Source organism: Lactuca serriola, chromosome 8 (genome assembly GCF_051521515.1).
Source record: "Lactuca serriola cultivar US96UC23 chromosome 8, Lser_US96UC23_V15, whole genome shotgun sequence".
Lineage (NCBI taxonomy): Eukaryota > Viridiplantae > Streptophyta > Magnoliopsida > Asterales > Asteraceae > Lactuca > Lactuca serriola.
The window spans coordinates 114,617,856-114,689,944 of record NC_136415.1 but is presented as its reverse complement, the minus strand read 5'-3'; the positions used below and the strand labels follow the sequence as shown (position 1 = coordinate 114,689,944).

The window sequence follows — 72,089 nt, the reverse complement described above, 5'->3', positions numbered from 1 at the left end:
GGCACATCTCAAGGGATTGTCCGAAAAAGAAGGAAGCAGCAAGACCCAACATTCCGCCAAAGCCAAAGGCGGGAGCATTCCAGATGACACTGGAAGCTGCTAAAGATGAAGCTGATGTCGCTTCAGGTACCTTTCTCGTTAACAAATTGCCTGCCCAAATTTTATTTGATTCTGGAGCCAACTACTCCTTCATATCGCATGAATTTGGTAGAAAACTAGCTTTGCCTGTTGATAGACTAGATAATGCCTTATTAGTCGAAGTTGCTAGTGGCAAGTTTGTACCTGTTAGCTATCACATGAAAAACATCTTAATTGACTTGAATGGGAATAAGTTCCACGAGGAATTATTTCCTATCGAACTTAATGGTTTCGACATCGTTTTGGGAATGGATTGGCTTAGCGCCAATGATGCCAAAATTTTATGCAAGAAGAAAATAGTGAAAGTGAACCCTCCTGGGAAGGAATCGTTTATGGTGTATGGAGATAAACGCAAAGTAAACTCTAGAATCATTTCTCTAATGAAAGCCAGAAAATGTTTGACCAAGGGGTGTACATCAGAACGCGATATGGACACTATGAGTTCTTGGTTATGTCGTTTGGACTGACCAATGCTCCAGCAGCATTCATGGATTTGATGAATAGAGTTTGTAATCAGTTCCTTGATAAATCGGTGATAGTGTTCATAGATGACATTCTGATTTATTCAAAAAGCCAAGAGGAGCATGGCAGACACTTGCGAGAAGTGTTATAAGTCTTGAAGAAGGAGAAGTTGTGTGCGAAGTTCTCCAAATGTTATTTTTGGATTCGTGAAGTCCAATTCTTGGGTCACGTGGTCAACCAAGAAGGGATAATGGTTGATCCAGCGAAGATCGAAGCTGTGATGAAGTGGGAACAACTGAAAAGTCCCACGGAGATCCGAAGCTTTTTGGGATTAGCCGGATATTACCGAAGATTTATCCAAGGCTTTTCTTCGATCGCTAGTCCATTAACAGCTTTGACCCACAAAGGAGCTATTTATGCTTGGAATGATAAGCATAAAGAAGCATTCGAGAAGCTAAAGAAGAAACTATGCGAGGCACCGATACTTTCTCTACCCGATGGAGTTGAAGACTTCGCTGTTTATAGCGATGCGTCTAGGGTTGGATTGGGTTGTGTTTTGACCCAAAGGGATAAGGTGATCGCGTATGCATCTCGACAGCTGAAAAAGCATGAAAAGAACTACCCGACTCATGATTTGGAGTTGGCAGCGGTAGTTTTCACACTGAAAATATGGAGGCATTACCTCTATGGCACGAAGTGCAAAATTTTCACTGATCATAAGAGTCTCCAATATCTTTTTGGTCAGAAAGAATTAAATATGAGGCAACGAAGCTGGCTGGAATTACTTAAGGACTACGACTGTGAGATACTTTACCACCCCGGTAAAGCCAATGTTGTTGCTGATGCTCTCAGTCGGAAAGTCAATCTTGAAAGGAGAAGACCAAGAGCGTTGAGAATTGAAGTTGTCTCGACTATTTTGGAAAGTATAAAGAAAGCTCAAAGCGAAGCTTCTAAGAAGAATGACTGGAAGGAGGAACGTTTGGGCAAAACGTTGGTGTTCGGTGTAAACAGTCACGGATTGAAGGTGTTCTAAGATCGGATTTGGATACCTAAGACAGGAGGAGTCAGAGATCTTCTGATGGAAGAAGCTCACAAGACCATGTACTCAATTCATCCCGGTAGCACTAAAATGTATAGGGACCTGAAACCCTATTATTGGTGGCCGACGATGAAGCTCGACATTGCGAAGTATGTGGCCGAGTGTGTGACCTGTGCAAGAGTCAAGGCACAACATCAGAAACCATACGAGAGTTTAGAACCATTACCTGTGCCTATGGGTAAGTGGGAAGACATTGCTATGGATTTTGTCACTAAACTACCCAGAACAAAAAGTGGTCACGACATGATTTGGGTGGTCGTTGATCGATTCACTAAGAGTGCGCATTTCATAGCAGCCAACGAGAAATGGTCTATGGAAAAGCTTGCGAATTCTTACGTGAAGGAAATTGTGAGGCTTCACAGTGTTCCGCTAACGATTGTGTCAGATCGTGATAGCCGTTTCACCTCGCGATTTTGGAAAAGTCTACAAGAGGAATTGGGTACCAAGTTGTGTTTAAGTACAACTTACCATCCGCAGACTGATGGTCAGAGCGAAAGAACAATACAAACACTTGAAGATATGCTGAGAGTGTGTACCTTGGAATTCCTAGGTAATTGGGATGCACATTTACCTTTGGTAGAATTTTCCTATAATAATAGTTTTCACTCGAGCATAAAGATGGCACCTTATCAAGCATTGTATGGACAGAAGTGTCGTACGCCGTCTTGTTGGCTTGAGGTTGGGAAAAAGCAGTTTATGGGACCGGAGATAGTCCATCAAATGGCTGAAAAGTTGAAAATAATTAGGGAAAGAATGTTAGCAGCTCAGGACCGTCAAAAGAGCTATGCTGACAAAAATCGAAGACCGATGACTTTTGAAGTTGGGGATTCGGTTTTGCTTAAAGTCTCGCCGTGGAAGGGACTTATAAGATTTGGTAAAAGGGGAAAGTTAAGTCCAAGGTTTATTGGACCGTTTAAAGTTCTTCAGAGAATTGGGAACCAAGCTTACAAGCTCGAACTACCAGAAGAACTGAATGGAATTCATAACACTTTTCATGTGTGTTACTTGAGGAAGTTCACAGGAGAAGTTCCCGACATAATTCCACTTTCGGAGTTGAGGATCGATGAGAACAAAAAGTTGATTGAGGAACTGGAGGCAATCGTTGACCGAAAGACTAAGAAATTGCGACGTAAGATGGTTGAGTTAGTGCTTGTCCGATGGAAACACGCGAATGGGCCGAATCTCACCTGGGAGACGGAGAGTGACATGATGAGTCGCTATCCGCATTTGTTTGCTGGTGTGTGATTCCGGGGACGGAATCATTCTAAGGTGGAGAGAATTGTAACGCCCGTGTTTCTGGGCTTGCCATTTTTTAGCAATGTAATAGTCTAGGTTAACCTTTGTAACCCCAATTTGAAATAATAAAATGTATTATTTGTGAATTATGTGAATTATGTGATTTATGTGTGTGTTCTTAATTATTATAATTTAATGAATTAAGAATAAAATAAGCGTCAAAATTAAAGTGTGAGATAAGCCCGATATCTTTGCATAAAGTTGTAGTGGATGAAACAAGGATTCCGGAGATATAAGGAATGCCAAAATCCGAGTTATAACGAAGAAGTTATGACCTGTCGAAGGTTCGCGACAGAACCTGCACGACGCCGAGTGACGTAAAATATGAATTTAAGATCGAGCGGTTTTTAGCCGAAACAATCTAAATGAGAATCGAAGATCTCGTTGTTAGTAGCGAAGCGATGAAAAGATAGGCGAGAACGGACGTCGGACGAAGAAGTTATGATTTTATAACGAAGTTTTCCTGTCTGCGCCTCCTAAAAATATATAATAAAAATAAAAGTCAAAATGAGCCGACGGAGTCTAAACGAAAGTTGTAGAGCATAGTCTCACCTTCGCGTGGATATAAAGAACGTCGAAAACGGAGTTCGTATGAAGGAGATATGAATTTTTGAAGTTTAATAAATATTTAATATTTATTTTTAATTAACCTCCGATATTATCCGAAGAGGAGTCAGCCGGTCTATCCGAAGTACGCCCCGCGTACAGCGAAGGATGACGAAGTCAGCACTCGAGTACCTCCGATGACGCAAGCGCTTACGAACCGAGGCGTACGCCCCGCGTACGTGCGAGGGTTCAGCACTATAAAAGGGGATCCGAAGGCAGCTCTTTTTTCATTCACAATTTCTTCCTTCTCTCTAGTTCTTTGCCTCGTTTTGCGTGCCATTTGTACCCCGAAGCCGCGATATTATTCCCGATCCCCGAAGCGAGATCCGAAGCCCCGAGAATCCCGAAGAGCGTTATTCCCGAGCCTAAGCCCTGCCCGCGAGGAGCCGGTTTTTGTGAAGATCTTCCAGATCTACGGAGAGACGTTGCTTCTATAAGCCGTAGTGCTGTCGGATCATCTTCTAATCAAGTGAGTGTATAGTCCCTTTTCAATACATGATATTATACAAGTAATCGTTAAACGTATTTAAGAATAGGGGAAGTGAGTGTGTAGTTATTTTCTTTCCAACGCAATATTATGAAGTATTTAATATAAAATACGTGCTACGTGTATATATTTTGTGGTTATATATGTGAATGAATATTCTCTATGAAATACGTGTTATGTGTATGTGCCTCATCTGTTATGTGGAATATGTATTGATTAAAGCATACTATACAGGTTTTTAAACAATGTATAAAAATGTAGATTTTTATCTACTAATATGTTGGGTAGAACATGGGTAGATAATTGGTGTGAAATAAACAGATGAGAGGCCTCGGTGTTATTGGTGTTATTCTAGTCATTCAGCAGAGTATGGATGACGACCACGGACTATTCTAGACTGTCTTGTGGAACACTAGCAGGCTCATTACCTGTAAGTGTTGTGAACGACGTGTTCACCGGTGTACTCTATCCCCCACATGGTTGCCTTTAGGACACTTATTGTTGAGGAAGCCCCTCTGCAGTAATGTCCGTCCCGATGAAAAATCCTGAAATAAGTTCCTTATAATAGACGTTATTTTTAGGAACGTAAGGTGAGGATAACGGGAATGGGTAATCGGGTTTATTGTTGATTGTTGTAATTAAATATAATTATTGTGGGTTTGAAAACCCTATATGCTCACCAGGCTCCCAAGCCTGACCCACTCAGTTGATTTGTATTACAGGAAGTGGCGCAAGAGCTTAAGATGGGCGAATCATCATGTTGTTTTTGTTTACAAGTCTCTATATGTATATATTTGTTGAACGACTTGTAATGTAATCGTTTATGCTTTATGATCTGTATCGGAACATGACATCCCGACTTTTGATTATGAAATGAAATCATATTTCTATATGAAATGTTTTGATAAATATCTATTTTATCATGTTTTGTTTTTGGGAACAAATTCCGCATCTCTTTTAAAATCAAACGGATTTACTCTGAAAATGTTTAAAAAGCATAAATGAAATCGGTCTTTTCTGGCCGAGATTTTAGGGATGTCACAGTTGGTATCAGAGCATTAGTTTAAGCGAACTAGGAATTTGTAGGATTTCTAGACTTAAACTTAAGATGCTAAGTGGAGATTGGGAGATGTGTGTCTGATAAATTTAGACACGAGCACTAGTTTATTTTAGGAAAGTTGCCTAAAATGCTTTTATGTGCTAAATGTTATATGTTGCCATATATGATATTGTTTGTTTGGATCTACAGTTTGTTGCCAACTGGATCTGAAGGTTTATGTGTTTAGGATTCTAAGCGTATGTATATGATATTAGAACTAGCATGTAATCGTTTGGAGTAATAAGGTGAAATTATTCGGTGTGTAGATCAAAAATGGTGAGAATAAGAAGCGGAGTTGGAAATGCAGATGAAAACAGGAATCAACCACCTGTAATTCAACAAGTACCTGTCGTAGCTGATGCACCTAAGCCGATAACAATGGCTGGTGTACACATTATGATTCAAATGATGTTGGATCGTCAGATGGAAGAAACAAGACGCCTGCTTAGGCAGAATCGTGAAGAACCGTCAATTCAAGCGGAAGAGCCCGAGGAGAATGGAGGGCAGTCTAAAGGAGAAAACTTTAGTGGGATTATTGGTCAAGACGAACAACCAGTGGTTAGACGCAATAACCAGTATGGAGGAAATGATGGTCGTGGACGCAAGTATAAGGATTTCATGGCATCCAAACCACCATGTCTATCCGGAAGCTCGACGCCGGTACAAGTTATGGACTGGGTCTCTGAAATGGAGACTATGTTTGAAAGTTGCGAATGCAGCAACAGGCAGAAGACCGCTCTTGTGATCCCTCTGCTAAAATCTGGTGTGTTGAGTTGGTGCAAATTGTTAGCTGACTCTATGCCCAAGGGAGAAGCAAGCAAAATGTCTTGGGAAGACTTTGTGGAACAACTAAAACTGCAATACTGCTCCGAGCAGGACCTTCTGGAAATCAGTAATGAGTTTCAGAATTTGAAGAAATGGAAATTGAGCGTTACTGAATACGCTGCAAGTTTCATAGAAAAGATGAAGTTTATCCCATATTTGGTGCCTATAGAACTCTCTAAGGTCAAAAAATTTGCCCTTGTACTACCAGCGGACTATGGTCCAATGGTTAAGCAAGCAACCACATTGAAAGCCGCCATCTGGGCTGCTAGAAATGTTGAGACCCAGATCAGGGAAAAAGGTCTGGAAAGGTCAGAGGTTGGCGAGAAAAGGAAAATCGATGGATTTTCAGGGTCCAGCAAGAAAAGTAAATTCTCGGAGTCTAGGTCGAGAGGAAGTGGAGGAAAGGTAGAGGCGAAATGGTGCGACAAGTGTAAGAAAAAGCATCAAGGGAAGTGTGGCGGGGAAACCACATGCTTTAAATATGGAAAGCTAGGGCATTATGCCAACGAATGCACCTTCACCAAGAATGTTTGTTATGGTTGTGGTGAGGAGGGGCACATCTCAAGGGATTGTCCGAGAAAGAAGGAAGCAGCAAGACCCAACATTCCGCCAAAGCCAAAGGCGGGAGCATTCCAGATGACACTGGAAGCTGCTAAAGATGAAGCTGATGTCGCTTCAGGTACCTTTCTCGTTAACAAATTGCCTGCCCAAATTTTATTTGATTCTGGAGCCAACTACTCCTTCATATCGCATGAATTTGGTAGAAAACTAGCTTTGCCTGTTGATAGACTAGATAATGCCTTATTAGTCGAAGTTGCTAGTGGCAAGTTTGTACCTGTTAGCTATCACATGAAAAACATCTTAATTGACTTGAATGGGAATATGTTCCACGAGGAATTATTTCCTATCGAACTTAATGGTTTCGACATCGTTTTGGGAATGGATTGGCTTAGCGCCAATGATGCCAAAATTTTATGCAAGAAGAAAATAGTGAAAGTGAACCCGCCTGGGAAGGAATCGTTTATGGTGTATGGAGATAAACGCAAAGTAAACTCTAGAATCATTTCTCTAATGAAAGCCAGAAAATGTTTGACCAAGGGGTGTACATCAGAATGCGATATGGACACTATGAGTTCTTGGTTATGTCGTTTGGACTGACCAATGCTCCAGCAGCATTCATGGATTTGATGAACAGAGTTTGTAATCAGTTCCTTGATAAATCGGTGATAGTGTTCATAGATGACATTCTGATTTATTCAAAAAGCCAAGAGGAGCATGGCAGACACTTGCGAGAAGTGTTACAAGTCTTGAAGAAGGAGAAGTTGTGTGCGAAGTTCTCCAAATGTGATTTTTGGATTCGTGAAGTCCAATTCTTGGGTCACGTGGTCAACCAAGAAGGGATAATGGTTGATCCAGCGAAGATCGAAGCTGTGATGAAGTGGGAACAACTGAAAAGTCCCACGGAGATCCGAAGCTTTTTGGGATTAGCCGGATATTACCGAAGATTTATCCAAGGCTTTTCTTCGATCGCTAGTCCATTAACAGCTTTGACCCACAAAGGAGCTATTTATGCTTGGAATGATAAGCATAAAGAAGCATTCGAGAAGCTAAAGAAGAAACTATGCGAGGCACCGATACTTTCTCTACCCGATGGAGTTGAAGACTTCATTGTTTATAGCGATGCGTCTAGGGTTGGATTGGGTTGTGTTTTGACCCAAAGGGATAAGGTGATCGCGTATGCATCTCGACAGCTGAAAAAGCATGAAAAGAACTACCCGACTCATGATTTGGAGTTGGCAGCGGTAGTTTTCACACTGAAAATATGGAGGCATTACCTCTATGGCACGAAGTGCAAAATTTTCACTGATCATAAGAGTCTCCAATATCTTTTTGGTCAGAAAGAATTAAATATGAGGCAACGAAGCTGGCTGGAATTACTTAAGGACTACGACTGTGAGATACTTTACCACCCCGGTAAAGCCAATGTTGTTGCTGATGCTCTCAGTCGGAAAGTCAATCTTGAAAGGAGAAGACCAAGAGCGTTGAGAATTGAAGTTGTCTCGACTATTTTGGAAAGTATAAAGAAAGCTCAAAGCGAAGCTTCTAAGAAGAATGACTGGAAGGAGGAACGTTTGGGCAAAACGTTGGTGTTCGGTGTAAACAGTCACGGATTGAAGGTGTTCCAAGATCGGATTTGGATATCTAAGACAGGAGGAGTCAGAGATCTTCTGATGGAAGAAGCTCACAAGACCATGTACTCAATTCATCCCGGTAGCACTAAAATGTATAGGGACCTGAAACCCTATTATTGGTGGCCGACGATGAAGCTCGACATTGCGAAGTATGTGGCCGAGTGTGTGACCTGTGCAAGAGTCAAGGCACAAAATCAGAAACCATACGGGAGTTTAGAACCATTACCTGTGCCTATGGGTAAGTGGGAAGACATTGCTATGGATTTTGTCACTAAACTACCCAGAACAAAAAGTGGTCACGACATGATTTGGGTGGTCGTTGATCGATTCACTAAGAGTGCGCATTTCATAGCAGCCAACGAGAAATGGTCTATGGAAAAGCTTGCGAATTCTTACGTGAAGGAAATTGTGAGGCTTCACAGTGTTCCGCTAACGATTGTGTCAGATCGTGATAGCCGTTTCACCTCGCGATTTTGGAAAAGTCTACAAGAGGAATTGGGTACCAAGTTGTGTTTAAGTACAACTTACCATCCGCAGACTGATGGTCAGAGCGAAAGAACAATACAAACACTTGAAGATATGCTGAGAGTCTGTACCTTGGAATTCCTAGGTAATTGGGATGAACATTTACCTTTGGTAGAATTTTCCTATAATAATAGTTTTCACTTGAGCATAAAGATGGCACCTTATAAAGCATTGTATGGACAGAAGTGTCGTACGCCGTCTTGTTGGCTTGAGGTTGGGGAAAAGCAGTTTATGGGACCGGAGATAGTCCATCAAATGGCTGAAAAGTTGAAAATAATTAGGGAAAGAATGTTAGCAGCTCAGGACCGTCAAAAGAGCTATGCTGACAAAAAGCGAAGACCGATGACTTTTGAAGTTGGGGATTCGGTTTTGCTTAAAGTCTCGCCGTGGAAGGGACTTATAAGATTTGGTAAAAGGGGAAAGTTAAGTCCAAGGTTTATTGGACCGTTTAAAGTTCTTCAGAGAATTGGGAACCAAGCTTACAAGCTCGAACTACCAGAAGAACTGAATGGAATTCATAACACTTTTCATGTGTGTTACTTGAGGAAGTTCACGGGAGAAGTTCCCGACATCATTCCACTTTCGGAGTTGAGGATCGATGAGAACAAAAAGTTGATTGAGGAACCGGAGGCAATCGTTGACCGAAAGACTAAGAAATTGCGACGTAAGATGGTTGAGTTAGTACTTGTCCGATGGAAACATGCGAATGGGCCGAATCTCACCTGGGAGACGGAGAGTGACATGATGAGTCGCTATCCGCATTTGTTTGCTGGTGTGTGATTCCGGGGACGAAATCATTCTAAGATGGAGAGAATTGTAACGCCCGTGTTTCTGGGCTTGCCATTTTTTAGCAATGTAATAGTCTAGGTTAACCTTTGTAACCCCAATTTGAAATAATAAAATGTATTATTTGTGAATTATGTGAATTATGTGATTTATGTGTGTGTTCTTAATTATTATAATTTAATGAATTAAGAATAAAATAAGCGTCAAAATTAAAGTGTGAGATAAGCCCGATATCTTTGCATAAAGTTGTAGTGGTTGAAACAAGGATTCCGGAGATATAAGGAATGCCAAAATCCGAGTTATAACGAAGAAGTTACGACCTGTCGAAGTTTCGCGACAGAACCGGCACGATGCCGAGTGACGTAAAATATGAATTTAAGATCGAGCGGTTTTTAGCCGAAACAATCTAAATGAGAATCGAAGATCTCGTTGTTAGTAGCGAAGCGATGAAAAGATAGGCGAGAACGGACGTCGGACGAAGAAGTTATGATTTTATAACGAAGTTTTCCTGTCTGCGCCTCCTAAAAATAAATAATAAAAATAAAAGTCAAAATGAGCCGACGGAGTCTAAACGAAAGTTGTAGAGCATAGTCTCACCTTCGCGTGGATATAAAGAACGTCGAAAACGGAGTTCGTATGAAGGAGATATGAATTTTTAAAGTTTAATAAATATTTAATATTTATTTTTAATTAACCTCCGATATTATCCGAAGAGGAGTCAGCCGGTCTATCCGAAGTACGCCCCGCGTACAGCGAAGGATGACGAAGTCAGCACTCAAGTACCTTCGATGACGCAAGCGCTTACGAACCGAGGCGTACGCCCCGCGTACGTGCGAGGGTTCAGCACTATAAAAGGGGATCCGAAGGCAGCTCTTTTTTCATTCACAATTTCTTCCTTCTCTCTAGTCCTTTGCCTCGTTTTGCGTGCCATTTGTACCCCGAAGCCCCGATATTATTCCCGATCCCCGAAGCGAGATCCGAAGCCCCGAGAATCCCGAAGAGCGTTATTCCCGAGCCGAAGCCCTGCCCGCGAGGAGCCGGTTTTTGTGAAGATCTTCCAGATCTACGGAGAGACGTTGCTTCTATAAGCCGTAGTGCTGTCGGATCATCTTCTGATCAAGTGAGTGTATAGTCCCCTTTCAATACATGATAAACAAGTAATCGTTAAACGTATTTAAGAATACGGGAAGTGAGTGTGTAGTTATTTTCTTTCCAACACAATATTATGAAGTATTTAATATAAAATACGTGCTACGTGTATATATTTTGTGGTTATATATGTGAATGAATATTCTCTATGAAATACGTGTTTTGTGTATGTGTCTCATCTGTTATGTGGAATATGTATTGATTAAAGCATACTATACAGGTTTTTAAACAATGTATAAAAATGTAGATTTTTATCTACTAATATGTTGGGTAGAACATGGGTAGATAATTGGTGTGAAATAAACAGATGGGAGGCCTCGGTGTTATTGGTGTTATTCTAGTCATTCAGCAGAGTATGGATGACGACCACGGACTATTCTAGACTGTCCTGTGGAACACTAGCAGGCTCATTACCTGTAGGTGTTGTGAACGACGTGTTCACCGGTGTACTCTATCCCCCACATGGTTGCCTTTAGGACACTTATTGTTGAGGAAGCCCCTCTGCAGTAATGTCCGTCCCGATGAAAAATCCTGAAATAAGTTCCTTATAATAGACGTTATTTTTAGGAACGTAAGGTGAGGATAACGGGAATGGGTAATCGGGTTTATTGTTGATTGTTGTAATTAAATATAATTATTGTGGGTTTGAAAACCCTATATGCTCACCAGGCTCCCAAGCCTGACCCACTCAGTTGATTTGTATTACAGGAAGTGGCGCAAGAGCTTAAGATGGGCGAATCATCATGTTGTTTTTGTTTACTAGTCTCTATATGTATATATTTGTTGAACGACTTGTAATGTAATCGTTTATGCTTTATGATCTGTATCGGAACATGACATCCTGACTTTTGATTATGAAATGAAATCATATTTCTATATGAAATGTTTTGATAAATATCTATTTTATCATGTTTTGTTTTTGGGAACAAATTCCACATCTCTTTTAAAATCAAACAAATTTACTCTGAAAATGTTTAAAAAGTATAAATGAAATCGGTCTTTTCTGGCCGAGATTTTGGGGATGTCACATGTCGTGACTTGTCATCTGGGAGTGACTGAAGAACCAAGTCAACAACCAACTACCTCGAGACTTCGACACCCGACTCTCCCAGCTTGTCAATATGTGACTTAACCTCTAAGATGTAAGCACATATAGACTTTGCTTGCCAGTAGGGATTGAGTGACTTAGAACTTATCAAGTCTTGAAACTTGTGGGATAAGGAGATTTACTGGAGGAGGTGAAGTATGATTTCTAGTCCCACTAATGCGCAACAAAGGGATTGATCTTTCACCTTGGTTGCCATTTGGGATATCATCTTCATTAGGAAGCTTGTTCCTAAAGATTTGGGAAGACCATAGTTGTCTGAAGGAGACATCTATAAGGGAGAAATTCAAGTTAGTTGATTTAAGGTCCTTAATATAACACCCAATATGAAATATTAAGGCTAGGACCCAATAACCTATTTATAACTGGAAGAGGGATGCTATAATCCAAATTATAAAATAGTTGAAGGTAGGTAAATGACGATTTACCAATTTCCACCATGAAAAACGAAATATAATTAAGTTTTAATTGGATTTGAAACTCCTAGATCTTTTGAGATACATTGAACTTTCAATGGCATGTTTGAATCTCGATTGTGCCCTCTCAGGTTTGTGACTGGGGTGCCGAGGATCACAAACAAGGTATGAATAACCATGCAAATTTACTTGGTACCCTTAGCTTTATCACCTAATCAATGTACCGGTTAACCACACATGCTCCACCGATCTATAATAAAGTCAAGTTACCCTTTGCCACTCTTACCATTCCTTATTAGTGTGCTGGTTAACCACACACACTCCACTAACGACTTGGTAAGGTACAAAGTGTAATTTCATGGGTTAGCACCTTTTTCACATTTTCTTAAGTAAATAAGATTGGGAATTTATAAGTGTTTAGTTACTTAGTATTTATCATTATACTTTTAATGAAGGGAGAATTATAGTCCTTTCCTACCCGTTCAGCTAACGACCCTCCACCAGTCAAGAAAGCGGTGGGTGATAGTGGACACCAATTAAACTGCCATTTTATAGGCAGTAACCTTATAACCCCCCTTATAGACCGGCTTCGTGAATGAGGCCTACTAATGGTAAGATTGACTTATCTTATACATATCTATATAATTAAAATTATAATAATAGTATAAGGTTGTATTTTAAACATTTAAAATACTTGGTGGTTTAATCTATTAATTAAGCTATACTCTTAATTTAATTAAACTTAAACAATGTCTTTATGGAATTATTAACTCTTTTAATTAAACACTTTAATTAATTTAATGAAGTCCATAAAGTTTGAATTTTAACTTTTAAAATTGTAGAGTTTGGAATTAAAGCATTAAAGTGTGTGAGACTTTACAAATTCTAAAACTTGAGGGAAAGTTTTGAAACTATTCAAAACTTTTCATTTCATAACTTATGAGTTTAATGGTTCATTAAAATGAAGACTCTTCATTTTTATGTAACTTATGTAGGCATTAAAACAATTTAATGAAAAGACTCTTCCTTTTTTGTGTAACCTATGGAACTTTTATGAGCTTTAAGATTCATAAATGTGACCTTTTATGTAACTTTGATGACAAGTTATAAAAACACCTTTTATGAACTTCTTTTAGATTAATATGGATTGAAAGCAACGAACAAGAAATATTTTTCATCAATCTAAATTACTCATAAAACAATGCAACACAAAAAAACTTTTGGTAATCCATAACTTGAGGACAAGTTATGGAGTCCATATAATTTCATCAAGATCATGAATTATACTTACAAACAATTTGCACATGATTTCTATGATCTAACAAAACTCATAAGCATGAACATTCATAATCAACAATTTTTCAAGAATTACATAAACACATTAAAAACTTGAAACTTTGATTATAGCATTGAAATTGGTTTAGCATAATCATTACCAAATTAAAAAAAAGGTTTTATAAGTCCAAAACAGTCAAAGGTAATGATTCTAGACCAATTCCAGCACCAAAACTCGAAGATATGTTGTTTGGGGGTCCAACTCGTCGAGTGCATGAACAAACTCGGCGAGTTGGATGAGTTTTGCCTTGGACTCGTCAAGTCCCTTTATGGACTCGTTGAGTCCCCTGTCCAGCCAGCACAAAACTTTGTTTTTTCCATCCAATTTTGCAAGTATAAGTGAAAACAACCCTTGTCTCTGATACCACTATTGGGTTTTGAGCATTTTAACACTCCTATGGTGTACATGCAACCTAAATACCTTGGATATATGGTTTCTCTATTATACATGTGAATATCAATTTCCAAAGTATTTATCCTAACTAGCATATTATGAAGTACAAGTAATATAAAAACTAGTAGAATTACATATCTCTTGGTTCGTGCTTGATTCCATGGAACTCAAGAGCCTAGTGCCCCAAGTGTAACACCTCAAATGGTTCACACAACACCAAATGCACTTGGAATAACTTGAGAGAAAAATGCACACTTCATGAAATCGGCTGGACCTCTACATACACACATAGTGTCCGATTTTGCACTAGAATAAGATGCTTATATAGTTGTTACAATTAGGGTAAACCCTAATTGTCATGGCTTTCCATTTCCTTGGATCCATGGGTTCAAATACACCATGGAGCATCCATGGAGTATCCTATGGGTTTTAGCCCAACTTGATAATCCATGGAGTCTTAGCCCACTATATAAGTATGGATGATTTACACAATCAACCCATATATTTAATTAGTCTTCTTTGATCACTTAATTAATTCTAGATTAATTCTTGATCAATACTAATTAAATAATCTTATTAATATATTAGAACTTATAATATATTAATAAACCTGAAGTGTTATTTCTATCATTTTAGTCTATCCAAATGCATGATGCCATGCAACCCAAATGGACCATGTCGGGTCGGGTCAAGTATATACCAATTATAGTTATGGACTTAGACACTAATCCAACAACATGTACTGTCGACCTTGATCGTTGACCTTGACTTTGACCAAGGATTAACCATTTTGACTTCTGGGGGTATTTTAGTAAATTGGAAATTTATGGAAATGGTCTTATGGTAAATATAGGTGGTGGAGTCTGTGGCTGTGATTCACGAGTTTGAGCTTATCACTTCAGTACAACATTTGAAAGGTGAGTTTTCCTCACTATACTCAAGGGTCGAAAGCACTAAGGTCGGCCCTTTGGATTGTTATCCTGGTATGTTATGCTAGTATGAACTGTTAGATCAGTATCCTTGTATATATGATGGTATTATGCTATTATGATCTGTTAGATCAGTATTGTGACAACCCAAAATTTCTATCTTATACAACCATTCAATTCAATCAAAGTCAGACTCGTTTCTGCTATCTTTTAGCATTGTTTAGGGTCTGTTTGAGTGTTCTAAGCCTAGTATATTCAAGGATTGAGTGCTAGGAAGTATCTGCTAGAGTTCATTGTGCAACATTCAAGCCGAAAAACTCCAACACTTGGAGTTTACGACCGTAATCTCTTGGTTGGCCGTGAACTCCTTCCATAAGTGTGATATTCCTTCATTTTTCTTCATTTCTCACACTTCCAACTCAATAACACTCATTTCTCTCTCAAGTATCATCAAGAGCACTTCTAATTCTTGACAAATTTGTAAGTGTTTCTTCCATTTATTAGTTGATACCTTTCTTAATCTAGTAAAACCCTATGATTTCATCCGTGAAATCATCTCTTTTTGGGTTAGATCTTCAAGAACACCAAGAACACACACTAGTTCTTTAGGCCTTGAACACCCCTTCAACCTTCAAAAACGTAAGTATCCTTTCCATATACTAGTTATCCTCTAGAAGCTTTTGAAATACACCCTTGAAACAACCATTTCATCCAAAATATCAAGAGTTTACGGCCATAAATTCTCCCTTGTCTGTAAACCCTTCTCAAGAACATCATTGGCCGTGAACATCTTAGGCTGTAAACACCCACGGACGTAAACACCATGGCTGTGAATACACCTAGGCCGTAAACACACTCCTGTGTGATCGTAAACACCTTTAGAACAATCATATTTGATTGTAACACTTCATTCCAAGTGTTTCCTAGTACCTAAGGTTGTTCCCTATCATGATTAGTTGTTATATACACTAATTATATACATATATGTGTCATTATATGCTTAATAGGACCTGTTTGTGCTCGAGACATCACTTGGCATACTTAGCATCCTGTATCGATCTTACATTTGAATCACTCACTACAGGTGAGTTCATACCCCTAAACTTATCTTTTAAATGATTTTAAATGCATTTAGGGGGGGGGGGAATACAAGTAGAAAACATTATAGTTATTGTATCAATCACATGTGATTAATAACTATCAAACAAGTAGATTTCTTATACTTCAAAACTGTGTTATCAAACAAGCTATCTAAAAACATTTTATAAACTGACATCAAGTCATCTATAACCATTCAAATGGTTAAAAACATATTTTATATGTTAAAACTCTTTTAAGCTTATATATTGTCAAAATCTTGTCTATATAGATATATTTATATAAATAAGGTTGAAAGGGCTTAGGACTGATAACCCACTTTATTTCTTGTTCCTTGTTTGGTTGTGGACTTAAGGTATCGGTTGTTTGTCCGAGTGTCGTTTAAATCTTAGTTATATATTATGTATATGTTTATGGATATAAAAATTTCTTACATCAGTTCAACACCTTTGGGTAGCAAAGGTGTACAAACATGCTTAGGCATTCAAGCAACATTACTAGTAAACTGTAATAGGTATAGTTTTAGAGGATTACTACTCACTATTTCTAAAACAATGAAACATACAAGAGTCAGTACATACATGAGTCAGTTCAAACATACTATAACGAGAAACATAAAGAACATACTATAATGAGAAACATGGAGGAACATACTATACACTAGAACAGAGAGAACATACAATACACTAGAATAGAGAGAACATACAATACAAATACAAGAATACTATAACATTAATGTGAGCCACTACTTCATGGCATGACAATATACTATTGTTTCACGTTTTATAACTAGAGTCTCCTGGAGGGAGAGCATGAGTTTGTGTATAGATCTATACGTGATTTACCATCCTACACCTTGTTGCTAGCTACAATGGGACCTGCAGGTCTACGGGTGACGAACATTATATCATTTCAACATCTTTTATCGTCGTGTTTTACTAGTCAATCAAGTATGGTTATAATCTCATCAAATTTTACCTTAATTAAACAATTGGTTTAAGGTAGTTAGTACAATGGTAGTTAGTATATACAATACTACAGTACATCTTTATTTTCCCACTAGATTCACATTGTGATCTTCTCACATAAATGGTAATGTAAACTATATTTTGGTAAGGATAGTCACACTTGGGAAAAACAATCACTTTTACAAGAGAATAAACATACAGAATAGTCGGGTCTTGTTAGAAGACTACATTTCATAATAAAGTAGAAAATATAGGATTTTATAGGAGATACAACATTTACATCAAACACTTACAAACATTTACAACAAGCATTCGCAAACACTTTCTTCAAACTTATACAAGCAATGACACTAAAGCACTTATTAACTCACCAGCTTAAATGTTGATCTACTCTTTCAAAATAACTTGTATTCTCAGGTCACCAATAGACAAGTACACTGGACCAGGTTTTGAGAAGATGCAGCATTCGAGACTCGTCTTTTATTTTGATTCATATTTTGGTGTCTTTCAAACTATACACATAACACATTTGTATTAAATTATATTATTAATGCAATGGATGATATTGTTACTTGTTTACTATTATGCATTGTTATGATATTGTACATGGCGTCCTCCGCCCCCGAACGTTTTTGCCGTTCCGGTTTGGGGGTGTGACAAGTGTCCTGGTAGATAGGATGTTATTATTTTGCTATGATCTGTTAGATTGGTTTGTCTGTCTATAGATTTTTATGTGATTGTTTGTTATATGTGCACATGTTTGATTGGTGGTTGAGGCTTATCTGTTTTGTGCGAAAGCCAATAGACCTGGGCATTCCAACCCGATGGTTGTGGGCCGTGAGTATTCCATCCCGAGGATGATTGGACTCGTAGTATGTGGGCATTCCAACCTGTTGGTTGTGGGCATGGGGTATTCTATCCCGAGGATGACTGGACCCATAGTATGTTGGCATTCCAACTAGATGGTTGAGGGCCTAGGGTATTCCAACCTGATGGTTGACTGGACCCATAGTATGATGTTTGTAATTATAAGTATATTGTTGTATGTATGGGTATTTTGGGGAACCTCACTAAGCTTCGAGCTTTCAGTTTTAGTTTTGGTTTCAGGTACTTTGGATGATCGTGGGAATGAAAAGGTGTGATCATACAACTCCTCATATTTTCTAACTATGTTTTTGGGATACTCTGATGTAGAACCATTTTGAAAATAAATTTGTAATAATCGACGATTTCTAAATGTTTTAAAAAGTTTAAATTTGGCATGATTTTTATGGATGTTAGAAGAATATTTCGGGTGAAAAGCAAGTGTAATCCTTGGATCTCAAGTTAAGATTTATGTACCGATTTGGATTTTAGTTGAGACTCAAATTGGGAATCGTTAGTGTATATGTGTAAGATCTTTATTTCAGCAAGATATGAATTAAGGAATCTATATGTCAAGGGCATCAGCTAAAGGGTTCAAGGTCAAAAGGGATGTTTTCAGTTCTGATGGTAGAAAAGGCCCTTGTGATTGTGATTTGGAATGGTTTTACCTATGTGTAGGTCTGGAAACTTATGGGGTTTTAGAATTATTGGTTGAGGCAGTTAAGAAATCAGTGACTTGTTCAACGCTAGAAGGTTTAACTCCCAGATTGCCTCTTGTTGCTCATTATGTTCATGGATTCGTTAACTTTAGGATGAGTCTTGCACCAGAAGGATTATCTAATCCCTTTTATGAAGTGAAAAGTTTCAGGCAGCAACGAATGGTCGGTGATTCTGTTTTCCAGTGGAAACATCAAGGTGATTAGAAGTTGGATGATTGGTTTGGAATAAAAAGTGGGGTTGAATTAGCAGTGGTTCAGTACAGGCTGTCTGTCGGGGAGTCATCCAAGTTTTAAGATTTCAGATTTCGGGCATAGTAGAAATGGTTATTCTTCGGGGGTTAATTTAAGTTGAGTAAGGATCTGTTCATCGTCAGGAATTGGGAGCCCTGATAAGGTTAGGTTCGGTTGCATATTATTTTGGAAAACTATTGAAAGTCTGGGGTTGCTTACTTGGTCCACATTGGAGTTGTGATTGGTTTGTTCAAGCTGTTTGGTGGACCTTCGATGGTAAGGAATCATTTCGAGGATGAAATCTAATTTAAGTGGGGGAGAGTTGTAACACCCGATTCAAATTACTTTTCAGTTTAGACCAGTGTTGTGTTAATTTTTGGCTCTTTGGTCCAAACGCCAGGCGTTTGTCATAGAACGCTAGGCGCTCAAATGCCAAGCGTTCTATGATGGTCGCCAGGCGTTTTCACGGAGAGACAAAACCTTGATTTTTAGGGTTTGCACCCTATTTAAAGACCATTATGGCCTCAAAACCCTTCACCACTCCAACCTCCATCCTCATTTTGTAAACCCTAAATGTATATGAGAGTTTGAAGCCTTGGTTCATCTTTTTGGTATCATTTAGTTTTCTTAATAAGAGAAGGAATATCTTTGGAGTATTGTGGTTGCTCTCTAGCTTGTGGATCTGGACTATTGGCATCCTGGAGCATCATTTTCTGGTATAAAGTTATGAACTTGATCATCATATCTTTATATATTTTCTATGTTAGAAGTTTATGATTATTAGCCCCATTTTCTTGGTCTTTTGGGTAGGAGCTACCTTAGATCAAAGGAGTTGTCCTTTTGGACATTTCAGGGTAGATTGAGTGATAAAATTGCGATCTTGGACCTTCTTTTCACTCCATGAAAGTTTTGAGGTGTCTTAATGGGTTAATGAGTTGGAGTTTTAGCTTTTAGGCTCACTGTAACCATGCATGGACATAAAGTTTGCAACTTTATGGCCTAAGACGTTCTATTAACTATGGATCTGAAGTTTGGACTTGATATCTTAAGACATTAAGTCATTGGTTTGGAAGTTGATGAATAGAGAGAAAACACCAGGCGTTTACATGTGAATGCTCGGCGTTCGGATGCCAGGCGTTCGAGAGAGGAACGCCAAGCGTTCTCAGCAGAAGCCCGATGGATCAATTTTGGGCCTTGTGTCATTAGGGGTTTTGAGGATAGTTTAATTGGGCTTTAGGTGATCACTTTGGTTTGGGGCCTTTCGAGTAGTTGGATTGGGACTTGGCCTTGGGCCAAGTTTGATAAAGGCCAAAAATAGTCTTACCCTAGCTTAGACTCTTACATATGGGTCGAAATCCAGTTATTAATTGGATGTGTTTTATGGTGACAACGTGGGGATTTGCCGGACCACCAGATAGAGATTTATCTAAGTGATTCAGCAGTTAGAGGTGAGTCTCCTCACTGTACTCGTGGGTCGAAGGCACCAATGTCGGCTCACAAGGTTCTGTTATGTTAGTTGTCTTTGTAACTCTTGCATGGTATGTTGGGCTAGGCCCATTTGTATGATGGGTCAGGCCCATTGTATAACGGAATAGACCCGTTTGTATGTTGGGCTAGGCCCATGGAATAAAAAGGGCTAAACCCATTGTATGTTATGTAGGTGCTAACTATCTTTGTGACTTTTACATTTGTATGATCGAGCTAGGCCCAATGGTTTGGTAGGGTTAGGCCCATTATGGTGGGTTAGGCCTAATATGTAGGTTGGGCCCAATGTGGGGGATAGGCCCAACGGTATGTATGGTATGTGGTATTTTGGGAAACTCACTAAGATTTGTGTTTACGGTTTTTATGGTTATGGTTTTAGGTACTTCCAGTTCAAAAGGAAAGGGCCCGACTTGATCGCAGCGCGTTCACCCATGTTCTGCATTAGGATGACTTTGGGATTGTACTCTGATAATTGGTTTCTTATAAAGTACTTTTGAATATTTAGAAAAAGGATAATGAATGTTTGACTTAAAGATAATTAGTGTTTTGGTCGAATTAAAAATGAAATTTTTACGTTGTGATTTTCGGGTCGTTACATCACATGTGATTGAAGTATACCTTTTTTAGTTCTCATGTGATAAAGTACTAATTTTTAAAAACATATGTTAATCACATATGACTATATAAGCGTGGCATGTTTATGTGACTAATCACATGTGATTGAATTATACATTTTTCTATTTTCTTTTTCAATGTCTTCTCTGTTGTTTCCTCTTATGTAATTTATTTTTTCATATGATTTAAACCAAGTCATTATAAATAAACATATAGTTTTTATAACATATGCAATTAACATGTGATTGAACCATAGTCTTGGATGTTTTGTGTGTGTCAAAGATGGTAAAATATCCTAATCACATGTAATAAACAAAGTTATGATAAATAAACACACATTAGTCATAAAAGATGTTAATCATATGTGATTGAATCTTTTTGTGTATATTTTCTATGGTAATTCTGATTATAATCCATTGTGGGTTGTTTATGTGTATAATCACATCTGATTTGATGTATAAAAGATGTTTATGTCTCTAAGCAGTTATAATTGAATTATACCTTTTTCATTCTTTTCTTTTTATCTTGTCTCCGTTGCTTTTTCCCCAGTCGCCTTTTTTTACCTTTGCTTTAGGATTTTCAAAGATATATATATATATATATATATATATATATATATATATATATATATATAAACTATATTATAAAGCATACTTAACTTTTCTTGAAATTTAAGAGGTGCATGCTTGATAACTTAATATACAAATCTATTATGCAAAAACTACTCATCTTATATGAACAAAAACTAATTATGGTAAAAAAATAATCAACAAACATATTTAAGGAAAGAAACATCGGTTGATTTTTTTTTTAGCATGGGCATGATGTTTGCTGAAATGTTGGACATGCAATTTTTCTAACATATTAGACACCAAATTTATAGCCATTGAAACAATCAAATGACAATTTCTGGAAAAAAAACATTAATCGAAACAGTAGTAATTGTCGCCACCGCTTTGCTCGGGTGTACACCTAGTATATATATATATATATATATATATATATATATATATATATATATATATATATATATATATATATAAATATAAATATGTATATATATATAATTAGAAAATCACATATGATTAAAACAAGTCATGATAAATAAGCTACAATGTTCATAGCATATGCTAATCACATGTGATAAAACATAGTATATGATTTTTATTTATATAATCATATGTGATTGAAATTATAAAATATGTTTAAGTATCTAATCACACATGATTGAATTATACCTTTGTTCTGTTTCTTTTCTGATCGGATCTTAGTTGTTTCTTCTTCGGTAACTTTTTTTTTTGTTGAGGATCCTCTAATACATATAGGTACAAATATAATCAGAGAGTCAAATATGAATATATGATTAAACCAATTCATTATAAATAAAGATTTCATAATAGATGATAATCACATGTGATTGATTATATTTGTGTATATAAAAATGTTAAATACATGTGATTAAACTAGAGTGAGGGTTGTTTATGTTTATAATTATTTATAATTGACTTGTTCCTTTTTCAACTATCCTCTTCGCCGTTTGTTTTTGTTATTTATATTGTTCTGTAATATATAAATATAGATATTATCAGAAAATCACATGTAATTAAATATAGTCATGATAAATAAGCATTCAATGTTCATAATAATTTTTTATCACATGTAATTGAACTTTTTTTGTATATAATCACACGTGAATGAATCACTTTATGTATATAAGATATTGTAGTCACATGTGATTAAACCAAAGTTTGAGAGGTTTATGTATATAATCATGTGTGATTGATGAATAAAAGTGGTTTTTCTCATCACATATGATTTTAATCATATATATATATATATATATATATATATATATATATATATATATATATATATATATATATATATATGATGGAACTTTTATGATTAATATAGATCTTAATCATATATGATTAAAAACCAAATATTGTCAAAATTAAGTCTTCAAAATAGATGCTAATTACATGTGATTGAATGTAAATCATATATATGATTTTTATCATATATATAGCATATATTATTACAAAATCATATATGATTAAATACAGTAAAATGTATGATTATAACACAATGTTAATCATATGTGATTTAAAACATGGTATTATCAAATGAAGTATTAAACATATATATTACCTTTAAGGTCTGATTTTTTTTCTCGTTTTTTTCTTTTGTATATTTTTTTTGAATGTTTTGGTTTTTCTACATGTATAAAGCGATATTATTAACATCATACTCGATAGATAATAAAATTAAAAATTCATTAATGAAAAATAGAGCAAAACATAAAAAAAAACCATAGATAATAGTTAAATTATACATATATTCAACTCAAATACTTCAACAAATTTTCCGATTTCTAAAGTAGATGAAAAAATATTAAATACGAGTGGAAATGTCAAATACGGTTAAAATCTAGTATTATTCAACTCAAATCATTTAATAAATGTTTTGATTTCTAAAGTAGCTGAAAATTAAATTCAAATACAAGTGAAAATGTCAAATACGAATGTTTTAAGTTAAAAAAATCACGTAATGACGATTTCGTTTATCATTAGATGAAGTAGTTGTCACAAACTCCATTGTGGAAGACATTACTGAATTTATCAAGTTTTGGTGTGCGATTCAGTAACGATCGTAAAATTTTAGGGTATGCACACGAGTCCAGTTAGTTATAAAATATTTTACTATAATACTCTCATGTATTATTGAATCTTTCACATTTGCATCCATATTTCCAGTTATTTACAAAATTGGCACCTTGTTAAATTAAAGGTTAAAAATTAAGAATTGTTGCAGGGCTATATATATATATATATATATATATATATATATATATATATATATATATATATATATATATATATATATATATATATATACACACACACACACACACAGAAAGAAAGAGAGAGAAACGTTCAATTGAAAAAAAAAAAGTTGAGAATAGAAGAATCAATCTTAGCCGCTCATTTATATCTTGTCGTAAAACCCTCCATTATACCGATGCGACGGAGGATAGGTAAATTCATATGTTAATACAAGTTTACATATATTCATATATGAATCAACCACCTCCTGTCTCCTCTAACACCTCCCCACTACCACTTTCACCACCTCTACCAGTACCAACACCTTCTCCACTGCCTCCTCCACCTCCCCAACCACTAGCAACCACCACCACTACCACCATCGACTATTTCTGCCACCACAATGATCTTCTCCACTATCCATGCCACCACCATCGCCGCTGTTGCCACAACTACCCTCGACACCACAACCATCGCCACCACCATAACTATTGTCACCGCTACCTCTGTCACCGTCACCACCACCCATCACATTGATATATGAATAATCACTTGTGAGCATATATATATATATATATATATATATATATATATATATATATATATATATATATCGGGTGAGGACTCATTAGAATTGAACTCTCTCTAGAACCGGACTCACTGAAAAAAGAGTCCTCATTAGAACCTGACTGTCTCTCTCTCTCTCTCTCTCTCTCTCTCTCTCTATATATATATATATATATATATATATATATATATATATATATATATGCGTATTTATATATAAATAAAATCTGTTCCGTCTTTCCAGTATGCGGAAACGTTTAAACGATAGATTTGAAACCAGTGTCTTAGATTCATTACTGCTTTCTCAACCATCCCCTTTTCTAATATTCAACTCAAATACTTCAACAAATTTTCCGATTTCTAAAGTAGATGAAAAAATATTAAATACGAGTGGAAATGTCAAATACGGTTAAAATCTAGTGTTATTCAACTCAAATCATTTAATAAATGTTTTGATTTCTAAAGTAGCTGAAAATTAAATTCAAATACAAGTGAAAATGTCAAATACGAATGTTTTAAGTTAAAAAAATCACGTAATGACAATTTCGTTTATCATTAGATGAAATAGTTGTCACAAACTCCATTGTGGAAGACATTACTGAATTTATCAAGTTTTGGTATGCGATTCAGTAACGATCGTAAAATTTTAGGGTATGCACACGAGTCCAGTTAGTTATAAAATATTTTACTATAATACTCTCATGTATTATTGAATCTTTCACATTTGCATCCATATTTCCAGTTATTTACAAAATTGGCACCTTGTTAAATTAAAGGTTAAAAATTAAGAATTGTTGCAGGGCTATATATATATATATATATATATATATATATATATATATATATATATATATATATATATATATATATATATATATATATATATATACACACACACACACACACACAGAAAGAAAGAGAGAGAAACGTTCAATTGAAAAAAAAAAAAGTTGAGAATAGAAGAATCAATCTTAGCCGCTCATTTATATCTTGTCGTAAAACCCTCCATTATACCGATGCGACGGAGGATAGGTAAATTCATATGTTAATACAAGTTTACATATATTCATATATGAATCAACCACCTCCTGTCTCCTCTAACACCTCCCCACTACCACTTTCACCACCTCTACCAGTACCAACACCTTCTCCACTGCCTCCTCCACCTCCCCAGCTCCCCAACCACTAGCAACCACCACCACTACCACCAACGACTATTTCTGCCACCACAAAGATCTTCTCCACTATCCATGCCACCACCATCGTCGCTGTTGCCACAACTACCCTTGTCACCGCTACCTCTGTAACCGCCACCACCACCCATCACATTGATATATGAATAATCACTTGTGAGCATATATATATATATATATATATATATATATATATATATATATATATATATATATATATATATATATATATCGGGTGAGGACTCGTTAGAATCGAACTCTCTCTAGAACCGGACTCACTGAAAAAAGAGTCCTCATTAGAACCTGACTCTCTCTCTCTCTCTCTCTCTCTCTCTCTATATATATATATATATATATATATATATATATATATATATATATATATATAAAATCTGTTCCGTCTTTCCAGTATGCGGAAACGTTTAAACGATAGATTTGAAACCAGTGTCTTAGATTCATTACTGCTTTCTCAACCATCCCCTTTTCTCTCTCTCTCTCTCTCTCTCTCTCTCTCTATATATATATATATATATATATATATATATATATATATATATATATATATATATATATATATATATATATATATGTATATATATATTAATTTCAAATTTGTCGACTTAAAATGATCTACTACTTTTAGGATGGCTAGTGCGTAACATGTTTAGGTTTTAAATTTATGTTTATATATATATATATATATATATATATATATATATATATATATATATATATATATATATATATATATATTAAGTTCAAATTTGTCGACTTCAAATGATTTACTACTTTTAGGATGGCTAGTGCGTAACATGTTTAGGTTTTAAATTTATGTTTATATATGGGGAAAAAAATGATATATCAAAAAAAAATATTTAAGTTTAAAAGATGGGTTGCTCTTTATGGTGTGAATCCACTAAAACACACAGTTCGCAAGTTTTTTGATTGTTATTTAGCAAGTGTAGTGGAATGATTACTATGGATGTGGGTCCAATTTTATTAATTCAAGTGTCCAAGGAGTGATATATTTTTTTTTTAATTTTCACGACAATGATATGTGATACACATGATGATATATACGGAATAAAGAAAACATTCATGGTAGATACATTGAGGGGCTAAAATAGGCAGCCGGCATAAGGGTTAAATTTTAATTTTTATCATATATTTTTATTTTTAATAAAAATTAGGTCTCATTATTTTTGCTAGTTCAAGGTCTTTGATTATATTTGATTTCTAGGATCAACTTCAACACACATATTTATTTCAATAAAGTTATATATATATATATATATATATATATATATATATATATATATATATATATATATATATATATATATATATATATATGGCAAAGTGAATATACTCTTAAGGGTATGTAAGCTTAGGTATCAAAACTCACAATAATACGTCGTTTTGTTTGATATATTCATTATAATGTTCTTAAGCTTCAATCCTTAACTTGATTTATTTTCAAAATTTTCAAATTTTCAATATTATCTTCCTCTTACATCACATTTTTTAACGAACACCTAGTAAGTTATATATATTATAGTTGAAAATGAAAATTATATAAAAGGAAGATAAATGCGAAATTTATAAAAATCTTTGAAATAAATCAAGTTAGAAGTTGAATTATAAGAACATTAGACAATTACAATGTATATAAATGATACAAAACGACATAATATTGTGAGTTTAGGACCATAAAAATCTTATATAACCTTAAGGTATATTCACTTTACCCATATATATATATATATATATATATATATATATATATATATATATATATATATATATATATATAGAATTTAGGACCATGCTGAGCACAACCCATAAAAAGTAATTTCCGATTTTAAAAAAAAAATGTGTGGTTTTATAATGTTCCAAATGAGTTAAATTTCATTGGTTAAGACAAGCATGAATGATTCTATTAAGAACAGTAAAGCATGTATTCAAATTAAGCCAAAAGTTATTTTCATATATCTTGTAATGTATTTTGAAAGTATGACTTTGTATCCAAAAGCATTAGGCTAGAGGGTGTGGCTGCAGTTTGGGGCCGCGGTTTGAGCCACCTCAGCCGTGCACACCGCCCCCAGATTGCGGTTTTGGCCGCACTACGGCTCGAAAGAACCGCGACTCGTGATTGGTTGTTGAATCTTTGATCGTTGAACGGTCCTCTTGGCGCATTAATTTTTTTTTCTTCCTTTTTACCTTTCTTTCCTGTATATACACATACATTTCATTTTTTTTCAATCAATACAAACCCCTCTCACTCAATTTTTTTTTAAAAAAGAATCACCAATCTCTCTCAAAAATGTCATCTTCTTCATCTTCTGAAGAATTTCAGACTATTTTTAATGTTGCTGTTGCGTGTGCTCAAATGGCGGAACAAACACATGATGCTTTATGCAATAACGCAGCTGCAAGTTCTCAACGGAAAACACGAAGATATATTTTCAGAAATCGTGAAGAAGCCAACCAACGTTTGATACAAGACTATTTTCAAGAGAATGCCACTTATCAAGGGTATTATTTCCGTAGACGCTTCAGAATGTTCAAAGGTTTATACGAACGTATAATTGAAGATGTAACGAGGGAGTGCAATTTTTTCAACAATGCTACGATGCTAGAGATACACCCAGTTTCACTCCCTTACAAAAATGCACAACCACACTTCGTCAGTTAGCATATGACATTCCGTCTGATGTGTTAGACGAAACTTCTGGGATGTCTGCTAGGACCGCACGAGACAGTCTCCATTATTTCTGCAAAACTGTGATTCAGTTTTATGGTCCTAAATATTTACGTAAGCCTACACGTAATAACATCTTGCAATTGCAAGTTCATCATGCTAGTGTGCATGAGTTTCCTGGAATGCTATGAAGCTTAGATTGTCTCCATTGAGCATCGGAAAATTGCCCTATGTTATATCAAGGGCAATTTACCCGAGGTGATCATGGTCACCCAACGGTCATACTTGAAGCAGTTGCATCACAAGATATGTGGATTTGGCATGCTTTTTTTGGTTCTCCTGGTTCGATTAACGACTCTAACGTTCTTAATCATTCACCTATATTTAACAACATATACGATGGATCTACACCAGATTCTTCTTATGAAGTGCGTAGAACACCATATAAGTATGGTTATTATCTGGTCAATGCAATCTATCCTGAGTATGTTGTGTTTGTTAAATCGTTTACGTGTCTATATGGTTCTAGACGAAAAAAATTCAAGAGAGCTCAAGAAAGAGCTAGGAAGGATGTTGAGCGTGCTTTTGGAGCTCTGAAGAAACGGTGGTTTATATTGAAAAAACCAACAGTTAATTTAGGCAAGGAAAAACTTCAAGAAATCATGTATACATGTCTCATATTGCATAACATGATTATTGAAGACGAAGGAAGAGCAATATGTGCGTTTGACGAGGAAGAAACCATACCAGAGACACAACCAATAAAAATTGGTGGCGAAGAGTATATGAATATGAGAGCAGAGATACGTTGCACTGAAACATTTCACAATCTTCGCAATGACTTAATGAAACACATTTACGGGGTTCAAAACATTAACCATAATTTGGATCCACCGGATGATTCTGAAGACGAGTTCTCGAAGAACGACTTTATGTAGTTTGCTTTACTTGTTTTATTTGTGTTTTTTTAAGTTTCTAAGATTATTTTAATGTCATGTGTGTATTTTTCGTTTTTTTTTTGTTTAATGCAATGTAATGTTTTTTGAATTTTCAATGTAATGTTTTTTTTTTTCAAGTAATGAAAAATTATGTTTTTTATTAAAAAAGAAGTTGTAAGTAAAATAGCTAAAAAAACCAAAAAAATAAAAAGAAAATAAGTGTGGCACCACTCCCTTGGTGTGGCAAGAAACCACACTTGTGTGGTAAAAAATGATGTGACGCTTATGTGGCGGTGAAGGGAGTGCGGTTTCGGTGACACCACTCCCTCCAGCCTTAAAAAAAAAAAAGTGGGTACAAAAGAGAAGAGGAGCATGAACTCCTATCCAATCTTAAAAGCTTAGAAGAACATTTTCTCAAATGACATCACCGAGTTCATCTTGTCCTTCAAAGTTGTATATGTATCTTGTTGTGTCAGAATATTTTGCATTTTCTCCCCATAAGCTTCTAATATTAAATATAATTAATATAGTCTTATGCTCTAGCGGATGTTAATCTACCAGTAGTTTATAGAATATTGTGTTAGTTATTTTCATAACCAAAACATAAAACGCGGAAGCATAACTTTGGATCTTTAATCTCGAATCTGATTAAAAGAAAACTTAAACAATAAGAATAAAGGATTCATACCTTATTTCATTATGATATTTGAATCCGAAGAACTAGGTTGAGTTTTCCAATTGATCTCAAGAACTCTCTAAAGTCCCTCAACAATTTGACCCACGAATCTTATGTGAGTATTCTATATGTCTTGATTTGCTCGTCATTACATGTATATATAGATGGAGATATACCCTAATGTGAGAGATGGAAAGGATCTTGAGGATCTTGAGTCAAACCAGGAACTCAACCCACAAGGTAAGTAAATATTCTATAAATCGGTCCATCAACAATTTATATTCTTACCATAATAACCAGAATTAATGATAACATTAAATATATATGAAGTGGTTCCATAATTATCGAACAATCTCCCACTGGACCACGAATATATAAATGTATATATAACTGTATAAGCGCTTTAATGAATGTTATTATAATATTGGTATCCTTAAACATTCTCGTCCACTAATCATAATAGTATAGGATCAAAGCGGTCTTCATTACAATTTACGTAACTAAACCTATGAATGGTCACATATACATATATAACTAACTACATAGATTAAACATGATGTGTGTTATTAAAATCTAAATAGATTTCCAACGAGATCCTCTTTAGATTGAAGTGAGATCAAACTTCAAATAAGTGCAACTAATAATGGAGTTAACCAAATTTTTAATTTTGTACGGAAAAACATAATTGTTCTTAAACAAGACATAAAGCACCATAAAACTCCCACTAAAACCAAATATCACACCAACGTGTGTATTATGCTCATGAAAGACCTAGGGTATATGAGCGGATCCGCTTTTATGGAGTTTATTCATATGTGCTATATATATTTCCATTTTGCACTACTGTGTTTATAGAAGAAAACTTGATGTCAATATGGGTGACTTAATAGAACCTCTGTTGTTGGAATATAACATTGCTGACTTATTATCACAACTTTAGTGGTCTTTCAATATCAATAATGTGTAGCCTCGTGACAAATTTCCACAACCATATTCCATGCTACAAATTATTCTTCCATTATGGAAGAAGCTACTGAAGTCTATTGCATGAAATGGCTCATCATACTAAAATGTAAAAGTATCCCGATATGGATCAGTAACCATTTTGGCATCTAATAAAAATGATCTCCAAAATATCTTATTTCCTATAGTTGAGCATATAGCATTTTGTTATATATAGATATCTCAAAATTCATTTGCTTGTTTTCTTATGATTGAAACTTGGGTTGTGTAGATATCTGCCCAAAAACCAAAACGATAAATTTACTCCCTTTTAATATGTGACACACAAAATCATCTACTTTATTTACCTCAAAACCAAATGAGATAATAAATTAATGAAAAATGTGGTACCACGCATAGGATATCTAAATTTGAGCTTGTTGAGTTTGCGTATTCAGAATAAGAGATTGAATAACATTGTCGATCACTAATTCATAACGTGCATAGTATCAAAAGCAATAATTGGAATCAAGATTGATTTCTCCTTAAGTACAATGTTTTAACTTTGTTTCTCCCCCAAACTCAACATCCCCAAAGAATGTTGCTCTATCCAAAATGAAAGGTCAATATTCATGCGATTGAGAACTAACATAATGCCCTCATTACATTCCCTAAAGTTAATCTCATTGAGTAAATAAATGTGATCAATGTTAACAGATATAATACCATAATTCAAATTTATTGTTTTGAGAACATAAGAAAATGTATTTTTATGCTCATTAATCCATAAACCGTAATCAATAAATTCAATTTATGACATCTTTACAAGGTATCAACACAACATTAATATGAAGTCTTTGGACAGTAATACTAACTTGCAAGAGATATCCTTGTTTTGGTGATAAAATTGACAATAAATCTCGTCAATTAACAAGCCTCTCTTTGGATTGACTTATTTATCACATGGAGGCAAAAAATTGTCACGTGTTTATCATCACTTATGTGTTTATTCGACCAAATATCAGTCTACCTTTGGGTCGGCTAATACCCGCATTAATAAATACATAAACTATAAAGTTTGATAATAAGAATTGACAATAAATCATGTCAATTAATAAGCCCTCTTTGGATTAACTTATTAATAACATGTAACCTAAAAAATGTCATATGTTTATTATCATATATGTATTTATTCGGCCAAATATCAACTTACCTTTGGGTAGATTGATATCCGCATTAATAAACACATAAACCAAAATAATAAAGTTCCTTATAAATTAATTTTCACAAAATATATCACTTTGGTGACATGATGTGTCAATTAATATACTTTGAAAATAAATTAACATGTCATAATTGTAGTTTATTAACAAACTAAAATATTTGCAAAACTGTATCTACCTTTGGGTCGAACACAATTTACATAAAACAATATCGTATAAAACTTAATTACAACCAAATTGATTAAAATAATAGATATTACTTTGTAACAATATTATATTAATCACAAACCCCCAAAACATAATATCTATGAGCCAAAAGATTATATGTTTGGTTTTGTATAAAAAGTTATCAATGTTGTTTCAACTACTAAACTGACAGCATGTGGAGATTTTCTATAGCAAAGATATTCGACATAACATACAAAACTTGTGAGTTTTCTTATAAATCTTTCACAACTTCTGCAAATATTTGAATCTTTTGGTATCCAAATATTGATTTCATAACTTCTTGCAAATATCATAACCATATATAATATAATCATACTTTTACATAAGCATAAATCTGAGCGTAAATCTGGTTGCGTTATTTCTTAAAAAAATGAAACCTTAGTTGTTCACCTAGAAATTAAAACAAAAATAAAGCCATAGAACTTTTATCCTTTACATAAGCTTCATATATTCATAATTGTACAAGACAAGATTACCTTTAATTGTTTAGAGAATAAATCAATTAAACCTTTAGCAAACCAAGAAAAACCTTAAGAATTCAACATCAAAGCATATGTATATAGCATATGTATATGTAATATTTACCAAAAGAATTAAACTTTAAAATGATAAATAACCAAAATAACAAATCATCATAAAGGATGATTAGAACCAAATCCATATATGAACCGATTAGCATATATATATATATATATATATATATATATATATATATATATATATATATATATATATATATATATATATATATATATATATATATATATCTTAGATTTACGTAAATGTAATCAGAGTATCTAAATATCTAATATTTCTTAACTTTATGAAAAAAAATAACGTTTCTTTATCTTTAGTATTTAGGTTTATTCCTTTGTGGCCACAATATTTGGTTATTAATTCACAAACCCCATTATATTTAACATCATAAGAATAGATACATGCATTAAAAAAATCAAAGAAAATAAAAAATTTTGATTATTAATTCTCGTGATTTTTTTTAATCACAACCATAAAAAAATGTCATTAACAAACTGGACATAAATTTATCATAGCAAATAAATGCTAACATAAAATTAATATGAACTAGAGGGAATACCCGTAGCGAAACATAAAATTAATATGAACTAGAGGGAATACCCTCGCTTCGCTACGGGTCGGGGAAAATAGAGGAATGGAGATGTGAGATTATGTAGGAAGCCAACAATCTAAATAGAAAATGAAGAGAAATTGGTTTCGTCAAATGAGAGTAAATCATTCTTGTCTTAAACCCAATAGTATGAATCTTTTACAAAATAAACCTGGATATGTTTTCACTTAGACTCGCAAAGATATGGACAGTTCATACATCAATCAAAGTGGTTTATAACTTCAATGATCTTTAGCAATATATTGGTTGCTTCTGTCTTGCTGTAACTTATACACGACCGTGAAAAGCTGTTTTTTTGAAAATAAAACAAACCCGTGACACACTACTAGAAACTTAAGTTTCAGCGATGGATTTAGAGACGGATAAATCATGTAGCAAAATTTTAGCCTTATAGCTAGGGATTTACAACAGATGTGCGATGTTTTAGACATTTCCTTTATTTATTCCACATTTTTTCATAGAAGCGAGGGTTTATCGAGGTATCAACTACAGATATCGTAAGTGTTTATCGACGCACCTCAATCCCTCGCCAATCGGTCGAAGATGAAGGCATTTCAACGAGGGTTCAGCGACAGAGAGAGAAATTGCCAACTTTTTCCATCTGGTACGTGTTTAGCGAGATAACGCCGACGAAAATTTTATTTGGGGTACGTGCATTTTTGTTTTACAATCGCCGATCTCTCGCTGAAATTGGCGCAACACAATTCTAGTTTCACGAAATTGTTGTAAGTTTCATTTCCTCCCAAATCTGATTTATCACACCGGAGTAAGTTCCCTACGCTATGTTAACCTAATATCACAATCTCCTTTCAAACAGATGACAAAACACCTCACCATTGCTGCCTTCCGATTCCGACAACCTCCATAAAATCTAAAATTTGTTTTCATTAACTTCCGATTCAGGTAAATCCAAGTTGGTCGTTTGTGATTATGCAACAATTAGGGCTACTTACTTATATCTCCCCTCTTTTCCCCCTTTCATTGACGATCTTCATTTTGATAGGATACATATGAGAGGCATAAAGTTGTGTTTACATTACTAACTTCCATAACATCTATTGGTACTGCTTGACTGGTATGTTTAGCTTACTTTACTTCAATGTCAAATTGATCGACCTATATTCATAATTTTTTTGGAAGAAATCTCCTGACTACATCTGTATCATACTAAATGTTATAAATAGAATAATTTTGTTCTTGAAATTGAAGAAGAATCCATAAGAATACGAGAATTAGGTTTAAGTATATGGATTTGTGTAAGTTTTTCAACATCAAACACCATAAAATTAACTCGAATTACAGCATGAGATGCTTCTATAATCACTAGATTATGTTTCCCTTAGTTGTGGTGTTTTTTTTTCTCTTTATGTCAAATTTAACTTAAATAGGTGAAAATGTTGCAGGCTATACGCTACGCCACCTTCATGAAACAAAAGATTAACAAAGGCTTGACTCAGTCGAAAATGCTGTTAGTAGTTTCCCTTTCTCATGCCTGAAACATAAATACTAGCAATAAAGTTGAAACAATGTTTAGAATATATAAAATATAATAATTAGATTGTGTTTATATGTTTTTTTGTAGATGAATCTCATATTCTAACCTGACATGTTCCTTCATCTCTTGAATGTTTGTCTTTAATTCAACAGGTTCTGTAGCTCTTTAGCTTTGACTAGCTTTGACCGGTGTTTCTAAGCTTCACTCCACTTGTTTCTCAAGTGTTTCTTCTGATTTTTTCTTTTCGGCATCAAGCTTTAAAGGTACATCTTCATTAGATAAAGACATATAACAATAACAAAATACGTCTCTAAATCACCAAATATAGAAACATCATACTTTTGTAATTAAAAGTTTCCAACTTATAGGAATGTATTAGCTCAACTATCTCTTGAGGTATGATATCCAATTGGCTATCACTTTCACCAGCTAAACCTAAGATCAATGATAAATGGACATCCTGATGAGAGCCACAAAAGTGAACTATGAGAATGAGATATTGTTTATTTAACAATAACAATTGCTTTAAGTTGCATTTCTTTCAAACTTTTGGGATCATGGGCTAGATATGCTTTATGTGGTAGCTATATGAGCGGTCTGCAGAACTGAGTGCCAAGGTTAATCAGGTAATTTTGTCTTACTGAAATATCATAAATTTAAGATTTTGTAAGAAGCAGTTAGTTTTTCAGCATCTTACTTGTTTTTGGGACTTGTGTTCTCAGTTTATTTGAGGAGAACTAATGCTTTGCTATCAAATCACTTACCACCAAAGGTATGAAATTGTACAATCACTTTATTCATACCTCATTCACTTTATTCATTCAAAAAATAATGTGTACAATTTGCAGATAGTTGAGGTTTCCAACGTTTTCTTGTAATCATTTCCAAGAATTCCCATGCTAAGTATGAATTTCCATTTCGTTTTTGTGATGCTCTATAGGTGTATGACAAAATGCCTAACAGAAACTGCTCAATCTGTCAATGATGCAGCTCTGGTGGCAGAGTTCTTTCTGTAGACTGTAGACTACACAGACTAGGTTGGGGAGCTTGCTAAAACACATAACCTAAAGCTTCATATAGACGGACCTCGTATCTTTAATGCATCTATTGTGAATTAAAGAAACCCTTTTCAAATTTCAACCTTCTTCCTCATCTTCCATCCATTCATTTTCAAGATTTTTTTTTTCAGGCTCTTGGTGTCCCTGTTCGTAGGCTTGTACAAGCTGCTGATTCTGTTTCAGTATGGCCTCACTTCTAATTTCCAAAACCTTTTTCTTATGAATTATGATCGTTATAAAATGGAAACAAGAATCATGTTATTGTTTTTAAAAATTGAATTCATAATATATTGTGTTTCAGGTATGCTTGTCGAAAGGGCTTGGTGCACGAGTTGGAAGTGTTATTGTTGGGACAAAGAGCTTCATTGACAAGGTATATAATATATATAGTATATCTTGTTATAGTTCTTGAAAGTTGACCATTTTTGGTTAACAGTTTCTTCTATTGAGTTAAAAGCTTCAATCTTTTTAACATATAGGCAAGGATTTTGTGAAAAGCTTTAGGTGGGGGACTGAGACAGGTGGGAATGAGGGAATCCAATGTGCTGGTGCTCTTGTAGCTTTAAAAGAAAATGTTTGAAAGCTTGGAAATGATCACAAGAATGCCAAGACTTTAGCTTGGAAATGATCACTTTATTTGTTCAAAAAATGTAAGTTTCTGTTTGGAAATTATTACTATATGCTCTTATATAACTGATATGTGTATTGATAGTGGTCTTAAATTGAAATTTGAACACACATGATTATAGGTGAAACAAGCAATTGTTGAAGATGTGAAACAAATAAAATTCTAGCTTATATAACTGTCTTGAAGAAGCTCTGCAATCATCCAAAGGTAAAACATTTTTGGAAGAATCACAACATTATTAGGACACAATTTTTTTCTGATGCATTTCTTTGATATTGTAGCTGATTTATGATACAATGAAAATGTTCTCCGGAAGGTAAAACTAAATCATGTCTTATTATGTTGTGTTATTTTGTACATTGTTCTTGATATTTATTAATTTGTTAGATCTGGATCTTGTACTGGTGGTGATGGTGGTGATGGATCTTGGACTGGTGGATGATGACCCGGTTGAAGTGTCATGAAAGATGCAAGTCTTGGCCTGTTTGTTGGCCCATGTTTGTAAGAGAACAAATGATCTAATTGTATTGGTTTCAAATTATACTCAGGTATAAATTACAAGTTCTTTTATGTAATTAGGAGTTTAATAAAAGTGATTAAATCTTTAAGTAGTTGTAATTCTTCAGATACCAGACAAAAGTTGCAGGATGGGTCCACATCAATTAGCATAATACAAAAGTTGGTCAATTGCTTCAATGATCCATCAAAGGTATTTAATTTTTAATCATATAATAAGTACATACTCATTTAATAAAAAAAAAATACACATCATTATGTTGCAGGATGAGTTTGCATTTCTTTTCAGCAGCGAAGCTGGTGGTTGTGACCTTAACTTGGTAGGTTGAAATAGACTTGTTCTGTTTGACCTGATTGGAATCCTGCAAATGACAAACATGTACTTAGACACTCAACTTTGTTTTTCTAGGGACAAAATCGTCTTTTTTTATACCTTTCTTTTCCATGTAGGCTGCTGCAAGAGTCTAGAGGGATGGGCAGAAGAAGAGAGTATACATTTATAGGTTTTTGATATTAAACATTGATATTTGATGTTTTTGGATGTTTTGTTAAAATTTGGTACTTGATTTTGGTATTTTAATATTAGTGTTTGTTTTGGATTGTATAATTATTTGATGTTTTTGGTATTTTATTATTGTTTAGTTTGGGATTCTATAATTATTTGATGTTTTTAGCATTTTTTTTTATTTTAGATTTGTAATAAAAAAAACTAATATTATATATTTGCGAGGGATCAGCTACGGAAACAAAAAAAAAATCACTTCTAAATTTTGTTAGGGATCAGCGACGGAATATAAAAAGACAGATATAGAGGTTTGCAAGGGATTAGCGACAGAAAATAAAAAGACGAATATAGAGCTTTGCAAGGGATTAGCGACAGAATATTTATTTAGTTTTGTCGCTGATGTCCTAAAATAACGGTATTAGGAGAGCAACTTGCGATGGAAATTCCGTTGCTAAAGTCGTCGCAAAGAAAATCAAGTCCGTCGCTAAATCTCTCGCTAAGCCATTAGCCACCTTTTATTTGGCTATGGAGTAAGTCTGTCACAGATCTGTCGCAAAAGACCTCTAGTGACGGAATAGCGACGGATTCATCCGTCGTTAAAACCCATGTTTCTAGTAGTGACATTAAAGCTAACTATGGTAGCTGAAATGACATAAAAATTTACCTAAAATGACTCATGTGTTGTTTTCTGTTTGGTTTGCAAATCTATCAAAAGAACTGAAGTGAAAATTACGATTAATGAACGAAATACCCTTTAGGTAGATTTTGTTTATAAAATAATATAATTGATATTTACCGGGAAAAAAATTATTTATAAAACAATTATTAAAGAGTTTATATTTACTGATAGTTATACTACTATAAAGCCATAAGTAAAATTGTCTTTATTGCAGAAAGATCCTCATCCACATCATCTTTGCTGAGCAAACGGCCTAGATGCTGGCCGGGTAAAGCATTATACGTCTGTCAAAAAACTCCATGTCATTCAAGTTTCACTTTATGGAAAGATGGAAATAAAATGTATAATGTAGAATGCAATGACCTTAAAATTCTCATGGATTAGGTTCGTGATCAAGTTCCCCATTATGTAAATGTGGTTTTCATTTCTGCCAATATTTTACTTGCCCTGTATCACATGAAATTATGAAATTCAAATATATATTCAATACTATTTTCATCATAGAAAAAGTTGATATTTAAGGAGTGGAAAAACCTCTCTGATGATCCATCTTCGTTATCATAAATATCTTCCTTTAATTTCCGACAACTCTTCTTCCATGTATTTATTTAATTTCTTTAATAATGCAAGCCCTTGAAGAAGGAGCAGCTTTGCTTCTAGTACCCTTTCTCGTGACAGTAGAAACACTCTGCTTCCTTAGGAATGGAAGAAGGAGCAACAGAACTAGCCTTGGTCTCACTTGAAGAGGATCCATCAAGAGACTTTCCCTTGCGTCTCTTTGAGGGAGCCTTCCTCTTCTTGCCCTTCCCTTTTCCAATTGCCAGAACAGGGGTGGTGTAACACCCTGAGATTCAGGTGTATTCCTTTCATCCTTGTTCTTTATTGTTTGGGCAAGTTTAGTCCTTGAGTGGAGGGTTTGTAGCAAGTGAGTAAGCTGGGCGTACCAGAGGGGTACGCTGCGCGTACTCACGCGCTTAATTTGGACGCGGAGTCGCCAAGGTACGCTGGGCGTAGCTAGAGTTACGCCGGGCGTACCCGGCCTAGGTGCAAAAACCCTAATCCTCCTTGTGCACTATTTAAAGGGTGTTATGGCTCATTCCTTAGCCTCCATATCAGTGAGTGAAACCCTAAAAGAGAGCCCCATCGTTATTAGTGTGTGAGAGTGTTGATTTGAGCTTGTTGGTGCTTTAGTGACTTAGTGAAGAAGAAGGAAGGGAGTTCTTGGAGGCTAAAGCTTGAGGTGCCATTTTGGATCTGAGATTTGCAGAGGAAAGGGCTATACTTGGAGGTATAAAGTTCAAAACTTTCCTCTTCTTTTGGTCGTTGTTGTATGTGTCCTTTTTAGAGCTAAAAACCCCAAAGGTGGAGACTTTATGAGTGTAAAGTGCTCCATGGTCCGAGATCTGTCCCTTTTCAGTGTTACTAGTGATTTAGAGCCATAAAGTTCCCATCTTGGATGTTACTTTGGAGTCATGCATGTGTTTTAAGCCTTCTAGAGTTGAAGGATGGATCATTTTGGGAGATAGTTACTTGTTCAGCCATGCAAAGGCTTAAAGTCATCAACTTTATGGATTAAGGGGATTAGATGGGGTTAGATCTAAAATATGGACGTAGGTCTTAACTGTTTAAGACCTTAAGAGCAAAAGGGCTGAAGCAGGGGAGTACGCCGGGCGTAATCCCTAGTACGCGCCGCATACTGGGTGGCGTTCCTCGTTTCTGAGATGCAACCGGGTACGCTCAGCGTACACATCTGGTACGCGCAGTGTAACCCGGGAATTTGACTTTTAGGGTATGGTCTATTGTGGGGCCTTTTGAGTTATGAGAGGGGCAAAACGGTCTTTTACCCTTCTAAGAGTGTCATAAGAGGACATAGTCTAGCCTTTGAGAATCTTATTAAGGATATTTATTTCATATGATTAGGCGGAGGCTAGGCCAGCGTTTACCGAGTCAGAGATTTACCGAGATACCCGAGGTGACTCTTCTCACTATACTTTACCTAGAGTGGTAATAGATTTATGTGACAGAGTTATTGTATGTGATGTGTGGCACCGTATTATTTCTATGTGATTTATGATGTGTGTATATCAGAGATAGGACCAGAAGGTCCACAGAGCTAGGACCAGAGGGTCCGCAGAGTTAGGGCCCAAAGGCCCATAGAGTTATAGCCTCGAGTGGCTAATATGTGTTATATGTGGTGTTTTTCATATTATGTGCCAGTATATTTGTATGCTATTTATATGTTGAGATTTATTGTGATATGTGATATGCATGATTCAGAGTTAGGACCCTTGGGTCCATAGATTTAGGGCCAGGGGGCCCACAGAGAGCTGGGACTGGAGGGTCCCACTGAGGCACACTGACCGGAGGGTCAACAGAGTTATAGCCTCAAGTGGCTAATATGTGTTAGAGTGGTATTTTGGGGGAACTAACTAAGCTTTGTGCTTACAGTGTTTTATGTTATGTGTTTCAGGTTACCACAGTATCACGGGACGATACCGGCTCGATTGTACACACCAGAGGAAGCGTTTATTTTGAGGATCCTGGTTTATTATTTGATTGGACAAAAGAGTCATGTATTTTAAATTAAACAAAATGGAGATTTTTGTGAAAAGTGTTAAAGAGATAAACGATTTTAAATGAAATATTTGTTTTGAAAATTTCAGTGTTACAAGTTGGTATCAGAGCCTTGGTTTGAGGGATTCGGATGCGCCTTCGGGTAAATTTTGACTCAAACTGAGGAAGTAAGAAAAGTTTTCAGAGAAATAATTTTCTAAAGCGAATAAGAGTTCCAAGAGAAAGCAAGAAACAACAGTGTGTACAATCAGCCAGAGCCTGAACGGTGATTTCCCAAAATACCCTTACCTTCGTGTCATGAAATATTTATGATGCAATTTATGAGATATTATTGCATGCTAGAGACAGGCTAGGTATTCCATATCTTAGGACTAGAGTGGCCTGATTTGTGATGTCTTAGCCTAGGAGTTGTTGTTATATGTGATGTGCTTTTGAGTATGTGATGAGTGAGAATATTCAGTTGGAATCCTTTTAGGGGATTTGAGTAAAGGAGTAATCTAAGGGAGATGCCTAGATGAGTACCGTGGTGCTTATCGAAAGAATAGTCCGAACCCGCGAGGGGTAGAGTTGCAGAGTTCGGTGGTTGATATTGCCATATTTATACTTATTTTTAGGCAATATTTAAGTACATTTTTATTAAAAAGTTGGTAATTTGTTTAGAATAATGGTACTTATGAGCTTAAATGTTATTTTACAGCAAAAAAGAAGACATTTTGAAGAAAAGGGGACTGAAAGCGTTAAAGAAAGAAACTTTGGGAATTAAAAGAGTAAAAGTGAAGAAAATCTGGAAAAAGGTTATTCACGACGTGAGACTTAAAGGATTCACGACGTGAATCGTTGGTTCCAGAAGATATGTACGCGGGTGAAGGAATCCTTGACGGGCACAGTTATCTGCAACTCACGACGTGAATTTCTTACTATTCACGACGTGAATTTATGGATATCATGTAACATCCCGAAATATCAAGAGTAGAGTTGAAGGGCTAAAAGAGTAAATTGGGAAAGAGCGACTCGGCGAGTCCATGGGTGGACTCGGCGAGTAGAGTCGCGACTTGGTCGCGTGTCAAGTGGCCGACTCGGCGAGTCAGTGGATTGGACTCGACGAGTAGGCGCTGAGTGGAGAAAACCCTAAATCCGGAAGTTGAGCCCTATATAAAGAACATTATGTTTCCTCCCCAACCTCCTTATCATCCCTTGAGTTCCAGAAACCCTAATTTCGTGAGGAAACCCCATTGTTGAGTGAATTGGAGTTTGGAGAGGTGGTTGTTGAAGAGATCTTGAAGGAAAAGAGACTTGGATCAAAGGGCTTTGCAAGGATTCGGGTTAATCTTCTCTTGGAGCTTCCTTTTGAGGTATCATTTCATTGTTGAGCTGTTATTGTCTAGATTCTTCATTTTGGGGGTGTTAGGGATCATATCTTTTGGTGTTTTGGAGTTTAAAGGTTAGATCTGAGGTTGCTACCTCAGATCTGGAATGGAGAAGGGTTGGAATGCCTGAAAGTCCCTGTGTTTGAGTGTGTAGTGAAGCTATCATGTCCCAAACCCTAGCCCTAAAGTGTAAAAGGCCTAGATCTCGTTGGATTCACGTAAAGTTTGCCAATTTATGTGATGGATGGGTTGTAGGATGCTAGATCTATGTTTTGGATCAATTGCATAGCCTGGAATGCTTCTGTATGGATTCAAACCGGTGGTACTCGGCGAGTCACATGGGTAGACTCGACGAGTTGCTTGAAGATGAGCTGGAACTCGACGAGTTGGAAGAACAACTTGGCGAGTAGGTTGAAGATAGCCTTAGACTCGACAAGTCTGTTCTTGGACTCGGCGAGTCTTGTCGAAGAGTCCCAATCTTTTCTGGTTGAGTCGTGAATCGGTGAGTCAAGGGGATGACTCGGTGAGTTGTATGTGATTGGACTCAGAGTTGTTGAACTCGGCGAGTCTTAGGGTGACTCGGCGAGTTGAGTCGCGGATTGGGGAAGTTCGGAGCTTGGGGACTCGGCGAGTCATCGGGTTGACTCGGCGAGTAGAGTCAGTAAGGGGTTGACTTTGACTTTGTCCAAGGGTTGACCAGTGGTTTCCAGGGGTATTTTGGTAATTGTTGGTTATTGTTTTGAGTTCAGTGCCTTGGTGGTTGTCCACTGGTGGAGATCGTATCAGTGATCGGAGCAGCTTGGGTTATCTGTTCAGTTGGCAGTTTCGAGGTGAGTTATCCTCACTATATCAACAAGGTCTAAGGTACCAAGGCCGGCCCGTATCGGATTGAGATCCGGGTAGTTGTTATGTTATTGCTTTGATATGTTTGCATCCTGGTAGCTAGGATGGTATATGTTAGAGGCCTGATTGAGATCGGTATCCTGAGAGATAGGGTGATGCTATGCTAGTGACCGGTTAGGTCGGTATCCTGGTTAGGATGATGATATGTTATGTGATCTGTTTGATCTGCTTGTTGACTGTGAATTGCTATATGATTGTATGTATATGTGCACATGGTTGTTTGGACTGGAGTTGGGTTGAGGCGGGTCCTGCTTTGTGCTGTAGGCCAAGATACCCAGGGCGGACCGGTTGTCCCGAAAGCCCAGCGAGCAGTCCGAATAGGCTGTAGGCCCCAAGAGGGAGGACCAAACGTGCCGAGGCTCGGAGAGTGGACTAGGCCGACTGAAGGCCCGGTACGGGCGGACCAGTCATACTGTAGACTCAGAGAGTGGACCAGGTGGATTGAAGGCATGGTGCGGGCAGACCAATCACACTGCAGACTCGATGTATGTGGTTAGATTCGGAGAGTGGACCAGGTGGATTGAAGGCCCGGTGCGGGCGGACCAATCACACTGTAGACTCGAGGTATATGACTAGACTCGGAGGGTGGACCAGGTGGACTGTTGGCCGGTGCGGCGGACCAGTCCCACAGTAGACCCGAAGTGCATGGTTGTTCTGTGATCGGATATGTTATGGCATGTTATGCGTGTATGGTATATGTGGTTGGTATTTTGGGGATATCTCACTAAGATTTCGGGCTGACAGTTGTGATTTTATGTTTTTCAGGTTCTTCAGGAGACCGTGGCAAGGCGAAGGCGTGATCGTACCGCTCCTCGTGTTTATATTGTGATGAGATTCTGGGAATACTTAAAATAAATTGTATTGAAAACCTTTTTTTAATAACTTTAATGGAATCGGGTTGTTTTCAAAAATTTTAAATTAGTTGAAATTTTTGGTCGTTACAAGTTGGTATCAGAGCCTTGGTTTGAGTGAACTGGAGAAACACTCGTGTGACTCCAGTCTCAAATCGAGGAGAGTTTTCAAAAGAGAATTTAAAATGGTTTTCAAAATGAGTAAAGGAGGACACGGAAGTACGATCATCCGGAGCCAGTAAGTAACCCCCAAAATACCATACATGTTATTTGTTTTTGAGGTTTAATAGAACAGCATGCTAGTGTTAGGCTAGGGATCTTCAGGATTTCATGATAATGTTTCCTGATTTGTGATGCCTGTAGCCTAGGGTTTCCTTGTGGGAGATTTCCAGTGTTCCTCTAGTGGTGAGGGTTGAGCGCTTGTTTGTATGTTTTCACTAGGGTGTTGTGATAGTACTTCATACAAATATGGGTAGGTGTGGAAGGTAGTATGGGCCCGTACTACTGAAAGCACAGGACCCATACGCGTATCAGGGAAACCATGACCTCTAGGGTTGGGTTGAGAGAGTTGGTTCCCGGGATAGTGGGAAGTATCTGAGTCTTTGTGGTGATTTTCAGTATGGAGATTCCGAGGCATGCTGGGAGTGGATCCGGGTCAGGATCGGGAGCAGGAGAGGGAGTTCCGGACGGGTCTGTGCCGCCTGAGGTTATTGGTCAGATGAGCACGAGCGAGTTGGATACGAGGATTCGTGAGATCCTGCGTGATGAGATTGCTGCGTTGTTCCGGGCTGAGTTGCCGGAGCTGTTCGGGTCGATCAAGACCGCTATGGTTGAGTATTTTGATGAGCGCTATGCAGCTCTCACAGAGACGGATGCCGCGGCGGCTACATCGGCTGTAGCAGCGGCAGGGAGAGGAGCTAGTCGGAGTTTTCAGTATCGGGACTTCGATAATACGAAGCCTCCCACCTTTGATGGAGTTCAGGACCCGATTGTTGCTATGAGATGGTTATCGGACGTGGAGGGGTGTTTCTTCACGTGTTCATGCCCTGCTGAGTAGAGGGTGAGGTGTGCTCTGAACCTGTTGAGGCTCGGGGCGAAGGATTGGTGGAGATTGACCACGGAGTTATATTCAGATGCGCAGAGGGCTGCGGTTTCATGGGATCAGTTCAGAGAGATGTTCAACACTCACTATGTTCTGCAAGTGGAGAGGGAGAGATTGGCTCAGGAGTTCCTTGAGCTGAAGCAGGATTCGGAGTCGGTGACTGAGATCACTAGGATGTTCACTGATAGGGCGATGTTCTGCCTAGAGTTCGCTTCGGAGCAGGCTCAGATGTCTTGATATCTGAGCATGCTCAAGAGGGACATCAGACAGTTTGTGTCTACGTAGAGGTGCGAGACCTTGTTGGAGTTGCAGGAGGCCGCCAGGCGGCGTGAGTTAGAGATTGAGTTGCAGTTGCGTGAGTTGAGGCAGGCTCTGGTGCTGTCGCAGCTGGCGCCGAAATGGTCCAAGACCGTTGATGCTAGAGTGGGAGATCTGAGCAGCCAAACTTGTGGGAAGTGTGGGAGGGGTCACCCTGGAGTTTGTAGGTCTGGTGGTGCATGCCGCAAGTGTGGAAAGGAGGGGCACTATGCGAGGGATTATCGGCAGTCAGTGCTGGTTCGGGATTTGAGGATTTGTTATCATTGTCATCAGGTTGGACATTTGAGGGTCAACTGTCCACAATTTGCTGCAGGACCGGTGCAGGCTCCAGCACCGGCCACTTTGAGGATCACGGGTGGAGGTCAGGGTGGAGCGGAGCCCCCAAGGACTCAGGGTCGTGCTTTTCAGCTTTCAGCAGAGGAGGTCAGAGCAGTGCCGGATGCAGCTGCGGGTATGTTTCTTTCTTGATGTCTTGTTATCTTGTGATTTTGTGGTGTATTGTTCATGTGCTGGTATCTTTGTGTGGTTTTCGATACGGTATTCGTCGTTTTTGAGGGTTGTGGTTTGGTTATGGGTTATTGTATTGGGAATTTCGTTGGTTATCATTCATGAGGGTTATTAGTGGAAACCTGGGATTGGTTTGAAGGTCGGGTAGCATCTACTTCTGAGGAGTGGTTAGATGCAGATTGAGTTTCTTTCGAGCGGGTTAATCAGTGTTGATTTGGGACCTTGTTAAGGTTGTTTATGCTTGCGAGAATCAGTCCGCGTGTAAGTGTTGGTTTTGTGCAGAGTTGTTTTGGGTGGTCGGTAATGGCAACTGGTGGTTGGTAGTCAGTACTACAAGTGGGGGAGAATTGGAAAATTCTCCGGAAGATCGATGAGCATTTGAGGGTGCTTAGCTGTTGGGATTCAGCAGTGTTCTTTCAGTCCAGAGTGTAGGCTGGCATGAGTAAGTGTCGGGCATGCAGGGCGGGATACAGACCTAGGGCATTTGATTATGGAGGGCCTGGGGATTAGGCCGGGATCGATTATGTGTGATGGAGATAGAGTTCGGAACCCCTAGAGGGCTAGAACAGTATGCATGGGAGGTTTTCCTAGAGAGATAGCTCGGAATGATGGATATTAGTTGAGCGGTCCGAATAGACTGAAGGCCGGTAGGCATACCAGTCAGGCCGAAGGCTCGGAGAACGGTCCAGCCAGACTGAAGGCACTGGAGGGCGGTCCAGATTGGCTGAAGGTTTTGAGAGTGGTCCAGATTGGCTGAAGGCCTGTGAAAGAGGTCCAGTCATGCTGAAGACTCTGCAGGTATTGATAGAGCGGTTCAAAGAAATGGATGGAGTATGTTGCGATGTGTTAGCTTTAGAAGGTCTGGCCCCGGGTAGTGATCTTGATTATTTGAGATAGTGCATGGGCTTGGGAGTCCCTGCGATTAGAGTCAGAGTATGTGTGTTGGATGGATAGCGGATATGCTTTGAAGGAGCGGTGTAGCATTGGGCGAGCGTCGTGGCACTTGTGGTAGTGTCAAGGCAGTCAAGTGGTTTTCCTTGGTAAGGAAAGAGAGAGGAGTGTAACTCCGAGAGGGAATGCGAATTCACGGAAGTGAAACGGCAGAGCAGAGTTATGATTAGAGTAATCCGAGTATGGTTATTGAGCAGTGTGTTTGCGGCAGTGGAATGGAAGCACATCCGGTTTGGGATGTCTGCTGTGGTCGCGAAAGGAATTCCGTGGGTGTAGAGCCAAGAGGCTCGGAAGGGATGCAGGGAAGGAGTCTTGGGCTCTCAGTGTGATTCTGATCAGGGAATTGTGTATGTAGTAGCGGTTCATCCTAGGGGATGTTTGAAGATGTCATCAGTGTATCGGGTTTTCCCAACCTGAGGGTGCTAGAGCTAGTCCAGCATGTGTATGTGATTGCAAGAGGAGAACTCATGGGAGTTGCTCTGAAGAATGTATCTTTCTATCAGCAGAATGATTAGAGTTGGACCCGGATCGGAAATCCGGTGGTGCATAGTTATTTTCTAGCTCATATGGGTCGAATGATGGTTGTGAATTGGAGCAGTGCTGCATCATGAGTAGTACTCAGTTGATAAGTGGACTTATCAGAGGGCTAAGCCGGTGGCCGGCTCGAGACGGTGCTCAGGACACCGTAAGGAAGGAGAAAATGAGTTTCTGGTTCTATGATTGTGTTTTGAGAAACCTGGTTGGGTTAATGTCAGGTGGTGCATGGCAGGAGTATTTCTAAGAGTTGAGTTGTTGCAGGCTTCGGGGACGAAGCCTAATGTAAGTGGGGGAGAATTGTAACATCCCGAAATATCAAGAGTAGAGTTGAAGGGCTAAAAGAGTAAATTGGGAAAGAGCGACTCGGCGAGTCCATGGGTGGACTCGGCGAGTAGAGTCGCGACTTGGTCGCGTGTCAAGTGGCCGACTCGGCGAGTCATTGGATTGGACTCGACGAGTAGGCGCTGAGTGGAGAAAACCCTAAATCCGGAGGTTGAGCCCTATATAAAGAACATTATGTTTCCTCCCCAGCCTCCTTATCATCCCTTGAGTTCCAGAAACCCTAATTTCGTGAGGAAACCCCATTGTTGAGTGAATTGGAGTTTGGAGAGGTGGTTGTTGAAGAGATCTTGAAGGAAAAGAGACTTGGATCAAAGGGCTTTGCAAGGATTCGGGTTAATCTTCTCTTGGAGCTTCCTTTTGAGGTATCATTTCATTGTTGAGCTGTTATTGTCTAGATTCTTCATTTTGGGGGTGTTAGGGATCATATCTTTTGGTGTTTTGGAGTTTAAAGGTTAGATCTGAGGTTGCTACCTCAGATCTGGAATGGAGAAGGGTTGGAATGCCTGAAAGTCCTTGTGTTTGAGTGTGTAGTGAAGCTATCATGTCCCAAACCCTAGCCCTAAAGTGTAAAATGCCTAGATCTCTTTGGATTCATGTAAAGTTTGCCACTTTACGTGATGCATGGGTTGTAGGACGCTAGATCTATGTTTTGGATCAATTGCATGGCCTGGAATGCTTATGTATGGATTCAGACCGGTGGTACTCGGCGAGTCACATGGGTAGACTCGACGAGTTGCTTGAAGATGAGCTGGAACTCGACGAGTTGGAAGAACAACTCGGCGAGTTGGATGAAGATGGCCAGGAACTCGACGAGTTGAAAGAACAACTCGGCGAGTAGGTTGAAGATAGCCTTAGACTCGACGAGTCTGTTCTTGGACTCGGAGAGTCTTGTCGAAGAGTCCCAATCTTTTCTGGTTGAGCCATGAATCGGTGAGTCAAGGGGATGACTCGGTGAGTTGTATGTGAGTGGACTCAGAGTTGTTGAACTCGGCGAGTCTCGGGGTGACTCGGCGAGTTGAGTCGCGGATTGGGGAAGTTCGGAGCTTGGGGACTCGGCGAGTCATCGGGTTGACTCGGCGAGTAGAGTCAGTCAGGGGTTGACTTTGACTTTGTCCAAGGGTTGACCAGTGGTTTCCAGGGGTATTTTGGTAATTGTTGGTTATTGTTTTGAGTTCAGTGCCTTGGTGGTTGTCAGTGGTGGAGATCGTATCAGTGATCAGAGTAGCTTGGGTTATCTGTCCAGTCGGCAGTTTCGAGGTGAGTTATCCTCACTATTGAAAACCTTTTTGTAATAACTTTAATGGAATCGGGTTGTTTTCGAAAATTTTAAATTGGTTGAAATTTTTGGTCGTTACATATCAGCAACTATGTAAATCCTTGACCATTACGAATAGAGGCACCTTTTGGCAAAAGAAAGGAATTCCAGAAGACGATTTGGAGCGAAAGAAAGGTTCTGGAAGAGGGTTTTCAACACCAGAAGGAGTAAAGGTTTATATTTTAGTTCAATAAGAACATGTCTTTCATTATTAGCTGTGTTGGTTTAGTTGCTATGATGAGCAGTTGAATCTAGCTACTCTTGTTTAGCTAGATGAAGCTTTAAACTTATGAATAGTTATATGTTTATGGATTAAGTTTAGTTGGTAAAAATTGCTTGTGTTTGATTCGTATAACCTAGCATGCTACTGTTTGTTTATCTAATTGCTTTATTGCATGTTCTGTGTAGCTTAGTGACCATTAAACTGCATGAACCTGTTTACCTAATGATTTAGTGAACATTGAATTGTTAGAGCTAGGATTGACCAATCTTAGTTAGTAATTAGAATAAATAAGCTTAGCTGTGCTAGAGAACGTGTATTGTGATCATAATTGTGTTTATATAACAAATCTTACATAGCATATTTACATTAATAATTAGTTCTATGTTAATTATATGTGAACATACATGGTTTAACATGAATTAGTTTATTATTGGTAAGTTAGAACTAAATTACTAATACAACTAAAAACCAGCTTAATAATCCGTAAACATTAGCTAGCCATAAGGGAGAAGTGGATTCAAACTAAAAAAGAGTGTGTGTTTTTAATTATTGAATTTGGATTTAAGTTCATCTGATCTTGTAAAACCAGATAAACCCCCCTCTAAACTTGTTAATAATTAGGTTAATTTAATAGTAAGTAAATTAATTAGTAACACCGTTCCCTGTGATCGACACCCGACTTACCCAAGCTATACTGTAATCTGACTAGGTACACTGCCGATAAGTGCATAGTTAGTTAAGTTTGTTAGGTTGTAAATATTAAAATTAGTGAGTACTTTTGTGCACATCAAGTTTTTGGCGCCGTTGCCGGGGAGCGGCTTAGATTATTAGTTTAATTAGTTGCATTAGATTAATCGCCCCTTTTTATGGAATAAAATATGCAAAAAGGTTAATTGGTTATTTATTTTTGCTAGCTTAGCTTAGTTTATTTTTTTCTGTTTCTGTCACAGAGTTCACGACGTGAGTTTTAATAAACTCACGACGTGAAAGCTGAGATTTCAGTTTTTAATTTTTCTTATTTTAGTCCAGTTTTACGTTTTTAGTTTAGCAAGTTGCAGGAGTTCATGACCAGAGACTCAAACACGCCCTTGGTGCCACCACTTGAAGATCCCAAGTCTGCAATTCACAAGAAAAAGACGCCCTTGCAAGAATTGAAGTCGGCTTTTTCAAGGAAGTCAGGAAAGAAGACAGGAGAGTCAGGTTCATCCGCAAGGCACAAGAGCAATATTGAGCACTTTGATCAGACACCCGTCCAAACCGAGTCTGAATACGATACCGAGCCGGAATTTGAAGAAAAAACGAGCGAACCCGAGAACGAGCCAAGGAACGAGATGGCAACGATTGAAGAAATGTCCATGGGAGCTTACAAGAAGCGGATCTGAGAAGATGTGGGTCTAGGTTTAGTCCAACCCGCAATACCTGCCACTGCCACATTCGAGCTGAAGGGACACATATTGACCGCCCTGAAGGACATCCCATTTTTCGGGAAAGATCATGAGGATGCTTTTAAGCATCTAGATGAAGTCAATGACATTGCGGATTACTTCAATGTCCCTAATGTCAACAGAAACACAGTCTTGCTTAGGATGCTTCCCATCACTTTCAAGGGAGCTGCTAAAGAGTGGTTGAAAGCACTTCCACCGGGTACAATCACCACTTGGGTGCAAATGCGTGAGCAATTCCTGGACCAATTTTGCCCGCCATCCAAGATAGCCAAACTCAAGAAGGCAATAGCCAACTTTGAGCAACAGCCGGGGGAGTCACTATAAGAAGCATGGGACTGGTACAAGGGCTTGCTTAGAAATTTCCCTCAACATGACCCAAATGTGAAGCAAGAGATGTCAATATTTTATGATGGGGTCAATGTGATGACAAGACAACTCCTTGATTCTCAAGGACCTTTGACAAAGAAAAATCCAAGGGAGGTCAAGGAGCTAATTGAAGAATTCGCGAAGCATTCTCGCGAATACCACAACCCGAGGCAAGAAGGAATCAAAGGCGGTGTAGGGGCCCAAACTGAAGAAATAGCACCGGTCATGGCCATGCTGAATAATATGGACCGTAGGATAACACAGATGGACCAGTCGATACATGCCATAAGAGTGGGTTGCGAGATATGCGGTGGTCTACACTTGACAAAGGACTGCAATGCAGATGAATATGGGAACAGAAAGGTTCAAGTGTGCTACTCTAGTGGGGATAAGTTTGATGAGGACTGGAGGAAACCGAAGAAGGGTGGCTGCCATATGAGGAGTATAAGAAGCAAAAAGAAGAGAAGTATAGGCAGACAGGTCGAGGCCTTTATCAAAAGGAGCAACCACCAGCCAAGAAGAAACCCGACCTAGAGACCATTTTAATGAAGTTTATGGAAGCTTCGGAAAAGAGACACGATGCCACTGATTCTGCCATTCTGGAACAACAAACTATGATAAAGAATCAGCAAGCCTCCATCCATAACCTTGAAGTACAATTTGGTCAACTAGCCACTCTAGTTCATGAGAAGTTATCCCCGAAAAATACTGAAACGAAGACCCAATCTCATGTAATGGCCATAGACACCAAAGAAGAAGCCATCTCGGAGTTCCTGGAAGCATTGGAAGAAGAACCACAGAAGCCCGATCAAAAGATGAAGAAGATCAAACTCGAAAATCATGAAGCTGCTGAGTTCCAGCATTCACGACGTGAACCTTATATGTTCACGACGTGGGCCCGTCATGAACAGCAAAATTCTGCAGTTAGTTCGGTTTATCATCCGCCCTTGACTTTTCCTTCCCAAGCTACCCTTAGTCCACTGGAGAGAGAGCATAGAGAGTTTGTCAAGCATGTGAAGGGGATCCTGATTAATACTCCCTTTGTCGAGTCCTTATCCAAAACTTCTGAGCATAAAAAATTACTGCAAGACTTGATAGACACTCGAAGGCAATTAAAGAAGCAGTCTACAGTGATTCTAAGTGAACAAACTTCAAAAGTTGTGTTAGGAGAAACACCAGAAAAGATGGGGGATCCTGGACGCCTCACTCTACCGTGTGAGTTTGGTAATAAATTGAAGGTTAATGCTTTAGCCGATTCTGGGGCTAGCATTAATTTGATGTCTTTTCCATTTTATCAAAAATTAGAGATTCAGAAGATGAAGGCTACAAGAATGAAGATTCACATGGCGAATCGTTCGGTGACACAACCCCGCGGCATCGTGGAGGATATTTTGGTGAAAATTGGAAAATTTGTTTTTCCAATAGACTTTGTAGTCTTAGACATGAAAGAAGATCCGGATGTTCCAATAATCCTTGGTCAGCCATTGCTTAACACTGCCGGAGCTCTTGTTGATTTCTGCGAGTCTAAACTCACCTTGAGAGTTGGAGATGAAAAAGAAGTTTTTGGGATAGAAGATGGCTTCCCAAAGGAATATGTTCAAGAAGAGTTGTTTACTATTAACAAAGACAATGAACTAGAAGAACTGGAGAAGCTTATGGAAGAAGAGATCAAGGCAGTTCATCAAGTCAAAAGAACAAAACCTAGAGCATCTGTTCCATTTTTGGTTAAAGTCATAGCTTACAAAAGTCCACCTTCTTGGGTGAGTAAAGAGGATGAGGAGATGACAAGTGATGAAGAGGAGGTCACTTCAAGAGTGACAAAGCCGGTGGTGAAAGAAGAGGAGGATGTGATGAGGTGCAAGGAAGAAACTAAGGGCACAAAACGCAAGCTTGAAGAAGAGGAGAAAGTTAAAAAAGAAAATTCAAAGAAGGCATATAAAAGGCGAGTTCAAGCTTACAAGAGACGATTCAAGGAACAAAAGATCCTAGTGGTGGATTCTTCCGAGGACTCGACGTAGGAGGTACGGAGTCCAGCTCAAGACTCCAAGAAAATGAAGCGCTTCTCGGGAGGCAACCCAAGTTTGGTTTGAAATTTTTTTTCTTTTTCTTTTTGCATTTTAGTTTTAAAAACTTAGATCAAGTCATCCAACTCTATTAGAACAAAATGTAGGGACCTTAAAATGGAAGTAGTAATAATTGAGAACTTAGTCAAAATTGATTTTTTTCAGACTTTATTCACGACGTGAATTATTAGCAAATCACGATGTGAATCATGGATGAACCGGACACATAATCCATGATATGGCTTAACCCATTAGACTATCAAGCCCAAGATCAGTCCGTGAGTACATGGCCCAAATTTAAGCCCAGACACTATTCACGACGTGAATCTTACATGATTCACGATGTGAATTTTTAAAAGTACGGGATCACATAATAAGTCCCTGGAAACCAGTAAACCCTTTCAATTGTTTATTGTTCATGAAGTGGAAGCACAAATTGGTCCCCATAGCTGCGATTTTAGCCAACAAATCCACAATTCTTCCTTGTGCTTACGTAATACTTCCAACAAAGGTACCAATTATTGATTATTAAGTTTAATTTTTGGTTCTAGTAGAGGAACTTAGGGTTAGGGTTTGTTAAATGACGAAATTAATTCTTTACAGTTCGTAATAACCTTGGAATGTTCATGCTAAGTGTTTGGAAGTAGTATAGGAGTAAAACCCAAGGATATTTTGACTGGATTTTTCCCGATTGTTAAGATTCTGCCTTTTGGGATTACGAACTCACGATGTGAATCTTACATGATTCACGACGTGAATTCTGGGGTTGAACAAAATTCATTTTTCTTCTATGTTTAATTTGTGGATATTTGTTTTGGCTGTTTCTTTTCCGTGTTGTTGCAGGAATGGCTCCAAGAAGAGAGGTTCCAGCTGGGGTTGCGGGTTTGCACCCGTTTTACAATTTTCCCACAACAACGGCCCGTGATGTTTTGACCCGTTGGAACAACAGATTGGCGTGGCTTTACAACAGGGAAATTACAGTTGCTCCAACAGTCAATTGGACAAGATTGAGGGAAGTAGGGCTCGTAGACCGGGTGGGCCCGTTCTTGACAAAGATATTCATTGGAGATGGGTATTCGTTTACCTATTCTGGTTGGCAGAATCTGTTCCGGGTGATAGAGCGGGTCTACAAGGAGTTTTGTGTCGAGTTTTTCGCAACGGTGACATTTCAGGAAACGGTCCAAGATCCACATTGGCCACAGGCGTTGGTATTTCGATTGGGGGGTGAGTACCGGGAGTGCATCCTGGTGGAGTTTTCTTGGAGAGTAGGACTGTATGATCGACAGGAGGCTATGACTCCCGAGTTTGGCATGTTTTTGAGTGGGGCCGCTAGAGGATATGCGGAGGGTGTCACGGGGTATTCTTTTTGGCATAACATTGCCTCCGGGATGTTTAATTCCGGAGTATCTCCCGAGAGCAGTATTCGGTCCCCGATCCATCGTTTACTCCACCGGTTCATTACCTTTTCCATCAACCATAAGAGGCATGGAGACAAAGTGACTAAGCATAACTTATTTTTCTTATGGTGCATCTTACAGCCTGGTGTCTGTTGCAACATCCCGTATTTTCTAGCCCGTTTTCTCTGCCGGGTCTTCCGCGAGTTCGCACCCTAGGAGCCCCATTTGTGGGGGGCATTTTGTTACTCGTTTGGCCCGTTGTTATCATTTGGTTGTTCCCGATATTACTAGATCCATGAAATGTGTGGACGAGCATGACTTTGGTATGGGATATTTGGAAACTATGCGGGTGGTCAGAAATTTTGGATCGCATTGGCGCATAGTTCCATCAAATGTTAAGGGTGATGATGAGGATGATCAGCCAGCCGATCAACCTGCGCCAGAGCCGAGACCGAGGCGCAGGAACGTGAGAGGAAGGGGAGACCGCGGGCAGCCGATACACCCACCTGCTTCCATGGTTGGTGCGCCTTTTAGGGGTGATATGGCTGGTTACTTTGACCAGTTATCGTTGAGTGTGAATTAGATAGACGACACGATGGAGAATGTTGTTCAGCATCTTGGGGTGGAGCAGCCGCCTCATTTAGGGTATCATTACCCGATTTGCCCACGATGGTCGGAGTATGGTGGTCGTGGAGGTGATGGAGCTGGTACCAGTGGAGCGCATGAAAACGAGGAGGATGATTGATCGTTATTTATTTTGTTTGAGTTGTTTTTAGTTTGTTTTGAGTTTGTTTTTATGGGATTGTAAGAACTACTTTGAATATTATGTTACTTTTATTCTTCGTTGTTGATTGTTTCTCAGAAATTGCTAAGGAGCGCCTAGGAGGGATAGCGAGTTATGAATGCGTACAGTTTTAGCCGAGAGTGTTTAATGCCGAGATTCGAGACCTATATTTTCAAAATAAGTGTGGGGTGAGTTAAGAGAGTGGAGTGTCAGTGAAAGAGTCATAAACTAATGACTTTGAAAGAGTCTTAATACATTAAGACATTAGAAGAATAATTGGGCAATGTTTTCTGCTAGTCCAGTTTTCACGACGTGAACTTTTATTATTCACGTCGTGAGTCAGTTATCAGGAGGATTTCAGAATACGCTCAGTTTTGATCTCACGTCGTGAATTGTTTCACACTCACGTCGTGAATATTAGATTTTTACAAGATTCCAGGCCCTTGACATTTTAGTCTTCTATGGGTTGATGCTATTCTTCTTGTCAATATATTCAAGATTATTTTGACTCATTTTTTTACCACCATGCAATGTGGCATATGCTTTCCCACATTGGTCATTCTACTTTTGGAGACTTACACCATATTTGAAGACGATTGAAGGCTCGATTTCGTGTTTTGCCGGTACATTCCTTATTTTTTTTTTGAGTTCAAGAACCAAGTTTCTATTTTTGGAGTCCATATTCAAGATGCACGTTTTCCACACTTTTGGAGATGTTCACGTCACTATCTCAGGGGAGTCTGTTCCTTTTTCTCCCTTTTCTTTAAGTTTCTTTAAATTTGATGCATACAATGAGGGCATTGTATGAAATAAGTGTGGGGTAGGGGTAGAAAAAGTAAATTGCTAGATAACCATAGAATTTGATAGTCAAAATTGAAAATTTGAAAATTTTGAAATTGAAATTTAAAAAAAAAAAATTAAATCTAGTAATAATAATTTGAGCTATAATTGCTAGTATTATGTGGGATGATCCGATGAAAGTTCAAATGTTTAGTTGAGCCAATATACGTTATAGTGCATTTGTGGCCTCCCTTATTTTAGTGAAATCATGGAACAAAAACATGACCCCGCTTGGTTTGAGGGATGCAATATGTTTAGCAGCCTAAACCTGAAATGTATCCAGGAAAATTATTATCATTAACCAATAAAGGTTGAGGTTGAGCGCCTCTGCTTAAGCATGTAGGTTTTGAGTGAAAAAGTGAGGTACATGTAATAATAAAAAAAAGAAGAGAATTACAAGAAAAGTTTGAAAAATTTTGGAGCGAATAAAGTGAAGATCAAAAGATCAAAATTCCAAGAAATTCAAAAGGCTGAAGATACCAAGAAATCAAATCAAATAAGGTGGTGAATTCAAAAGAAATCAAAGATCAAATTATCAAGGAATTGAAGAATTCCAAAAGAGCTCCATAGTGGTATCAATGATTATAATTCTAGATTATGTATGCTTAGGTTGCTCAACTAAAAATACCTTGAGGATAAGGAGGTTTTCTGCGGATGGATTCGGAGGGTTGCATAAAATGAGCATTGTTCGAAAAAAGTGGGCGAGTGTTTATGAAGATTGTGAGTATTTAAAGTATGGGGGGGTACTTTAGGAAAATTTTAGACACAAATGCATGCGTTGAGGTCTTGGCATAATGGCTGAGCTAGAGTCGGATTGTTCCATGTGATGTTAGTAATCAAGGATTAAATTTAAATTTGCTTGAGGGCAAGCAAAGCCTAAGTGTGGGGTATTTTGATATTGCCATATTTATACTTATTTTTAGGCAATATTTAAGTACATTTTTATTAAAAACTTGGTAATTTGTTTAGAATAATGGTACTTGTGAGCTTAAATGTTATTTTACAGCCAAAAAGAAGACATTTTGAAGAAAAGGGGACTGAAAGAGTTAAAGAAAGAAACTTTGGGAATTAAAAGGGTAAAAGTGAAGAAAATCTGGAAAAAGGTTATTCACGACGTGAGACTTAAAGGATTCACGACATGAATCATTGGTTCTAGAAGATATGTACGCGGGTGAAGGAATCCTTGACGGGCACGGTTATCTGCAACTCACGACGTGAATTTCTTACTATTCACGATGTGAATTTATGGATATCAGCAACTATATAAATCCTTGACCATTACGAATAGAGGCACCTTTTGGCAGAAGAAAGGAATTCCAGAAGACGATTTGGAGCGAAAGAAAGGTTCTGGAAGAGGGTTTTCAACACCAGAAGGAGTAAAGGTTTATATTTTAGTTCAATAAGAACATGTCTTTCATTATTAGTTATGTTGGTTTAGTTGCTATGATGAGCCGCTGAATCTAGCTACTCTTGTTTAGCTAGATGAAGCTTTAAACTTATGAATAGTTATATGTTTATGGATTAAGTTTATTTGGTAAAAATTGCTTGTGTTTGATTCGTATAACCTAGCATGCTACTGTTTGTTTATCTAATTGCTTTATTGCATGTTCTGTGTAGCTTAGTGACCATTAAACTGCATGAACCTGTTTACCTAATGATTTAGTGAACATTGAATTGTTAGAGCTAGGATTGACCAATCTTAGTTAGTAATTAGAATAAATAAGCTTAGCTATGCTAGAGAACGTGTATTGTGATCATAATTGCGTTTATATAACAAATCTTACATAGCATATTTACATTAATAATTAATTCTGTGTTAATTATGTGTGAACATACATGGTTTAGCATGAATTAGTTAATTATTGGTAAGTTAGAACTAAATTACTAATACAACTAATAACCAGCTTAATAATCCGTAAACATTAGCTAGCCATAAGGGAGAAGTGGATTCAAACTAAACAAGAGTGTGTGTTTTTAATTATTTAATTTGGATTTAAGTTCATCTGATCTTGTAAAACCAGATAAAACCCCCTCTAAACTTGTTAATAATTAGGTTAATTTAATAGTAAGTAAATTAATTAGTAACACCGTTCCCTGTGATCGACACCCGACTTACCCAAGCTATACTGTAATCTAACTAGGTACACTGCCTATAAGTGCATAGTTAGTTATGTTTGTTAGGTTATAAATATTAAAATTAGTGAGTACTTTTGTGCACATCAGTGATACCTTCGAGGATGAGCAGAGCAAGCGGAGTTATCACCCAGAGTGAGTCATATATATTCTTCGATGCTCGAATGCTGCTTGCTTAGTGCTTTGTGGAACTCTCGATGATGGGAGTCATCTACCAAGCAAATATGACGATATTCAGGAGGTAGATGGCTGGCATCATTAGGAGATCTTAAGCAGCTGATGGCAGAGAAGTGTGGGAATCTCGGAAGAGCCTAGGGAGTAACCTTAGCCAGATGAGTGCGCTGGCAGAGTAGAGAATTTCGCTGGGGAGCGAGCGTGCGACAGAATTAGTGAACTAGAAGGTCGAGAAGCTACTTAGGAGCTTCGGGATAGTCTGTGTGGAAAGTATGGGTAGATGTGGCAGGTAGTATGGGCCCGTACTACTAAAAGTAGAGGACCCATACTTGATACAGGGAGTATTCTGAAGGTTCTAATGAGCAGATTGAGGAGTGATGTTATGGTTTGAGTACCATACATCGGAGCAGATTAAGGAGTGATGTTATGGTTCGAGTACCATACATCGAAGCATATTGAGAAGAGATGTAATGGGATGAGTACCATGGTTCGTAGTGAATGATACTTGTGGTTCTTCGGTTATCCGGTCACGATTGATGAGGTAGAGATTGGCCGTTATGGGTTTTAGGCATGTGGGCCATGATTGAGTTCGAAGAGGCGTCCCTTGAGAGGGAGGGGAGAATTTCGGTCTGAGTTGAGCAATCAGTCGATAGAGGAGATGTCACCTTCTATGACCTGGGTGGCGCAATTTATGTTCGTGTGCGGAACATGAGAGGTATGATGTTTAAGTTACGGGTTTGGGGGTAAACCATGCAGGTTGTCATTGATGATGGTTGTCCATCAGAGTATCAGGTAGCATGTGTGCCGCAAGATAGTGATTTACCATGAGCAGATGGTCCGTTGGGACTGAGGTAGTTGAGGACCACGTTGCACCTATTTGAGTATAGTAGGGCGTATTGTAGAGGTATCAGTGGGGAGTCCAGTTGAGTTAATCAGTGCAGTGGTTTTTTTTATCTATGTTGGGTATTGAAGATAGGAGTGGGTCCTTGTTCTTGGGATGATCCATGTGTTGGAACGTCGGTTGATGAGTCGAGGTGGGGGAGTACGATGATTTCGTGGTCCAGTATATGAGTCAGTGATGTTATTGGACAATTGAGTTGTTTGGAATTGGATTGGTACAAGACTTGGAACGACTAGAGGCAGTCGTGACAGGAAGTTCTTGAGGAATTCGTCTGAGGTTCAGAGTTATGAGATCGATTGACTTCGTTAAAGGGGATTATCGGGCGTTGTGTAGCACTTTCCAGGGGCAGGTGCGTTATTGCTGGTGAAAATAGTTTGTGAGGTTGTTGATGTGTCAGATAGTGATGGTTCGAACCCTAAGTGGGGGAGAACCGGGTGGTTTATTGAGAGAACCAGAGATTTGTGCAAGAGCGGTTAGGGGTTGGATGCAGAAACCTGCGGCTTGAATTCATGAGATCAGGGTCATTGGTGATCAAAGAAAGGTGCAGGGCGAGATAATGCGTGTGGTATATGTCTGAGAGAAGAATGGGTGTTTCCACGGCAGGTGGTCAATAGTCAGGAATTTGGTGGTGATCAGAGTCGTTTCAAGTGGAAGACTCGTAATGATGCTATGGGCAGTTGAGAACTTCTGGGTTGAAATATGGTTAGAAGATTGTCAAGAAGCCAACTCCCGGGCTGGGATGTGTATTTGCTTGGATTTTAAGCAGTAGTGGAAAGCGTTTCGGAGGATCGTCAGTGTGTTCTGAAGAGTTAGCGCCTTCCTTGTATTCCAATTGAGTGTTTGGATGCACTGAAGTTGCGCATTGAGTGAAAGAGGAAATGTATTGTTGTATGTGTATGGTATTGGGAGTAAGGGAATCAGTGGTAGAGGCAGGACATTGTGATGCTCTGTTAGGGTGTTCCGTGGTTTCCACGTATAGCGTCCCGATTTCGGAGTTATTTAGAGTCTTGGGTTTAAGATGACTAGTGATGTATCATGTATCCACAATTCCAGTGGGAGCCCTTCGTATATTGTCATTAAGAGGGATTATTTAAGGAAGTGGATCTCCGCAGAGGAAGGTTCTGTGTTATGGCGGTTGCCGCCAGAGTCTGTAATGCATATAGGGGAAAGTGTGTGTGTAATTATCTATGATAGTCTTCGGTGCATGAGTTAGTGAACATAGTGTGGTGTTGTAATGAGAATGAGAGTATAGGGTGATGCTACGGGGAGCCGTAGTATTCGCCAGTCAGAGGGTGTTGTGATGCTACGGGGAGCCGTAGTACTCCCAAGTCAGAGAGAGAGAGAGAGAGAGTCGTGATGCTACGGGGAGCTGTAGTATTCGCCAGTCAGAGGGTGTTGTGATGCTACGGGGAGCCGTAGTACTCACAAGTCAGAGAGAGAGAGAGAGAGAGAGAGAGAGTCGTGATGCTACGGGGAGCCGTAGTATTCGCCAGTCAGAGGGTGTTGTGATGCTACGGGGAGCCGTAGTACTCACAAGTCAGAGAGAGAGAGAGAGAGTCGTGATGCTACGGGGAAGCTGTAGTATTCGCCAGTCAGAGGGTGTTTTGATGCTACGGGGAGCCGTAGTATTCACAAGTCAGAGGGAGGGAGTCGTGGTACTACGGGGAGCCGTAGTACTCACTAGTTAGTTGGCGTTGTGATACTACAGGGAGCCATAGTACTCACTAGTCAGAGGCTGTCGTAATGATGCGGGAAGCCATAGTACCCACTAGACGGCAATAGAGTGTGATGATGGAGTATTCTCTGATAGGTGCATGATGCAGAAGAGTTTTAGGTTTGAGTAGCCCTAGTGTCGAGTTTTTGGAGCCTAGTGGTTTAACCGGGGCGAGACTGGGGTCTCCGTCTCTGTCAGGGGGGTCAGCGAGGCGCGTGGGAGAATAGGCACAGCAGACGCCAGAGGTTAGAGCTGATTCGATCTTCGATTGGATTGTATTTTATGAGGAAAAGAGAATTTTGTGACTTGCGTATCATTGGGTCGTGATAGTGGTCATGGGGAGGAAGTTAGTGAGATATTTTGGATCATGTTATGTGTGACCATTGGGGGTTTAGCTGTGGGGCCAAAAGCTGACCTGGTGCTCGGTATTGAAGATGAATATGAGTAATGAGCTAGAGTTTACCATGGTTATGTCTGTGGACACTTCAGAGCGAGCGAACGATTCAGACGCTCGAGGGTATGTTTCGGGCATGTGTATTAGATTTCGGGGGGAAATTGTGGCCCGTATTTGCCCTTGGCAGAGTTTCCCACAACAACAGCCATCATTAGTGCATCAGTATGCCACCCTTTGAGTTGTTGTAGGGAAGGGGGTATCGGACCCCATTTGATGGGGAGAGGCAGAGCAACGTGTGATGGGAAGTACAGAGATCGTGCTTCAAACGTCAGAGCAGATACAGTAGGTCAGGCAGAGGTTGTTGACCGCTCAGAGTCGTCAGGAGAGTTATGCAGACAGGCACCGGTCCGAGCTCGAATTTCAGGTCGGTGATTTCGTGCTCCTGAAGGTATCTCCTTGAAAAGGAGTGATCCGATTCAGGAAGAGGGGCAAGCTGGGACCCTGGTTTATTGGACCGTTTAGAGTGACCGCAAGGGTGGGCAGGGTAGCGTATCGCTTGGAGCTACCTGCAAAGATTGGGTCAGATTCATGACACCTTTCACGTATCGCAGTTGCGGAAGTGTATAGCCGATGAGTCGGCGGTGGTGCCATTGGGGGAAATTTAGGTGGATGCGAGCCTAAATTATGCTGAGAGACCAGTGACGATCAGAGATCGGAAGATCAAGGTTTTGAGGAACAAGGAGGTACCTTTGGTTTTGGTTCAATGGCAACATCGAAAGGGGTCTGAGATGACTTATGAGTCAGAGTCGGAGATGCGAGGGCAGCATCCAGAGTTGTTCGAGGAATGAGACTTCGGGGGCGAAGTTTAGTTCTAGTGGGGGAGAATTGTAACACCCCGAGATTCAGGTGTATTCCTTTCATCCTTGTTCTTTATTGTTTGGGCAAGTTTAGTCCTTGAGTGGAGGGTTTGTAGCAAGTGAGTACGCTGGGCGTACCAGAGGGGTACGCTGCGCGTACTCACACGCTTAATTTGGACGCGGAGTCGCCAAGGTACGCTGGGCGTACCTAGAGTTACGCCAGGCGTACCCGACCCAGGTGCAAAAACCCTAATCCTCCTTGTGTACTATTTAAAGGGTGTTATGGCTGATTCCTTAGCCTCCATATCAGTGAGTGAAACCCTAAAAGAGAGCCCCATCTTTATTAGTGTGTGAGAGTGTTGATTTGAGCTTATTGGTGCTTTAGTGGCTTAGTAAAGAAGAAGGAAGGGAGTTCTTGGAGGCTAAAGCTTGAGGTGCCATTTTGGATCCGAGATCTGCAGAGGAAAGGGCTATACTTTGAGGTATAAAGTTCAAAACTTTCCTCTTCTTTTGGTTGTTGTTCTATGTGTCCTTTTTAGGGCTAAAAACCCCAAAGGTGGAGACTTTATGAGTGTAAAGTGCTCCATGGTCCGAGATCTGTCCCTTTTCAGTGTTACTAGATTTAGAGCCATAAAGTTCCCATCTTGGATGTTACTTTGGAGTCATGCATGTGTTTTAAGCCTTCTAGAGTTGAAGGATGGATCATTTCGGGAGATAGTGACTTGTTCAGCCATGCAAAGGCTTAAAGTCATCAACTTTATGGATTAAGGGGCTTACATGGGGTTAGATCTAAAATATAGACGTAGGTCTTAACTGTTTAAGACCTCAAGAGAAAAAGGGCTGAAGCAGGGGAGTACACCGGGCGTAGTCCCTAGTACGCGCCGCGTACTGGGTGGCGTTCCCCGTTTCTGAGATGCAGCCGGGTACGCTCAGCGTACACATCTGGTACGCGCAGCGTAACCCAGGAAGTTGACTTTTGGTTGACTTTTAGGGTATGGTCTATTGTGGGGCCTTTTGAGTTATGAGAGGGGCAAAATGGTCTTTTACCCTTCTGAGAGTGTCATAAGAGGACATAGTCTAGCCTTTGAGATTCTTATTAAGGGTATTTATTTCATATGATTAGGCAGAGGCTAGGCCAGCATTTACCGAGTCAGAGATTTACCGAGATACCCGAGGTGAGTCTTCTCACTATACTTTACCTAGAGTGGTAATAAAGTTATGTGACAGAGTTATTGTATGTGATGTGTGGCACCACATTATTTCTATGTGATTTATGATGTGTGTATATCAGAGATAGGACCAGAAGGTCCACAGAGCTAGGATCAGAGGGTCCGCAGAGTTAGGGCCCAAGGGCCCATAGAGTTATAGCCTCGAGTGGCTAATATGTGCTATATGTGGTGTTTTTCGTATTATGTGCCAGTATATTTGTATGTTATTTATATGTTGAGATTTATTGTGATATGTGATATGCATGATTCAGAGTTAGGACCCTTGGGTCCATAGAGTTAGGGCCAGAGGGCCTACAGAGAGCTGGGTTTGGAGGGTCCCACTGAGACACACTGACCGGAGGGTCAACAGAGTTATAGCCTCGAGTGGCTAAATGTGTTAGAGTGGTATTTTGGGAAACTCACTAAGCTTTGTGCTTACAGTGTTTTGTGTTATGTGTTTCAGGTTACCACAGTATCACGGGACGACACCGGCTCGATTGTACACACCAGAGGAAGCATTTATTTTGAGGATCCTGGTTTATTATTTGATTGGACAAAAGAGTCATGTATTGTAAATTAAAAAATGGTGATTTTTGTGAAAAGTGTTAAAGAGATAAACGATTTTAAATGAAATATTTGTTTTGAAAATTTCGGTGTTACAGGTGGTGGTAGGAGTAGTAACGACCGATTTACCTTTGAGACCACTTTCGACAGTCCTCAAAAGCCCTTGAAGTTTGCTAAGTGTGACCTCCTCCTTGTTCATATGATAGGTCATGCGGAACTGATGATAACATGGAGGTAAGGAGTATAGAATGATATCTATAGCCAGCTCCTCAGGGGAGTTCACATTTAACTTTTGCAATCGGTCCACAAACCTTTTCATTTTCTGGAAGTGTCCCGTGATGGGTTCACCATCCTTCATCCTGGTTGTTATCATGGAAGAGATGATTTCATACCTCTCTTGATGAGCACTCTGATGGTATCTTTCCATCGGGTCCTGGTGCATCACAAAAGGGTAGAAGTCCTCATAGGACTTTTGGAGTTCAGCTGTCATGGTGGCCAACATGATACAAGATACCTTGGTGGTATCCTTCTCAAGAGCCCTAAACTTAGCGATCTCCTTAGGAGTAGCAGAAGACTCACCGATTTCTTTAAGCTCCTTGTCTAGGACATATTCCTTGTCCTCATAGCGAGTGACCGTCCTGATGTTCCTAATCCAATCATTGAAGTTGGAACCATCAAAGATGACTCTCCCAGACAGATTCATGAGAGAGAATGAGCCAGTAGAGTTTAAGCCAGAAGCAGTGTTGGAAGACATCTAAAAAGAAAGAAAGACAAAGTTTAGATTAGATAAAGAGTCCTTAATATAACACCCAAAATGAAATATTAAGGCTAGGACCCAAAACAATATTTTACAAATTGGAAGAGGGATGCCGTAATCCAACTTGCAAAATATTTAAAGGTAGGTAAATGACGATTTACCAATTTCCACCATGAAAAATGAAATTGTTATTAAGTTTTAGTTGGATTGAAATTCCTAGATCATTTGAGATTCATTGAACAATTCAATGGCATGTTTAAATCTCAATTATGCCCTTTAGGTTTGTGACTGGGATACTGAAGATCACAAACAAGGTGTGAATAACCATGCAAAATGTGCATGGTACTCTCGATGTCATTTATCACACAATCAATGTGTTGGTTAACTACACACGCTTCATTGATCTTATGATAAACATTGAGCCACCCTTTTTCATCCTTACTAGTCCAAGTTAATGTTCTGGTTAACCACATACACTCCATTAACAGCTTGGCAAGGTGCAAAGTGTAATTTTCATGGATTAGCATCAATTTCACATTTTTCCTAAAGTAACTAAGATTGTGAATTTCAATAAAACATTTAGTTACTTTATTATTATCATTATACTTTTAATGAGAGTTATAGTCACATCCTACCCGTTCGGCTAACCACCCTCCACCAGCCAAGGAATTGGTGGGTGAGAGTGGACACCCATTAAACTGCCATTTTATATACAATAACCTTATACCCCCCTTATAGACCTGCTTCGTAAATGAGGTATACTAACGGTAAGACTGACTTAATCTTATACACACACAGACACACACACACACACACACACACATATATATATATATATATATATATATATATATTATTAAACCTATAATACTATAAAGTATAAGGGTTGAATTTTAAACTTTTAAAATTCTAGCGTTTGTAATTAAAGTATATTCTTATGTGTGACTTTAAAAATTCCAAAACTTGAGGATAAATTTTGACACTATTTAAAAATTTTCATTTTCTTAACTTATGAGTTTTAAAGACTTTTAAGGAAAAGGCTTTTGGAATTCCATAACTTGAGGACAAGTTATGGAGTCCATTAAAAGGCATTTAGATCAACAATTCAACTAACAAGAAATGTCAAATAATATCAATGATCTAGCAAAACTCATAAGCAAAGATAATTCACATCAACAATTTTCAAGAAATCATATAAACTAATATAAGTCTTGAAACTTTAAAAATTATCTTCTAATTTGACAAGCATGATCACTACATTATAAAAAAAACAGGTTTCATGGTTCAAAAAACAGTTTGGGGTAATGATCCTAATCTAATTTCTGGCCAAAAGTCGAAAATATGCCCCCTGGAGCACCAACTCGATGAGAACATGAACTGGACTCGTTAAGTTGGTCATTTAACAAAGGGACTCGACGAGTCACCCAATGGAATCGGCGAGTTCACTAGGCAGAAGGCTGAAATTCGATTTTTTACACTTTGAAAATCAATATAGCATCAAGTATAATAGAAAACAAGCCTAGGCTCTGATACCACTGAAGGGTTTTGAGCATCCTAACAACCTTAAGGTGTACATACAACCCTAAATGCTTTGGATCTATGTTTTCTGTAATTATACATGCAAAATGATTTTCCAAAGCATTACCCTAACTAGCATACAATCATGGGTACTTGTATAACAAAAATCTAGTTAGAAGACATACCTTTTCTTGTAGCTTGATTCCTTGGACCTTTAAGAGACTAGCACCCCAAATATGATGCCTCAAATGCTTCATACAACACCACCAACAATGGAGGACTTGAAAGAGAATACTTGCACTCAAAAATCAGCTATGGCTCTTTCAAGAACACTAAGGTACCGATTTTAGGAGCCATGTGGTCTCTTATATCATGTGGCAAAACTAGGGTTACACCATGTAAAACCTAATGTGCATGACCTTCCATATTCCTTAGGCTCCATGGGTTTAAACCTCCATGGACCATCCATGGGTTTTCACATGGGCTTAACTTAACCTAAGGAATCATGGAACATTGGCCCACACCATAAGCGTTAATGATTTTACCAAATCAACCCCTTATATTTAATTAGTCTCTTTTGATCACAAATTTAATTCCAAATTAATTATTGATCAACACTAATTAAATAATACGATTTCATATTAATATATTAGAACTTATAATATATTAATAAATCATGAATATCCTCTTCTCAAGAGTTCATCCTTACAAATTGTTCTAGTGCCATGTAACCCAAATGAACCATGCTACTCTCGGGTCAAGTACATACCAATTATAGTTAGTTATAGGCTTAGACACTAAATCCAACACTAACAACTACAAGGATGCCATGGTAGGCCAAGAGTCTCCAAAGTGAAAAGAGGCGATGGACAACGAGATTCAGTCCATGTATGACAATCAAGTTTGGAAATTGGTTGACAATGTACTAGGTGGTAAGACGGTCGGGTGCAAATGGATCTTCAAGAAGAAGACCAACATTGATGAGAAAGTACACACTTATAAAGTGCGATTGGTTGCGAAGGGCTTTACTCAAACTCCTGGAGTTTACTATGACGAGAGATTCTCACCAGCAGTGAAGATCAAGTCTATAAGGGTTATGATAGCCATAGCTACATTTGATGATTATGAAATATGGCAGATGGATGTCAAAACCGCTTTCTTTAATGGGAAGTTGGCTGAAGATGTTTACATGAGTCAGCTAGAGGGTTTTGTAGATGTGTAGTACCCTAATAGAGTGTGTAAGCTTGAGAAATCCATTTATGGATTGAAACAATCATCTCATAGATGGAATCTTTGTTTCGATGAGAAAGTCAAAGAGTTTGTTTTTTCGAGAAGCAAGGATGAGTCCTGCGTATATTTTAAAGTTAGTGGGAGTATAGTTACTTTTTCTCGTATTATATGTGCATGGCATACTGTTCATAGGAAACGACATCCCAACCTTGCAAGAGGTTAAGTCCTGGCTTGAGAAGTGTTTCACTATGAAGGACCTCAGAGAAGCTGATTATATTTTAGGGATAAGGATATTGAGAAATAGGAGTAAAAGACTAATAAGACTTAGTCCAAGTACCTACTTGGACAAGGTGTTGAAATGTTTCAACATGGAGAATTCCAAGAAAGGAGAATTGCTTATCCAAAGCAATACCAAACTGAGTAAGACTCAAAGTCCGAGTATTGATTCCAAAATGGCAAAAATGAGTCGAGTACCATATGCTTCCGTCGTTGGCTCGATCATGTATGCTATGACATGTACTCTCCCTGATGTGGCTTTTGCTTTGAGCATGGTTAGTTGATATCAAGGGAATCCTAGTAGTGCTCATTGGATTTTAGTAAAGAACATTATTAAGTACCTACGAATGACTAAGGACTGGGCCCTTATCCTCGGTGGGAATGATGACTTGAGAGTGCGAGGGTATAGTGACGCCAGTTTTCTGACCGACCGAGATAACTTCCGCTCTCAGTCGGGCTAGGTATTTACCCTGAATGGAGGAGCAGTAACTTGGAAAAGTTACAAGCAGGAGACTGTAGCTGATTCAACGTGAGAATTAGAGTACATAGCAGCGAGTGAAGTGTCGAAGGGGGCAATATGGCTAAAGAAATTAATTAGAGACCTTAGAGTTGTACCTTCCATAAAGGAACCTATGGAAATTTTCTGTGATAACGATGGTGCGGTCGCCTTAACTAAGTAACCGAGGGATCATGGTAGATCCAGACATATCGACAGAAAATACCACTTCATTAGACATCGAGTAGAAGAAGGACTCCTCGTAGTAAAGAGGGTATCATCAGAGGAGAACCCAACAGTTCCCCTTATGAACGGAGTATGTAGGGTTAAGCACTTGCAGCATGCTAGGAGTATTGGGCTGAAGGACGATATTAGTTTTAGTGATTAGATAGCTATTTAGAAACTTGTAATAGATAAAGTGTAATTGACATTTGATGATTAAATAAAGGAGTTTTATTTATTAGTAATGTTACTATCTTGTGTCATTTGTTAACTATTGTTTCATTTTGCATGTTTTGATTTCTAGAATAATAAGATTATTTAAACTATCCACAGTCGATCATACTTTGGAAGTAGTTATTAAGGCAAGAATGTCATGAATTTGCTTGTAAGATAGTCTAAGCGTTTAGACATAGAAAACGTTTGATGCAACATTATGAGTGCTCCTGAGATAAGATTTGAGTAGTGGATTAAACCCACACTCACATGAATCACTTCATGGAATTCATCAGGAATGATTGTGAGATGATAATATCATGTAGTGTTTAAATTGAGATATATGAGTTGTTGTTTACGAGTTGGTTGTGCATTGATAATGCGTAAACGCATCAGTAACTTGATGTTATAAAATGTGTTGTTGTGTACGATTTAATAAGTAAATAGTACAAGCATATAAGTCAAAGTTTATATGTTCCTTTTATCCTAAGTGGATTAAAAGCGATATCTTGGATTTCTCGATGATTTTGTGTTGACTTATGTGTCGGGCCCAGTCAGGACTGAACTGAAGGGTTCAATTAAGTTCAATGTCAAACTAATCAGAAATCGGGAAACAAACAGTTGGACAATGAGTATGACTCCATTCCATGTCTTTGTCCACATGATATCTTGAAGAATAGAGGACTGTATGATCCCTTATCTAAAGGACGCGTCATTGACCATGTCAAAGTTCGACAACGGCTATTAAGAGCTACGATTGCTAATCGGATCCTGATGTTACATTGGCAGTTATAGTTATTAGACTTATCCAAGCGGGAGACTTTTGGATTAGGTGTCTGAGCCCTAACTATAATTGGGATGTACTTGACCCGATAGTAGCATGGTCCTTTTGGGTTGCCTTCACACTTGTGACTGGACAATATGACTATTAAGGAGAGAAGCTGATTTATTGTTAAGAATAATAAATTGGGACATGAGTATGATTTATTAATATATTATAAGAATAATATATTAATTAGAAATCATATTATTAATTAGTATTTAATCAGAAATTAATTTGGAATTAATTTTGGGATTAAATGGACTGATTAAAAGTACAAGGGTTGTTTTGTAATTATTTGATAGTTAAGGCTTTGAGCCATTGGACCACCTTATTTAGCAAGGGCCGAAAATCCTAGAAGGAACTAATAGTTATCGTCCAAGGCTAAAGGGTAGGAGGTCCGTGGACTTGCTTAGGCCCTAAGCTAAGGAATTAGGGTTTCCACCCTAAAACCCTAACTAGTTGTTAGGCGTGTCAAAGCCCACAAATAAAGGTGTACAAATGACTCCAAATACACTACTACTTTGCACTAAAAATGTAATACAAGGTAAGTAGGGTCAATCCACAGAGACACGTGACAAATGCGTATACCCTTTTGCACAAGGTACAAATGAGATCACAAAAGCCGGGGGGGGGGGGGGGGTAGATGCAACGATTTAAATAAAGGACTGAAGTAATAAGTAAGAAATTGATTAAGTAAAATAAACTCAAGATTTGTAAGTACTCCAACTCTATGCAAGACTAATTAAAAATGAGATTCAAAATATGAAATGATATTTGTTAAATTCTATCTAAGTTCGTATTAGAAATGCTAACAAGCTCTAGCAATTTGCATTCACCATTTTAATTAATTAAAATAAGCTCTTTAATTAATTCTAATCTAACCAATCTAATCTAAATAAGTTCTTAGAGTTAGGTGGAAATATTGCATTATGCTTTATGTGAATTCACCAACAACATTCAATACTCCTTATAAGCTTGGGAGTGTAAGAATGTGTGAATTTGATTTACAAGAGAATTATTCTAATAAAATTCAATGTATTGTTGAAAATTCAATCTAGTGTTTTTTACTTGTTCTATATGAAAAAACAATTACGGATTTTGCATATTAGATAATTCGAATGAATCAACCCTAACTCAATTGGCCAAAAAGAACTATAAATGAAATCAAACCTTCAACTAAAACCAAATCAAATTCACTAGATAGCATTTAAAACAAACACCAAGTTAGATGATTTAATTCACACACATAATTGTCAATACATGAAGTTGGAGAATTATGTTTCTAGCCACTCATGACTAGAACAAAGCACAAACCTAGAAATGGAAATTAAAGTCTTACAAATTGAAATCCAAGTGTTTTCAAGCAACAATTATCTTCAAAATACTCCCCAAAATCGTCTCTAAAATTCACAAAAGCGACCCACCTCTTTTTGGAACCGGTTGCTTCTTTTTAGAAAGGAATTAAATTGTTTTAAACTGACGACCTCGTTTCCACGGCCCGTGTAAGTTAACACTACAATTTACACGGCCGTGTAAACAAAAAAAATTAGAATGCTCAATTTTTTCAAGCTTTCAAAGTTCGATGCTCAATAGTATGTGTTTACACGGCCCGTGTGAATACAAGGCTTGCATTTACACGGCCTGTGTAAATCTCTGTAAAGCCAAAATCTTCATTTTCTTGATATTTTCCTCCTCGATGCTCCACAAGTTCAGAAACTTCATCCACATCTCTTATTCATCACCTTAACTAAGAACCTTCGTCCAAAAATCCCTGAAATATCATAAAAGTGTGTGAATGGAATTGCATCATGAAAAATCCCGAAAAATATGCAAAAATGCATGAGTTTAAACCTAAATGCAATGCACTTTTATGTAGTAAAACTACAAAATGTATGCATGAAATGCACCTAACAAATCTCCCAACGCTTCAACCTTTCTTGTCCTCAAGAAAGAACAAGAAAAATCTAAACTGGAGAAAATAAAATAAAATTGAAGAAAATAGGATCAAAGTTAAAACTTTTGAAACTTAATGCCATAAATCAAAACAAAATGAAAAAGATCCAACCCAATTAACCCTGTTTTTGTACCATAGTTGAGAATGTATCTGTTGTGCCTTGAGTCAACTTGGCTTTAGTCTCAAATTATATAACAATAGAAATAAGAATTTAGTCGCTCCCTAATGCAACTCAACATAATCAAAGATCACAAAACTTGTTCTCTCTCAATATCATCAGGTCAATTCATGGAACAAAATATGGTCTTACACTCGTGAAATTGTATGTGACAAAACATGCTCAATCATCTTTGTTTCAAAAAATACAACAATGACCGACTCCATCTATTTGTTGATTAACAACAATCTTTTTCTAAAACTATCTTCTTAAAATTCCCTAATATTTACCTATATTGGTTACAAATTTCAAACCACTTACACCAGTCAAAGTAATTAACATTCAGTCCTAATGTCATAAGTTCAAATCCAAGTCCAAAGGAATCTTTTGGCAGCCAAGCATTTTTCCGAAACATATTATTCAATTAAACTATAAACACAAATATATATAAAAATGTTCTAATTACATT

General features: G+C 38.0%; 1 protein-coding gene, 1 long non-coding RNA gene and 1 other non-coding gene across 10 annotated transcripts; 2 read left to right on the top strand and 1 right to left on the bottom strand.

The window, feature by feature from the left end:
* The first annotated feature begins 28,339 nt into the window (after nt 1–28,339).
* Nucleotides 28,340–29,047, top strand: LOC145067310 (uncharacterized). Its single transcript, XM_079014478.1, has one exon. The coding sequence runs from the start codon at nt 28,340–28,342 to the stop codon at nt 29,045–29,047; it is 708 nt and encodes a 235-aa protein (XP_078870604.1).
* A 4,542-nt stretch (nt 29,048–33,589) lies between these two features.
* LOC145071441 (uncharacterized) lies at nt 33,590–37,604 on the top strand. 8 transcript variants are annotated; one of them, XR_013690469.1, is made up of 17 exons: nt 33,590–33,988; nt 34,081–34,166; nt 34,267–34,338; nt 34,667–34,731; nt 34,911–35,021; nt 35,325–35,384; nt 35,481–35,530; nt 35,607–35,661; nt 35,749–35,998; nt 36,118–36,189; nt 36,296–36,466; nt 36,566–36,651; nt 36,726–36,760; nt 36,832–36,992; nt 37,071–37,153; nt 37,227–37,339; nt 37,411–37,604. It is a non-coding gene; the product is annotated as an uncharacterized LOC145071441 (long non-coding RNA). The 8 variants fall into 8 exon arrangements; XR_013690467.1 differs by having other exon boundaries at nt 35,127–35,384; XR_013690471.1 differs by having other exon boundaries at nt 34,911–35,384; nt 35,749–35,795; nt 35,948–35,998.
* Nucleotides 37,605–50,849: 13,245 nt separating this feature from the next.
* On the bottom strand, nt 50,850–50,956 carry LOC145071617 (small nucleolar RNA R71). The gene has a single exon (XR_013690622.1). It is a non-coding gene; the product is annotated as a small nucleolar RNA R71 (small nucleolar RNA).
* Between the last annotated feature and the right edge of the window lie 21,133 nt (nt 50,957–72,089).

Coding starts and splice junctions, on each gene's coding strand:
- LOC145067310 (XM_079014478.1), top strand. CDS start 28,340: ATGTTATATCAAGGGCAATTTACCCGAGGTGATCATGGTCACCCAACG.